This window comes from Coregonus clupeaformis, chromosome 12, assembly GCF_020615455.1.
Source record: "Coregonus clupeaformis isolate EN_2021a chromosome 12, ASM2061545v1, whole genome shotgun sequence".
Taxonomy (NCBI): Eukaryota; Metazoa; Chordata; class Actinopteri; order Salmoniformes; family Salmonidae; genus Coregonus; species Coregonus clupeaformis.
Genome location: NC_059203.1, coordinates 4,984,485 through 5,056,573, shown reverse-complemented (window position 1 = coordinate 5,056,573; position 72,089 = coordinate 4,984,485). Strand labels below are relative to the sequence as shown.

At 46.0% G+C, this 72,089-nt stretch overlaps 1 protein-coding gene across 1 annotated transcript; it reads right to left on the bottom strand.

The window, feature by feature from the left end:
- Nucleotides 1-31,154: 31,154 nt before the first annotated feature.
- LOC121578504 (protein Wnt-7a-like) lies at nt 31,155-69,210 on the bottom strand. Its single transcript, XM_041892868.1, has 4 exons — nt 69,140-69,210; nt 68,393-68,619; nt 51,785-52,056; nt 31,155-31,634 (listed from the first exon to the last, which is right to left on the bottom strand). Exons 1-4 carry the CDS (start codon nt 69,208-69,210, stop codon nt 31,155-31,157), a joined length of 1,050 nt encoding a protein of 349 aa, XP_041748802.1.
- Nucleotides 69,211-72,089: the final 2,879 nt, after the last annotated feature.

Here is a 72,089-nt window from a genome sequence, read left to right as displayed (position 1 = left end):
GTCACGGAGGCTCTCCGCACTGCTAAAGCTAACTGCTCTCGTCCTTCTAGACCTATCTGCTGCCTTTGATACTGTGAACCATCAGATCCTCCTCTCCACCCTCTCCGAGTTGGGCATCTCCGGCGCGGCTCACTCTTGGATTGCATCCTACCTGACAGGTCGCTCCTACCAGGTGGCGTGGCGAGAATCTGTCTCCGCACCACGTGCTCTCACCACTGGTGTCCCCCAGGGCTCAGTTCTAGGCCCTCTCCTATTCTCGCTATACACCAAGTCACTTGGCTCTGTCATATCCTCACATGGCCTCTCCTATCATTGCTACGCAGACGACTCACAATTAATCTTCTCCTTTCCCGCTTCTGATAACCAGGTGGCGAATCGCATCTCTGCATGTCTGGCAGACATATCAGTGTGGATGACGGATCACCACCTCAAGCTGAACCTCGGCAAGACGGAGCTGCTCTTCCTCCCGGGGAAGGACTGCCCGTTCCATGATCTCGCCATCACGGTTGACAACTCTGTTGTGTCCTCCTCCCAGAGTGCAAAGAGCCTTGGTGTGACCCTGGACAACTCCCTGTCGTTCTCCGCCAACATCAAGGCGGTGACCCGATCCTGTAGGTTCATGCTCTACAACATTCGGAGAGTACGACCCTGCCTTACACAGGAAGTGGCACAGGTCCTAATCCAGGCACTTGTCATCTCCCATCTGGATTACTGCAACTCGCTGTTGGCTGGGCTCCCTGCCTGTGCCATTAAACCCCTACAACTCATCCAGAACGCTGCAGCCCGTCTGGTGTTCAACCTTCCCAAGTTCTCTCACCTCACCCCGCTCCTCCGCACACTCCACTGGCTTCCAGTTGAAGCTTGCATCTGCTACAAGACCATGGTGCTTGCCTACGGAGCTGTGAGGGGAATGGCACCTCCGTACCTTCAGGCTCTGATCAGTCCCTACACCCAAATGAGGGCATTGCGTTCATCCACCTATGGCCTGCTGGCCCCCCTACCTCTGTGGAAGCACAGTTCCCGCTCAGCCCAGTCAAAACTGTTCGCTGCTGTGGCACCCCAATGGTGGAACAAGCTCCCTCACGACGCCAGGACAACGGAGTCACTCACCACCTTCCGGAGACACTTGAAACCCCACCTCTTTAAGGAATACCTGGGATAGGATAAAGTAATCATTCTACCCCCCCCCACTTACCCCACCCCAAAGAAAAAAAAAGAAAAAAAAAGAAGAAAAAAAACATATTGTAAAGTGGTTGTCCCACTGGCTATCTTAAGGTGAATGCACAAATTTGTAAGTCGCTCTGGATAAGAGCGTCTGCTAAATGACGTAAATGTAAATGTTAATGTTACCTATGATATCATTTACAAAGATTATACCTTGTTTAAACATTTTTTCAAAAAATAATGTTTTTTATCAATTAGTATATTTGAATTTAACCACAATATTTGTTGCAGTATTTGTTCTGCCCTTTCTGGTGGATTAAATTTAAATTGAAACCAACTTTCTATGGCTTGTTTTAAAAATAGCGATATCTGGGAGATTATTTCCTTTTCAAATAACTGAAAGTGAGAGGTTGTAATCTGAATAAAGGGAAAAAGGCCATTCTTGAACATAGGGTGAGACATTCTTACTAATTTGCTAGAGAACCAGTTTGGATTTAAGTATAACTTTTGTATGACTGAAGCCTTTAGTGAGAGGTATAATGCTTTAATATTTAATAATTTCTGTCCTCTGAATTCATATTCATCATATAAATAGGGCCGTTTAATTTTGGCTGGCTTGCCGTTTTTTCTCATATAATTTAAAAAACTGTTTGCTAGGTGTAGGCAAGACCATAAGCAAATAGGTAAACTGGGATATTACTAAAGAGTTAATCAGGTTGATTTTTCCACAAATACACAGGTATTTGCCTTTCCATGGTAGCAAGATCTTATTTATTTTTGCTAACTTTCTATAAAAATGTATTGGTGAGATCATTTATTTCATTTTGGATATGTATTCCGAGTATATCCACATCACCATCAGACCATTTTGTTGGTAAACTACATGGTAATGTAAAATTTTTATTTTTTTGTGATCCAATACATAATATAGTACACTTATCATAATTTGGTTGTAATCCAGAGAGGTTAGAAAATGTATCTAGATCCTCTATGAGGCTGTGGAGGGATTCAAGTTGTGGATTTAAAAGAAAACATGAATCATCAGCGTACAATGACACCTTTGTTTTTAAGCCCTGGATTTCTAATTTCTTGATATTATTGTTGGATCTGATTTTAATAGCTAACATTTCGATGGCCATTATAATTAGATATGCCGATAGTGGACAACCTTGTTTCACTCCTCTTGACAGTTTAAAACTTCCTGAGAAGTAGCCATTATTTACTATTTTACACCTAGGGTTACTATACATGATTTTAACCCAATTTATAAGAGATTCTCCAAAATTGAAATCTTCCAGGCATTTATATATAAACTCCAGTCGTACTTTATCCAAAGTATTTTCAAAGTCTGCTATGAATAGCAGGCCTGGTTTCCCAGATTTTTCATAGTGTTCTATTGTTTCCAGTACTTGCCTTATATTATCTCCAATGTATCTTCCATGTAAAAAACCTGTCTGATTAAAATGAATAATATCCGACAATACCTTTTTAATTCTATGTGCTATGCATTTTGCTATAATTTTTGCATCAAAGCACTGAAGTGTAAGGGGCCTCCAATTTTTTTTATGGACTGGATCTTTATGTTGCCCACTTCGATCCTATTTCAGTAATAATTAAAATCAGACCTCTTGTTGAGTGTCTGATAATCTACCATTTACATAGGAGTGGTTAAAACAAGCTTAAGGTGCTTTTTAGTCGTTCAGTTTTTATTGTTATTATTTGTTTTTATCCTCTTGTGTTTGTTGTCTAGTAAATATTTAAATGTTTCAGCTTTTATTTTCATTGTTTTTATTAGATTTTTCCTGTGAAGCACATTGTTTTGCATTCCATGTCTGAAATGTGCTGTTTAAATAAAGCTTGATTTGATTTGAATTGTCAGTCTGTACAGTACAATACAACTTTGTCCATAATCACAGCCAACAATGGAAATGTGTCTTCTGCTCTCTTAATTTCTAAACCCCCCCAATTGTATTATTGATCTGTCATCTTAGTGATCATTACTCTCACACTGTCACCGTTCCAAGCTCCAGTCCCAAATTGCTCTCTATTCCCTTGCAGTTGCGTCACAAAACACCTAGCAACCACACCAGACGCCATGTTGGAAGACCAGAGTAATTCCGGTGGAAGTCCTCCAATCATCCACATGGCTGGCTGCGTTTTGCTAACACCAAACATCGGGAATAGTGCCCATTATTTTGTTTTTCTAAGGACCCAGAAAACTGAGGCATTTGGAGAACCTATTCAAGTAAGTAAATATATTTAGAAAACGATAAAAAAACAATGTATTATTAGCTAGCTATCTTGCTACAGGAACTTAGTGTGCAGGCTAACGCAAATGAGCTGCTAACGTAATGCTAGCTAGTTAACTATACAAAGTGTATAATTCATTAAAAGCTAGCTAACTTCATATTAGCTAGTTAGCTATCTTGATGTACACTGAACAAAAATATAAACGCATAATGTAACGTGTTGGTCCCATGTTTCATGAGCTGAAATAAAAGATCCCAGAAATGTTCCATAAAAGCACAAAAAGCTTCTTTCTCTCAAATTTGTTCACAAATAATGAGCATTTATCCTTTTACTAGATCATCCATCCACCCTGATCATTACACAGGTGCACCTTGGGCTGGGAACAATACAAGGCCACTTTAAAATGTGCAGTTTTGAAACACAACACAACGCCACAGATGTCTCAAGTTTTGAGGGAGCGTGCAATTGGCATGCAGACTGCAGGAATGTCCACCAGAGCTGTTGCTAGATAAATGAATGTTAATTTCTCTACCATAAGCCGCTTTCAATGTCGTTTTAGAGAATTTGGCAGTACGTCCAACCGGCCTCACAACCACAGACCACATACAGTGAGGGAAATAAGTATTTGATCCCCTGCTGATTTTGTACGTTTGCCCACTGACAAAGAAATGATCAGTCTATAATTTTAATGGTAGGTTTATTTGAACAGTGAGAGACAGAATAACAACAAAAAAATCCAGAAAAACGCATGTCAAAAATGTTATAAATTGATTTGCATTTTAATGAAGGAAATAAGTATTTGACCCCTCTGCAAAACATGACTTAGTACTTGGTGGCAAAAGCCTTGTTGGCAATCACAGAGGTCAGACATTTCTTGTAGTTGGCCACCAGGTTTGCACACATCTCAGGAGGGATACTGTCCAACTCCTCTTTGCAGATCTTCTCCAAGTCAGGTTTCGAGGCTGACATTTGGCAACTCGAACCTTCAGCTCCCTCCACAGATTTTCTATGGGATTAAGGTCTGGAGACTGGCTAGGCCACTCCAGGACCTTAATGTGCTTCTTCTTGAGCCACTCCTTTGTTGCCTTGGCCATGTGTTTTGGGTCATTGTCATGCTGGAATACCCATCCACGACCCATTTTCAATGCCCTGGCTGAGGGAAGGAGGTTCTCACCCAAGATTTGACGGTACATGGCGCCGTCCATCGTCCCTTTGATGCGGTGAAGTTGTCCTGTCCCCTTAGCAGAAATAAACCCCCCAAAGCATAATGTTTCCACCTCCATGTTTGACGGTGGGGATGGTGTTCTTGGGGTCATAGGCAGCATTCCTCCTCCTCCAAACACGGCGAGTTGAGTTGATGCCAAAGAGCTTGATTTTGGTCTCATCTGACCACAACACTTTCCCCCAGTTCTCCTCTGAAACATTCAGATGTTCATTGGCAAACTTCAGACGGGCCTGTATATGTGCTTTCTTGAGCAGGGGGACCTTGCGGGTGCTGCAGGATTTCAGTCCTTTACGGCGTAGTGTGTTACCAATTGTTTTCTAGGTGACTATGGTCCCAGCTGCCTTGAGATAATTGACAAGATCCTCCCGTGTAGTTCTGGGCTGATTCCTCACCGTTCTCATGATCATTGCAACTCCACGAGGTGAGATCTTGCATGGAGCCCCAGGCCGAGGGAGATTGACAGTTATTTTGTGTTTCTTCCATTTGCGAATAATTGCACCAACTGTTGTCACCTTCTCACCAAGCTGCTTGGCGATGGTCTTGTAGCCCATTCCAGCCTTGTGTAGGTCTACAATCTTGTCCCTGACATCCTTGAAGAGCTCTTTGGTCTTGGCCATGGTGTAGAGTTTGGAATCTGATTGATTGATTGCTTCTGTGGACAGGTGTCTTTTATACAGGTAACGAGCTGAGATTAGGAGCGCTCCCTTTAAGAGTGTGCTCCTAATCTCAGCTCGTTACCAGTATAAAAGACACATGGGAGCCAGAAATCTTTCTTATTGAGAGGGGATCAAATACTTATTTCCCTCATTAAAATTAAAATCAATTTATAACATTTTTGACATGCGTTTTTCTGGATTTTGTTGTTGTTATTCTGTCTCTCACTGTTCAAATAAACCTACCATTAAAATGATAGACTGATCATTTCTTTGTCAGTGGGCAAACATACAAAATAAGCAGGGGATCAAATACTTTTTTCCCTCACTGTATGTATGGTGTTGTGTGGGTGAGCGGTTTGCTGATGTCAACTTTTTGAACAGAGTGCCCCATGGTGGCGGTGGGGTTATGGTATGGGCAGGCATAAGCTACGGACAACGAACACAACTGCATTTTATCGATGGCAATTTGAATGCATAAAAATACAGTGACCAGATTGTGAGGCCCATTTTTTAAAAGGTATCTGTTACCAATAGATGCATATCTGTATTGCCAGTCATGTAAAATCCATAGATTAGGGCCTAATTTATTCATTTCAATTGACTGATTTCCTTATATGAACTGTAACTCAGTAAAATCAATACCATTGTTGCATGTTGCATTTATATTTCGTTCAGTATAATTAAGTTGCATTTCCAAGAACATGCTACAACGTGCAACGCGGTCTGTTCCCAAAAGCTGGGGAGATGACTCACACCCCTAGCAACCCCAAAGCTGGGGAGATGACTCACACCCCTAGCAACCCCAAAGCTGGGGAGATGACTCACACCCCTAGCAACCCCAAAGCTGGGGAGATGACTCACACCCCTAGCAACCCCAGTATCTTATCTGGTTCCCCAAATGCCCCGTCTCTACCGGTCTTCATCGCTGGCTGCCCTACCCATCAGCGAACAACCTCCTCCATTAAGGTGAGTGCAACGCGGATACTTGCAAAGGCTACAAGCCCAATGTTCATCATAGCACAGCTCCCCCACCAAGACCTGCCAGCGCTCTCGACTCTGTCCTATATCGTTTCTCAGAGTCCAGGGCAGAGGCTCCAAGCAGGTGAGAGCAATTAGTTCATGATTTAGAGACGTCCTACACCTTCACCACAATATCATAAACAATAGTATTTTACATGTTGTTCGAAATTACATTTTATACATTCATATGTGTACATTAATAAATGACTGTGAACCTGTGTTTCTGTTTAATCAGCAGTTATTGCTACACCCTTCATTTGGTTAAAGGGGGCACTATTGTCGTGACGACAAGGTAAAGGTGCTCGCTCCTCAAACGGCAACCCAGAATCATTCAGATTGACCAACGCACAGCATATAACTACCATCTTGTCTCCTTTCATATCCACAGCATATAACAACCATCTTGTCTCCTTTCATATCCACAGCATATAACAACCATCTTGTCTCCTTTCATATCCACAGCATATAACAACCATCTTGTCTCCTTTCATATCCACAGCATATAACTACCATCTCGTCTCCTTTCATATCTGGAATAGAATGAAGTAGTAGAAACGGATGCTGCTTCAGCATTGCTCATCTTCACAGTGGGAATCCAGTCCACACGGGTGTCTTCATCAAATTAAATCACATTTTATTTGTCACATGCGGCGAATAAAACAGGTGTAGACGTTCTGGTGAAATGCTGACTCACAAGCCGTTTCCCAACAATGCAGAGTTCAACAGGAAGAAGAGAACAGTAAAATAATAATAACATGGCTATATACAGGAAGTACCAGGTAGTAATGAGGCTATATACAGGAAGTACCAGGTAGTAATGAGGCTATATACAGGAAGTACCAGGTAGTAATGAGGCTATATACAGGAAGTATCAGGTAGTAATGAGGCTATATACAGGAGGTACCAGGTAGTAATGAGGCTATATACAGGAAGTACCAGGTAGTAATGAGGCTATATACAGGAAGTACCAGGTAGTAATGAGGCTATATACAGGAGGTACCAGGTAGTAATGAGGCTAAATACAGGAAGTACAAGGTAGTAATGAGGCTATATACAGGAAGTACCAGGTAGTAATGAGGCTATATACAGGAGGTACCAGGTAGTAATGAGGCTAAATACAGGAAGTACAAGGTAGTAATGAGGCTATATACAGGAAGTACCAGGTAGTAATGAGGCTATATACAGGAAGTACCAGGTAGTAATGAGGCTAAATACAGGAAGTACAAGGTAGTAATGAGGCTATATACAGGAAGTACCAGGTAGTAATGAGGCTATATACAGGAAGTACCAGGTAGTAATGAGGATATATACAGGAAGTACCAGGTAGTAATGAGGATATATTTACAGGAAGTACCAGGTAGTAATGAGGCTATATACAGGGAGTACCAGGTAGTAATGAGGCTATATACAGGAAGTACCAGGTAGTAATTAGGCTATATACAGGAAGTACCAGGTAGTAATGAGGCTATCTACAGGAAGTACCAGGTAGTAATGAGGCTATATACAGGGAGTACCAGGTAGAAATGAGGCTATATACAGGGAGTACCAGGTAGTAATGAGGATATATACAGGAAGTACCGATGCCAAGTCAATGTGCAGGGGTACCAGGTTGTAATGAGTCTATATACAGGGAGTACCGATGCCAAGTCAATGTCTGTTAGTTGATTGTTTGGATACTTAGATTGACGCACCGGTGTTAAGTAAAAAAAAAAGTTTAATCCCCATCAAAACCCATCAGTATCTCAATCCACTGCCAAGGCAGCAGCTACTCTTCCTGGTGTCCAGAAACATTAAGGCAGTTATACCATTTAAAAAACATTACAATACATTCACAGACTTTACAACACACTGATGTATCACTCTCCTTCTTGGTCAAATAGCCCTTACTCAGCCTGGAGGTGTGTTGCGTCATTGTCCTGTTGAAAAACAAATGATAGTCCCACTAAGCCCAAACCAGATGGGATGGCGCATCGCTGCAGAATGCTGTGGTAGACATGCTGGTTAAGTGTGCCTTGAATTCTAAATAAATCACAGACTGTGTCACCAGCAAATCATCCCCACACCATAACACCTCCTCCGCCATGCTTTACGGTGGGAAATACAAATGCAGAGATCATCCATTCACCCACACCACGTCTCACAAAGACACAGCGGTTGGAACCAAAACTCTCCAATTTCGACTCCAGACCAAAGGACAAATTTCCAATGGTCTGATGTCCATTGCTCGTGTTTCTTGGCCCAAGCAAGTCTCTTCTTCTTATTGGTGTCCTTTAGTAGTGGTTTCTTTGCAGCAATTCGACCACGAAGGCCTGATTCATGCAGTTTCCTCTGAACAGTTGATGTTGAGATATGTCTGTTACTTGAACTCTGTGAATTATTTATTTGGGCTGCAATTTCTGAGGCTGGTAACTCTAATGAACATATACTCTGCAACAGAGGTAACTCTGGGTCTTCCATTCCTGTGGCAGTCCTCATATATAATTATATTTTGATTTGTTTAACACTTTTTTGGTTACTGCATGATTCCGTATGTGTTATTTCATAGTTTTGATGTCTTCACTATTATTCTACAATGTAGAAAATAGTAAAAATAAAGAAAAACCCTGGATTGAGTAGGTGTGTCCAAACCTTTGACTGGTAGTGTATGTAATGTAAATAATACAATTTTAAAGGCTAATAAGGCTGGTGGGTTCTACCCCTTCATAGACGGTTCTAGGAAGAACCCTACAAAGATAAAGGGTTCTCGGTAGAATCCTTCATAGACGGTACTAGGAAGAACCTTTAGATTATAAAATGGTTCTTGTTAGAACCCTTGATAGAGGGTTGTAGGTAGAACCATATACAGGGTGTTCTATGAAGAACCCTACATAGAGGGTTCTAGATCCCTCTGCACCAAAAAGGGTTTCCCTATGGGGACAAACCGAACAACCCTGTATGTTTCTACTGAACACCTTTATATCTAATACTGTAGGGATGCAACATCCTGGTACTCCTGTTTGGAGGCTTCCTGATTCCGGGTTTATTCTCTCCTGATTCCAGGAATATTCCCACCGTGTTTTCTGGTAATTTTGGGAACGTTATCAGCATTTTGCAACCCTACATACGGGGGGAAGCTGGTCCTATGTAGCACTCTGAGACACGTTATGAGGCCTGATCCTATTTAGCACTCTGAGACACGTTATGAGGCCTGATCCTATTTAGCACTCTGAGACACGTTATGAGGCCTGATCCTATTTAGCACTCTGAGACACGTTATGAGGCCTGATCCTATTTAGCACTCTGAGACACGTTATGAGGCCTGATCCTATTTAGCACTCTGAGACACGTTATGAGGCCTGATCCTATTTAGCACTCTGAGACACGTTATGAGGCCTGATCCTATTTAGCACTCTGAGACACGTTATGAGGCCTGATCCTATTTAGCACTCTGAGACACGTTATGAGGCCTGATCCTATTTAGCACTCTGAGACACGTTATGAGGCCTGATCCTATTTAGCACTCTGAGACACGTTATGAGGCCTGATCATATTTAGCACTCTGAGACACGTTATGAGGCCTGATCCTATTTAGCACTCTGAGACACGTTATGAGGCCTGATCCTATTTAGCACTCTGAGACACGTTATGAGCCCCAGATCTGTTCAATTACGTAGCCTAGTGGTAACATCTCATTCACAGCTCCTCTTGGAAATATAACGTCATTCATCTGAGAGACCAACAGAGACAGAGGCTGGGTGCCCCTGTGTTACTCTAACCAGCCCTTGTGTCTGTTAGTATGTCTGGCCAGCCCTTGTGTCTGTTAGTCTGTCTGGCCAGCCCTTGTGTCTGTTGGTCTGTCTGGCCAGCCCTTGTGTCTGTTGGTCTGTCTGGCCAGCCTTTGTGTCTGTTAGTCTGTCTGGCCAGCCCTTGTGTCTGTTGGTCTGTCTGGCCAGCCCTTGTGTCTGTTAGTCTGTCTGGCCAGCCCTTGTGTATGTTGGTCTGTCTGGCCAGCCCTTGTGTCTGTTAGTCTGTCTGGCCAGCCCTTGTGTCTGTTAGTCTGTCTGGCCAGCCCTTGTGTCTGTTAGTCTGTCTGGCCAGCCCTTGTGTCTGTTAGTCTGTCTGGCCAGCCTTTGTGTCTGTTAGTCTGTCTGGCCAGCCCTTGTGTCTGTTGGTCTGTCTGGCCTGCCTTTGTGTCTGTTAGTCTGTCTGGCCAGCCCTTGTGTCTGTTGGTCTGTCTGGCCAGCCCTTGTGTCTGTTAGTCTGTCTGGCCAGCCCTTGTGTCTGTTAGTCTGTCTGGCCAGCCCTTGTGTCTGTTGGTCTGTCTGGCCAGCCTTTGTGTCTGTTAGTCTGTCTGGCCAGCCCTTGTGTCTGTTGGTCTGTCTGGCCAGCCCTTGTGTCTGTTAGTCTGTCTGGCCAGCCCTTGTGTCTGTTGGTCTGTCTGGCCAGCCCTTGTGTCTGTTAGTCTGTCTGGCCAGCCCTTGTGTCTGTTAGTCTGTCTGGCCAGCCCTTGTGTCTGTTAGTCTGTCTGGCCAGCCCTTGTGTCTGTTAGTCTGTCTGGCCAGCCCTTGTGTCTGTTAGTCTGTCTGGCCAGCCCTTGTGTCTGTTAGTCTGTCTGGCCAGCCCTTGTGTCTGTTAGTCTGTCTGGCCAGCCTTTGTGTCTGTTGGTCTGTCTGGCCAGCCCTTGTGTCTGTTAGTCTGTCTGGCCAGCCCTTGTGTCTGTTAGTCTGTTTGGCCAGCAGTTTTCTCAAAGCGCCCGTACCATAACCCTACTGAAGCAGAGCTGAGCAGAGGAATGTTTGTTGGAGATTATTCAGGAAGTTAAGATCCTCTCTTCTTCTAGACAACATATTTCAGCATTGTAAAGCTTTCTTTCTCTCATCCTCCCCTCTTTCTCTCATCCTCCCCTCTTCCTCTCATCCTCCCCTCTTTCTCTCATCCTCCCCTCTTCCTCTCTATCTCCCCTCTTCCTCTCATCCTCCCCTCTTCCTCTCATCCTCCCCTCTTCCTCTCATCCTCCCCTCTTCCTCTCTATCTCCCCTCTTCCTCTCATCCTCCCCTCTTCCTCTCATCCTCCCCTCTTTCTCTCATCCTCCCCTCTTTCTCTCATCCTCCCCTCTTCCTCTCATCCTCCCCTCTTCCTCTCATCCTCCCCTCTTTCTCTCATCCTCCCCTCTTCCTCTCTATCTCCCCTCTTCCTCTCTATCTCCCCTCTTCCTCTCTATCTCCCCTCTTCCTCTCTTTCTCCCCTCTTCCTCTCTTTCTCCCCTCTCTCCCCTCTTTCTCTCATCCTCCACTCTTCCTCTATATCTCCCCTCTTCCTCTCTATCTCCCCTCTTTCTCTCATCTTCCTCTCTATCTCCCCTCTTCCTCTCTTTCTCCCCTCTTTCCCTCTTTCTCCCCTCTTCCTCTCTATCTCCCCTCTATCTCCCCTCTTCCTCTCTTTCTCCCCTCTTCCTCTCTATCTCCCCTCTTCCTCTCTATCTCCCCTCTTTCTCTCAGCGTGGAGGAGTGACATGGTTTAACATAGTTAACATTTAGCTAATGGGGAGTTTGGCTTCGCGGGGCAACGCCACTGCATTTTTGTGAGCGCAGAGCAGTTGTTTTGGCAACCAGGGTGAGCAGTGAAGAAAGCAGATGAGTAATTCATCACACCGCAGCATAGCAAAGCTCTGCTCCTCTCAGCTGTCCACCCTGCAGCTCAGTGCCACCAGGTTTACCCCCACCGCATCAAGCTGCTCCTCTCAGCTGTCCACCCTGCAGCTCATTGCCACCAGGTTTACCCCCACCGCATCAAGCTGCTCCTCTCAGCTGTCCACCCTGCAGCTCATTGCCACCAGGTTTACCCCCACCGTATCAAGCTGCTCCTCTCAGCTGTCCACCCTCCAGCTCAGTGCCACCAGGTTTACCCCCACCGCATCAAGCTGCTCCTCTCAGCTGTTAACCCTGCAGCTCAGTGCCAACAGGTTTACCCCCACCGCATCAAGCTGCTCCTCTCAGCAGGTTTACCCCCACCGCATCAAGCTGCTCCTCTCAGCTGGACACCCTGCAGCTCAGTGCCACCAGGTTTACCCCCACCGCATCAAGCTGCTCCTCTCAGCTGTCCACCCTGCAGCTCAGTGCCACCAGGTTTACCCCCACCGCATCAAGCTTCTACAGGAGTGACACCCCAAAGATCAGCTACTGCATCTACAGTCCTCCTGCCTCCAAGTCCTACAGCACCCAGCTCCATTAACCCAAAGAGCAGTTCCTTATAATTCACACCACTTACTGAAGTAGTAACAGCCCCCACAGCATCCTCTCCTAATGAGGGAATATCACCCCACAGCATCCTCTCCTAATGAGGGAATATCACCCCACAGCATCCTCTCCTAATGAGGGAATATCACCCCACAGCATCCTCTCCTAATGAGGGAATATCACCCCACAGCATCCTCTCCTAATGAGGGAATATCACCCCACAGCATCCTCTCCTAATGAGGGAATATCACCCCCACAGCATCCTCTCCTAATGAGGGAATATCACCCCACAGCATCCTCTCCTAATGAGGGAATATCACCCCACAGCATCCTCTCCTAATGAGGGAATATCACCCCACAGCATCCTCTCCTAATGAGGGAATATCACCTCATAGCATCCTCTCCTAATGAGGGAATATCACCCCACAGCATCCTCTCCTAATGAGGGAATATCACCCCACAGCATCCTCTCCTAATGAGGGAATATCACCCCACAGCATCCTCTCCTAATGAGGGAATATCACCCCACAGCATCCTCTCCTAATGAGGGAATATCACCCCACAGCATCCTCTCCTAATGAGGGAATATCACCCCACAGCATCCTCTCCTAATGAGGGAATATCACCCCACAGCATCCTCTCCTAATGAGGGAATATCACCTCATAGCATCCTCTCCTAATGAGGGAATATCACCTCACAGCATCCTCTCCTAATGAGGGAATATCACCCCACAGCATCCTCTCCTAATGAGGGAATATCACCCCACAGCATCCTCTCCTAATGAGGGAATATCACCCCACAGCATCCTCTCCTAATGAGGGAATATCACCTCATAGCATCCTCTCCTAATGAGGGAATATCACCCCACAGCATCCTCTCCTAATGAGGGAATATCACCCCACAGCATCCTCTCCTAATGAGGGAATATCACCCCACAGCATCCTCTCCTAATGAGGGAATATCACCCCACAGCATCCTCTCCTAATGAGGGAATATCACCCCACAGCATCCTCTCCTAATGAGGGAATATCACCCCACAGCATCCTCTCCTAATGCAGGAAAATCACCCCACAGCATCCTCTCCTAATGCAGGAAAATCACCCCACAACATCCTCTCCTAATGCAGGAAAATCACCCCACAGCATCCTCTCCTAATGCAGGAAAATCACCCCACAACACGATCTCCTAATGCGGGAAAATCACCCCACAGCATGATGTTCTAATGAAGAATATCACCCCACAGCAAGCTGTCCTAATGCGGGAATATCACTGCATAGCAAGCTGCCCTAATGAGAATTATCACACCTCAGCATGCTCTCCTATTGTGGGAATTTCACCCCACAACTCCACGACCTTCTCCTGCTCCTCTCCTCCTGCAGGCTCTGTGACACCTTCAGCTCCACACCTCAATTTGCCTATTTTACTCCTATACTTACAACTCACCCGCTCTCTCCTCCAGCCTGCAATTACAAATCTTTCCTCCAGCCCTCTCCTCTAGCCTACCATTACAAATATTTCCTCCAGCCCTCTCCTCCAGCCTACCATTACATCTCTCTCCTCCAGCCTACCATTACAACTCTCTCCTCCAGCCTACCATTACAACTCTCTCCTCCAGCCTACCATTACAACTCTCTCCTCCAGCCTGCCATTACAACTCTCTCCTCCAGCCTGCCATTACAACTCTTTCCTCCAGCCTGCCATTACAACTCTCTCCTCCAGCCTGCCATTACAACTCTCTCCTCCAGCCTGCCATTACAACTCTCTCCTCCAGCCTGCCATTACAACTCTCTCCTCCAGCCTGCCATCACAACTCTGTCCTCCAGCCTGCCATTACAACTCTCTCCTCCAGCCTGCCATTACAACTCTATCCTCCAGCCTGCCATTACAACTCTCTCCTCCAGCCTGCCATTACAACTCTCTCCTCCAGCCTGCCATTACAACTCTCTCCTCCAGCCTGCCATTACAACTCTCTCCTCCAGCCTGCCATTACAACTCTCTCCTCCAGCCTGCCATTACAACTCTCTCCTCCAGCCTGCCATTACAACTCTCTCCTCCAGCCTGCCATTACAACTCTACCACTTTCCTCATCAGCTTTCCTGCCCTCCAGTCATACACACAGTAAACTCTTGTTCTGAGATTATTCACATAGCTAGTAAAACCTGTCGAACCAAACAGACAACAGTAACAAGGTATTGACAACTGTTTTGTCACCAATTACACATTGCTAACTAACTTGAGGAATATTAAATAGAGACGTTTCCTAGATTTCTGTTTGTTATCTACAGCCTAGATTCAATCCGTAGTGCTGAAGATCCACCCTGTAGAGTGATTGAAATACAAAGGAAACGTTCCCGCGTTTGCGGAGACTGCATTGAAGTAAACGCTTCATTTGTCGGTTCAATCGGAAATGACCTTTACATTTAAATTGTGATATAATGCAGATCTTCGGCAATAAGGTTTGAGTCAAGCCCTAGGTATTCTCTAACAGACTGGCTGTGAGAATGACAAACATTTACATTTACGTCATTTAGCAGACGCTCTTATCCAGAGCGATTTACAGTTAGTGAGTGCATACATTTCTTTTTTTTCCCCATACTGCCCCCCCGTGGGAATCAAACCCACAACCCTGGCGTTGCAAGCGCCATGCTCTACCAACTGAGCTACACGGGACCACAAACACAGGAAATAACCTTGATCTGTTGGTTTATTAACACTGAAACAGAACATCATATCTCTGTTAGATCAGACATGACAATACAGATATCAACTATTATCAGTTTGGCCAAATAGCAGTTCAGTACGAAGCTTCCTGTAATCAGGATGATGTCATGTCCTATTTGCTTCCTGTAATCAGGATGATGTCATGTCCTATTTACAGGTTCAGTACGAAGCTTCCTGTAATCAGGATGATGTCATGTCCTATTTGCAGGTTCAGTACGAAGCTTCCTGTAATCAGGATGATGTCATGTCCTATTTGCAGGTTCTTTAGAGTCAGACATTTTGTGTTTCAATTTTGGTCTTTGGTCAAACTTTGTCACCATATGACATCATGACAAAACCTTACCCAACCAAACTCTACCTACCTCATTGTCCTGTCTTCACTGAACTACTACAGTTATAAAAAGGGGTGAAAGGAGGGTATATTACACAAAGAAATACAATAAATAAAATATTAATATAAAAATAATCTCTTACAAAATATATTATATTAAGCAATGCCAACAACGGGACAAATTTGTTTTGGAATAAGAATTGTTTAGTCTTTGTGGACAGGTAACAGTCAGTAAGGTAACAGTCAGTAAGGCTGACCCTCAGGTAACAGTCAGTAAGGTAACAGTCAGTAAGGTAACAGTCAGTAAGGCTGACCCTCAGGTAACAGTCAGTAAGGTAACAGTCAGTAAGGTAACAGTCAGTAAGGTAACAGTCAGTAAGGCTGACCCTCAGGTAACAGTCAGTAAGGCTGACCCTCAGGTAACAGTCAGGAAGGTAACAGTCAGTAAGGTAACAGTCAGTAAGGCTGACCCTCAGGTAACAGTCAGTAAGGTAACAGTCAGTAAGGTAACAGTCAGTAAGGCTGACCCTCAGGTAACAGTCAGTAAGGTAACAGTCAGTAAGGTAACAGTCAGTAAGGTAACAGTCAGTAAGGTAACAGTCAGTAAGGCTGACCCTCAGGTAACAGTCAGTAAGGTAACAGTCAGTAAGGCTGACCCTCAGGTAACAGTCAGTAAGGCTGACCCTCAGGTAACAGTCAGTAAGGCTGACCCTCAGGTAACAGTCAGTAAGGCTGACCCTCAGGTAACAGTCAGTAAGGCTGACCCTCAGGTAACAGTCAGTAAGGCTGACCCTCAGGTAACAGTCAGTAAGGTAACAGTCAGTAAGGTAACAGTCAGTAAGGCTGACCTTCAGATAACAGTCAGTAAGGCTGACCCTCAGGTAACAGTCAGTAAGGTAACAGTCAGTAAGGCTGACCCTCAGGTAACAGTCAGTAAGGTAACAGTCAGTAAGGCTGACCCTCAGGTAACAGTCAGTAAGGCTGACCCTCAGGGAACAGTCAGTAAGGCTGACCCTCAGGGAACAGTCAGTAAGGCTGACCCTCAGGTAACAGTCAGTAAGGCTGACCCTCAGGTAACAGTCAGTAAGGCTGACCCTCAGGTAACAGTCAGTAAGGCTGACCCTCAGGTAACAGTCAGTAAGGCTGACCCTCAGGTAACAGTCAGTAAGGCTGACCCTCAGGTAACAGTCAGTAAGGTAACAGTCAGTAAGGTAACAGTCAGTAAGGCTGACCCTCAGGTAACAGTCAGTAAGGTAACAGTCAGTAAGGCTGACCCTCAGGTAACAGTCAGTAAGGCTGACCCTCAGGTAACAGTCAGTAAGGTAACAGTCAGTAAGGCTGACCCTCAGGTAACAGTCAGTAAGGCTGACCCTCAGGGAACAGTCAGTAAGGTAACAGTCAGTAAGGTAACAGTCAGTAAGGCTGACCTTCAGATAACAGTCAGTAAGGCTGACCCTCAGGTAACAGTCAGTAAGGCTGACCCTCAGGTAACAGTCAGTAAGGCTGACCCTCAGGTAACAGTCAGTAAGGTAACAGTCAGTAAGGTAACAGTCAGGAAGGTAACAGTCAGTAAGGTCAGAGCCAGATACATAGCTCTGGTCAGTAAGGTTGGTCATCTCAACCTGCATGATTCTGCAGACTACTAGCAGCAAACAGGGGGTTAAAACATGGTAGTAACATCTCTGGTCTCCATCCTGACCCTACAGTTCAGTAGTTAATGATCTTGTTGCTCTTGGAATGGAAGCCATTTTGTCCCAAAACAATGTATTTTCTGTGAATCGATCAGATTCTCTGAACTACCTCCTTCTCCGAGAAGACGCTGCATCTGATTGGCTGTGGTGTATTCTGTTAAACTAATTTAAGAATGTTAGATTTTTCAAGTTTGAATGTGATGTAGCTAGTGGCACAAATGTCGACACAAATCATCTTCCACTCTTCCAGTAAGTACAGGTCCAGTGTATAACATGGTGTTCCCATAGCTAGCTCCAGTAAATCATAGCATTTTTAAAAACATTTTTAGTGATTTAGCAGACGCTCTTATCCAGAGCGACTGAGTGCAGACATTTTTCATACTGAACCCACAACCCTGGCGTTGCAAGCGCCATGCTCTACCAACTGAGCTACAGGAGGCCCTATATACACGTATGATTTGGTTTGCAGGTAGTGTATGAGAGAGTGGGTATTTAGTATTCTGTCCTAAAACAACACTGACAGACATCACAAGGACAAGATCTCACCAGATCTCACCAGATCTCACCAGATCTCACCAGATCTCACCAGAGAATTCTGACAAACATCAGTAGTTTACTCATTTAAATAAATTAATATTAGTCTAGTGGTTCCTAAAAAATAAAAGATAGATATCGCTATCCTGTTTCAGTTGATTGATGCCAGAAGACCACCGTGGCTGTGGCTGTGTCTGAATACCCGTACTTGCTCTTCCTAAATAGTAGGCGAAGAAATACAACATAATAGTATGTGAAACTTCAGAAATGAAGTATTGTTTAAATGCCTGGACGTCTTCCTCATTTAGGCTTTTCATCTAGTAGAATTCACTGCACTCTGTTGAGGAAGAAAATCGTTTTTCAAGACCGACTTGTGTCTGACAACAGCTGATAATCACATAAAGTGACACGCTTTGTACCAAAATGAACGAATGGCCGGAATCAACGGAATTGAGCATTAGATGATGCATTCTCAGTAGGAGGAGCTTAGTATGATTCATTCTCAGTAGGAGGAGCTTAGTATGATGCATTCTCAGTAGGAGGAGCTTAGTATGATGCATTCTCAGTAGGAGGAGCTTAGTATGATGCATTCTCAGTAGGAGGAGCTTAGTATGATGCATTCTCAGTAGGAGGAGCTTAGTATGATGCATTCTCAGTAGGAGGAGCTTAGTATGATGCATTCTCAGTAGGAGGAGCTTAGTATGATGCATTCTCAGTAGGAGGAGCTTAGTATGATGCATTCTCAGTAGGAGGAGCTTAGTATGATGCATTCTCAGTAGGAGGAGCTTAGTATGATGCATTCTCAGTAGGAGGAGCTTAGTATGATGCATTCTCAGTAGGAGGAGCTTAGTATGATGCATTCTCAGTAGGAGGAGCTTAGTATGATGCATTCTCAGTAGGAGGAGCTTAGTATGATGCATTCTCAGTAGGAGGAGCTTAGCATGCTGATATTTGTTGCTTACTGCATTTGTTTTGACTAAACGTTGTAAAATAGTATGTAGTATGATTAGCACACAGTATGTAGTTTAAGTAGGTAGTAGGTAAGACAGATTTCAGACACGGACAATGTGTCAATCCACCTGTCGAAGGTAGGGATCAATTACATGCTGCAACAGTTACAGCTCTGTCCAGCTCTGGGCCAGTTAATAGTGTCCAGCTCTGTCCAGCTCTGGGCCAGGGCACTGTAGATGTCCAGTTAGTAGTGTCCAGCTCTGTCCAGCTCTGGGCCATGCTAGATGTCCAGTTAGTAGTGTCCAGCTCTGGGCCAGGGCACTGTAGATGTCCAGTTAGTAGTGTCCAGCTCTGGGCCATGGCACTGTAGATGTCCAGTTAGTAGTGTCCAGCTCTGGGCCATGGCACTGTAGATGTCCAGTTAGTAGTGTCCAGCTCTGTCCAGCTCTGGGCCAGGGCACTGTAGATGTCCAGTTAGTAGTGTCCAGCTCTGTCCAGCTCTGGGCCATGCTAGATGTCCAGTTAGTAGTGTCCAGCTCTGTCCAGCTCTGGGCCATGGCACTGTAGATGTCCAGTTAGTAGTGTCCAGCTCTGTCCAGCTCTGGGCCATGGCACTGTAGATGTCCAGTTAGTAGTGTCCAGCTCTGTCCAGCTCTGGGCCATGGCACTGTAGATGTCCAGTTAGTAGTGTCCAGCTCTGTCCAGCTCTGGGCCATGGCACTGTAGATGTCCAGTTAATTGTGTCCAGCTCTGTCCAGCTCTGGGCCATGGCACTGTAGATATCCAGTTAGTAGTGTCCAGCTCTGTCCAGCTCTGGGCCAGGGCACTGTAGATGTCCAGTTAGTAGTGTCCAGCTCTGTCCAGCTCTGGGCCATGGCACTGTAGATGTCCAGTTAATAGTGTCCAGCTCTGTCCAGCTCTGGGCCAGGGCACTGTAGATGTCCAGTTAATAGTGTCCAGCTCTGTCCAGCTCTGGGCCAGGGCACTGTAGATGTCCAGTTAGTAGTGTCCAGCTCTGGGCCACGCTAGATGTCCAGTTCTATTGTAGTAAAGCAGGGTGGTACTGTCCAGTTCTGGGCCATGCTAGATGTCCAGTTCTATTGTAGTAAAGCAGGGTAGTACTGTCCAGTTCTGGGCCATCGTAGTAGTGATAAGTGAAGTCTATCATCCGGTTCGAAGGGACAGCTTGTGACTGAAGGAGCAGGGAGTACTGTAGCACAGTAGGACAGTCCAGTTCTGGGTCATCATAGTATACAGTATGTCCATGGACAGACCAGACCGTACCAGAAGATACCATGCACATCTCTTACTCTCCACTCTTATCATTGGAACATACATGTCAGCCACAGACAACCCTGTCACTGAAATAAGCCTCTCTCTCTCAGACCTAGGAGCACTTCATTGTGTCAGTTGCTGGATTAGGTTCTGGGGAGAGATGTATGAGATAAGATACTAAGGAGACTAGTGGTCTCCAAGCCCCTAAATGATAAGATACTAAGGAGACTAATGGTCTCCACGCCCCTAAATGATAAGATACTAAGGAGACTAGTGGTCTCCACCCTCCTAAATGATAAGATACTAAGGAGACTAGTGGTCTCCACGCCCCTAAATGATAAGATACTAAGGTGACTAGTGGTCTCCACCCCCCTAAATGATAAGATACTAAGGAGACTAATGGTCTCCACGCCCCTAAATGATAAGATACTAAGGAGACTAGTGAAGGCTCCACCCCCCTAAATGATAAGATACTAAGGAGACTAGTGGTCTCCACCCCCCTAAATGATAAGATACTAAGGAGACTAGTGTTCTCCACGCCCCTAAATGATAAGATACTAAGGAGGCTAGTGAAGGCTCCACCCCCCTAAATGATAAGATACTAAGGAGACTAGTGGTCTCCACGCCCCTAAATGATAAGATACTAAGGAGACTAGTGGTCTCCACCCCCCTAAATGATAAGATACTAAGGAGATTAGTGGTCTCCACCCCCCTAAATGATATGATACTAAGGAGACTAGTGGTCTCCACGCCCCTAAATGATAAGATACTAAGGAGACTAGTGGTCTCCACCACCCTAAATGATAAGATACTAAGGAGACTAGTGAAGGCTCCACCCCCCTAAATGATAAGATACTAAGGAGACTAGTGAAGTCTCCACGCCCCTAAATGATAAGATACTAAGGAGACTAGTGGTCTCCACCACCCTAAATGATAAGATACTAAGGAGACTAGTGAAGGCTCCACCCCCCTAAATGATAAGATACTAAGGAGACTAGTGAAGTCTCCACGCCCCTAAATGATAAGATACTAAGGAGACTAGTGAAGTCTCCACGCCCCTAAATGATAAGATACTAAGGAGACTAGTGAAGTCTCCAAGCCCCTAAATGATAAGATACTAAGGAGACTAGTGGTCTCCACGCCCCTAAATGATAAGATACTAAGGAGACTAGTGGTCTCCACGCCCCTAAATGATAAGATACTAAGGAGACTAGTGAAGTCTCCACGCCCCTAAATGATAAGATACTACGGAGACTAGTGGTCTCCACGCCCCTAAATGATAAGATACTAAGGAGACTAGTGGTCTCCACGCCCCTAAATGATAAGATACTAAGGAGACTAGTGAAGTCTCCACGCCCTAAATGATAAGATACTACGGAGACTAGTGGTCTCCACGCCCCTAAATGATAAGATACTAAGGAGACTAGTGGTCTCCACGCCCCTAAATGATAAGATACTAAGGAGACTAGTGAAGTCTCCACCCCCCTAAATGATAAGATACTAAGGAGACTAGTGAAGTCTTCACCCCCCTAAATGATAAGATACTAAGGAGATATTGTTATCCACGTCGGCACCAACGATGTTAGGATGAAACAGTCAGAGGTCACCAAGTGCAACATAGCTTCAGCGTGTAAATCAGCTAGAAAGATGTGTCGGCATCGAGTAATTGTCTCTGGCCCCCTCCCAGTTAGGGGGAGTGACGAGCTCTACAGCAGAGTCTCAGCACTCAATCGCTGGTTGAAAACTGTTTTCTGCCCCTCCCAAAAGATAGAATTTGTAGATAATTGGCCCTCTTTCTGGGACTCACCCACAAACAGGACCAAGCCTGACCTGCTGAGGAGTGACGGACTCCATCCTAGCTGGAGGGGTGCTCTCATCTTATCTACCAACATAGATAGGGCTCTAACTCCTCTAGCCCCACAGTGAAATAGGGTGCAGGCCAGGCAGCAGGCTGTTAGCCAACCTGCCAGCTTAGTGGAGTCTGCCAATAGCACAGTCAGTGTAGTCAGCTCAGCCATACCCATTGAGACTGTGTCTGTGCCTCGACCTAGGTTGGGCAAAACTAAACATGGCGGTGTTCGCCTTAGCAATCTTATTAGGATAAAGACCTCCTCCATTCCTGCCATTATTGAAAGAGATCGTGATACCTCACATCTCAAAATAGGGTTACTTAATGTTAGATCCCTCACTTCAAAGGCAGTCATAGTCAATGAACTAATCACTGATCATAATCTTGATGTGATTGGCCTGACTGAAACATGGCTTAAGCCTGATGAATTTACTGTGTTAAATGAGGCCTCACCTCCTGGTTACACTAGTGACCATATTCCCCGTGCATCCCCGAAAGGCGGAGGTGTTGCTAACATTTACGATAGCAAATTTCAATTTACAAAAAAAAAAATGGCGTTTTCGTCTTTTGAGCTTCTAGTCATGAAATCTATGCAGCCTACTCAATCACTTTTTATAGCTACTGTTTACAGGCCTCCTGGGCCATATACAGCGTTCCTCTCTGAGTTTCCTGAATTCCTATCAGACCTTGTAGTCATAGCAGATCATATTCTAATTTTTGGTGATTTTAATATTCACATGGAGAAGTCCACAGACCCACTCCAAAAGTCTTTCGGAGCCATCATCGACTCAGTGGGTTTTGTCCAACATGTCTCTGGACCTACTCACTGCCACAGTCATACTCTGGACCTAGTTTTGTCCCATGGAATAAATGTTGTAGATCTTAATGTTTTTCCACAAAATCCTGGACTATCGGACCACCATTTTATTACGTTTGCAATCGCAACAAATAATCTGCTCAGACCCCAACCAAGGAGCATCAAAAGTCGTGCTATAAATTCTCAGACAACACAAAAATTCCTTGATGCCCTTCCAGACTCCTTCTGCCTACCCAAGGACGTCAGAGGACAAAAATCAGTTAACCACTTAACTGAGGAACTCAATTTAACCTTGCGCAATACCCTAGATGCAGTTGCACCCCTAAAAACGAAAAACATTTGTCATAAGAAACTAGCTCCCTGGTATACAGAAAATACCCGAGCTTTGAAGCAAGCTTCCAGGAAATTGGAACGGAAATGGCGCCACACCAAACTGGAAGTCTTCCGACTAGCTTGGAAAGACAGTACCGTGCAGTACCGAAGAGCCCTCACTGCTGCTCGATCATCCTACTTTTCCAACTTAATCGAGGAAAATAAGAACAATCCAAAATTTCTTTTTGATACTGTTGCAAAGCTAACTAAAAAGCAGCATTCCCCAAGAGAGGATGGCTTTCACTTCAGCAGTAATAAATTCATGAACTTCTTTGAGGAAAAGATCATGACCATTAGAAAGCAAATTACGGACTCCTCTTTGAATCTGCGTATTCCTCCAGGGCTTAGCTGTCCTGGATCTGCACAGCTCTGCGAGGGCCTGGGATCGGGAGAGACACTTAAGTGTTTTAGTACTATATCTCTTGACACAATGATGAAAATAATCATGGCCTCTAAACCTTCAAGCTGCATACTGGATCCTATTCCTACTAAACTGCTGAAGGAGCTGCTTCCTGTGCTTGGCCCTCCTATGTTGAACATAATAAACAGCTCTCTATCCACCGGATGTGTACCAAACTCACTAAAAGTGGCAGTGATAAAGCCTCTCTTGAAAAAGCCAAACCTTGACCCGGAAAATATAAAAAACTATCGGCCTATATCGAATCTTCCATTCCTCTCAAAAATTTTAGAAAAAGCTGTTGCGCAGCAACTCACTGCCTTTCTGAAGACAAACAATGTATACGAAATGCTTCAGTCTGGTTTTAGACCCCATCATAGCACTGAGACTGCACTTGTGAAGGTGGTAAATGACCTTTTAATGGCGTCAGACCGAGGCTCTGCATCTGTCCTCGTGCTACTAGACCTTAGTGCTGCCTTTGACACCATCGATCACCACATTCTTTTGGAGAGACTGGAAACCCAAATTGGTCTACACGGACAAGTTCTGGCCTGGTTTAGATCTTACCTGTCGGAAAGATATCAGTTTGTCTCTGTGAATGGTCTGTCCTCCGACAAATCAACTGTACATTTCGGTGTTCCTCAAGGTTCCGTTTTAGGACCACTATTGTTTTCACTATATATTTTACCTCTTGGGGATGTTATTCGAAAACATAATGTTAACTTTCACTGCTATGCGGATGACACACAGCTGTACATTTCAATGAAACATGGTGAAGCCCCAAAATTGCCCTCGCTAGAAGCCTGTGTTTCAGACATAAGGAAGTGGATGGCTGAAAACTTTCTACTTTTAAACTCGGACAAAACAGAGATGCTTGTTCTAGGTCCCAAGAAACAAAGAGATCTTCTGTTAAATCTGACAATTCATCTTGATGGTTGTAAAGTCGTCTCAAATAAAACTGTGAAGGACCTCAGCGTTACTCTTGACCCTGATCTCTCTTTTGACGAACATATCAAGACTGTTTCAAGGACAGCTTTTTTCCATCTACGTAACATTGCAAAAATCAGAAATTTTCTGTCCAAAATGATGCAGAAAAATTAATCCATGCATTTGTTACTTCTAGGTTAGACTACTGCAATGCTCTACTTTCCGGCTACCCGGATAAAGCACTAAATAAACTTCAGTTAGTGCTAAATACGGCTGCTAGAATCCTGACTAGAACCAAGAAATTTGATCATATTACTCCAGTGCTAGCTTCCCTACACTGGCTTCCTGTTAAGGCAAGGGCTGATTTCAAGGTTTTACTGTTAACCTATAAAGCGTTACATGGGCTTGCTCCTACCTATCTTTCCGAGTTGGTCCTGCCGTACATACCAATACGTACGCTACGGTCACAAGACGCAGGCCTCCTAATTGTCCCTAGAATTTCTAAGCAAACAGCGGGAGGCAGGGCTTTCTCCTATAGATCTCCATTTTTATGGAACAGTCTGCCTACCCATGTGAGAGACGCAGACTCGGTCTCAACCTTTAAGTCTTTACTGAAGACTTATCTCTTCAGTAGGTCATATGATTGAGTGTAGTCTGGCCCAGGAGTGTGAAGGTGAACGGAAAGGCTCTGGAGCAACGAACAGCCCTTGCTGTCTCTGCCAGGCCGGTTCCCCTCTCTCCACTGGGGTTCTCTGCCTCTAACCCTGTTACAGGGGCTGAGTCACTGGCTTGCTGGTGCTCTTTCATGCCGTCCCTAGGAGGGGTGCGTCACTTGAGTGGGTTGAGTTACTGACGTGATCTTCCTGTCTGGGTTGGCGCCCCCCCTTGGTTTGTGCTGTGGTGGAGACCTCTGTGGGCTATACTCGGCCTTGTCTCAGGATTGTAAGTTGGTGGTTGAGGATATCCCTCTAGTGGTGCGGGGGCTGTGCTTTGGCAGAGTGGGTGGGGTTATATCCTTCCTGTTTGGCCCTGTCCGGGGTTTCTTCGGATGGGGCCACAGTGTCTCGGACCGCTCCTGTCTCAGCCTCCAGTATTTATGCTGCAGTAGTTTATGTGTCGGGGGGGCTGGGGTTAGTTGGTTATACCTGGAGTACTTCTCCTGTCTTATCCAGTGTCCTGTGTGAATTTAAGTATGCTCTCTCTAATTCTCTCGTTCTCTCTTTCTCTCTGAGAACCTGAGCCCTAGGACCATACGTCAGGACTACCGGGCATGCTGACACCTTGCTGTCCCCAGTCCGCCTGGCCTTGCTGCTATTCCAGTTTCAACTGTTCTACCTGCGGTTACGAAACCCCTACCTGTCCCAGACCTGCTGTTTTCAACTCTTAATGATCGGCTATGAAAAGCCAACTGAGAGACCTGAGCCCTAGGACCATACGTCGGGACTACCGGCCGTGGTGACTCCTTGCTGTCCCCAGTCCGCCTGGCCTTGCTGCTATTCCAGTTTCAACTGTTCTGCCTGCGGTTATGGAACCCCTACCTGTCCCAGACCTGCTGTTTTCAACTCTTAATGATCGGCTATGAAAAGCCAACTGAGATTTATTCCTGATTATTATTTGACCATGCTTGTCACTTATGAACATTTTTGAACATCTTGGCATGGTTCTGTTATAATCTCCACCCGGCACAGCCAGAAGAGGACTGGCCACCCCTCATAGCCTGGTTCCTCTCTAGGTTTCTTCCTAGGTTTTGGCCTTTCTAGGGAGTTTTTCCTAGCCACCGTGCTTCTACACCTGCATTACTAGCTGTTTGGGGTTTTAGGCTGGGTTTCTGTACAGCACTTCGAGATATTAGCTGATGTACGAAGGGCTATATAAAATAAAATTGATTGATTGATTGATTGAGACTAGTGAAGTCTCCACGCCCCTAAATGATAAGATACTAAGGAGACTAGTGGTCTCCACGCCCCTAAATGATAAGATACTAAGGAGACTAGTGGTCTCCACGCCCCTAAACGATAAGATACTAAGGAGACTAGTGAAGTCTCCACCCCCCTAAATGATAAGATACTAAGGAGACTAGTGAAGTCTCCACGCCCGTAAATGATAAGATACTAAGGAGACTAGTGAAGGCTCCACCCCCCTAAATGATAAGATACTAAGGAGACTAGTGGTCTCCACGCCCCTAAATGATAAGATACTAAGGAGACTAGTGAAGGCTCCACCCTCCTAAATGATAAGATACTAAGGAGGGTAGTGAAGGCTCCACCCCCCTAAATGATAAGATACTAAGGAGCCTAGTGAAGTCTCCACACCCCTAAATGATAAGATACTAAGGAGACTAGTGGTCTCCACCCCCCTAAATGATAAGATACTAAGGAGACTAGTGGTCTCCACGCCCTAAATGATAAGATACTAAGGAGACTAGTGAAGGCTCCACCCCCCTAAATGATAAGATACTAAGGAGACTAGTGAAGTCTCCACGCCCCTAAATGATAAGATACTAAGGAGACTAGTGGTCTCCACACCCCTAAATGATAAGATACTAAGGAGACTAGTGGTCTCCACCCCCCTAAATGATAAGATACTAAGGAGACTAGTGAAGTCTCCACGCCCCTAAATGATAAGATACTAAGGAGACTAGTGGTCTCCACGCCCCTAAATGATAAGATACTAAGGAGACTAGTGAAGTCTTCACCCCCCTAAATGATAAGATACTAAGGAGACTAGTGGTCTCCACGCCCCTAAATGATAAGATACTAAGGAGACTAGTGAAGTCTACACCCCCCTAAATGATAAGATACTAAGGAGACTAGTGAAGTCTCCACACCCCTAAATGATAAGATACTAAGGAGACTAGTGGTCTCCACCCCCCTAAATGATAAGATACTAAGGAGACTAGTGGTCTCCACGCCCCTAAATGATAAGATACTAAGGAGACTAGTGAAGGCTCCACCCCCCTAAATGATAAGATACTAAGGAGACTAGTGAAGTCTCCACGCCCCTAAATGATAAGATACTAAGGAGACTAGTGGTCTCCACACCCCTAAATGATAAGATACTAAGGAGACTAGTGGTCTCCACCCCCCTAAATGATAAGATACTAAGGAGACTAGTGAAGTCTCCACGCCCCTAAATAATAAGATACTAAGGAGACTAGTGAAGTCTCCACGCCCCTAAATGATAAGATACTAAGGAGACTAGTGGTCTCTACACCCCTAAATGATAAGATACTAAGGAGACTAGTGGTCTTCAACCCCCCTAAATGATAAGATACTAAGGAGACTAGTGGTCTCCACGCCCCTAAATGATAAGATACTAAGGAGACTAGTGAAGTCTCCACCCCCCTAAATGATAAGATACTAAGGAGACTAGTGGTCTCCACGCCCCTAAATGATAAGATACTAAGGAGACTAGTGAAGGCTCCACCCCCCTAAATGATAAGATACTAAGGAGACTAGTGGTCTCCACGCCCCTAAATGATAAGATACTAAGGAGACTAGTGAAGGCTCCACCCTCCTAAATGATAAGATACTAAGGAGACTAGTGAAGGCTCCACCCCCCTAAATGATAAGATACTAAGGAGCCTAGTGAAGTCTCCACACCCCTAAATGATAAGATACTAAGGAGACTAGTGGTCTCCACCCCCCTAAATGATAAGATACTAAGGAGACTAGTGGTCTCCACGCCCCTAAATGATAAGATACTAAGGAGACTAGTGAAGGCTCCACCCCCCTAAATGATAAGATACTAAGGAGACTAGTGAAGTCTCCACGCCCCTAAATGATAAGATACTAAGGAGACTAGTGGTCTCCACACCCCTAAATGATAAGATACTAAAGAGACTAGTGGTCTCCACCCCCCTAAATGATAAGATACTAAGGAGACTAGTGAAGTCTCCACGCCCCTAAATGATAAGATACTAAGGAGACTAGTGGTCTCCACGCCCCTAAATGATAAGATACTAAGGAGACTAGTGAAGTCTTCACCCCCCTAAATGATAAGATACTAAGGAGACTAGTGGTCTCCACGCCCCTAAATGATAAGATACTAAGGAGACTAGTGAAGTCTTCACCCCCCTAAATGATAAGATACTAAGGAGACTAGTGAAGTCTCCACACCCCTAAATGATAAGATACTAAGGAGACTAGTGGTCTCCACCCCCCTAAATGATAAGATACTAAGGGAGACTAGTGGTCTCCACGCCCCTAAATGATAAGATACTAAGGAGACTAGTGAAGGCTCCACCCCCTAAATGATAAGATACTAAGGAGACTAGTGAAGTCTCCACGCCCTAAATGATAAGATACTAAGGAGACTAGTGGTCTCCACACCCCTAAATGATAAGATACTAAGGAGACTAGTGGTCTCCACCCCCCTAAATGATAAGATACTAAGGAGACTAGTGAAGTCTCCACGCCCCTAAATAATAAGATACTAAGGAGACTAGTGAAGTCTCCACGCCCCTAAATGATAAGATACTAAGGAGACTAGTGGTCTCCACGCCCTAAATGATAAGATACTAAGGAGACTAGTGGTCTTCAACCCCCCTAAATGATAAGATACTAAGGAGACTAGTGGTCTCCACGCCCCTAAATGATAAGATACTAAGGAGACTAGTGAAGTCTCCACCCCCTAAATGATAAGATACTAAGGAGACTAGTGGTCTCCACGCCCCTAAATGATAAGATACTAAGGAGACTAGTGAAGGCTCCACCCCCTAAATGATAAGATACTAAGGGAGACTAGTGGTCTCCACTCCCATAAATGATAAGATACTAAGGAGACTAGTGAAGTCTTCACCCCCTAAATGATAAGATACTAAGGAGACTAGTGGTCTCCACCCCCTAAATGATAAGATACTAAGGAGACTAGTGAAGTCTTCACCCCCTAAATGATAAGATACTAAGGAGACTAGTGGTCTCCACGCCCCTAAATGATAAGATACTAAGGAGACTAGTGGTCTCCACCCCCCTAAATGATAAGATACTAAGGAGACTAGTGGTCTCCACGCCCCTAAATGATAAGATACTAAGGAGACTAGTGAAGGCTCCACCCTCCTAAATGATAAGATACTAAGGAGACTAGTGAAGGCTCCACCCCCCTAAATGATAAGATACTAAGGAGCCTAGTGAAGTCTCCACACCCCTAAATGATAAGATACTAAGGAGACTAGTGGTCTCCACCCCCCTAAATGATAAGATACTAAGGAGACTAGTGGTCTCCACGCCCCTAAATGATAAGATACTAAGGAGACTAGTGAAGGCTCCACCCCCTAAATGATAAGATACTAAGGAGACTAGTGAAGTCTCCACGCCCCTAAATGATAAGATACTAAGGAGACTAGTGGTCTCCACACCCCTAAATGATAAGATACTAAAGAGACTAGTGGTCTCCACCCCCCTAAATGATAAGATACTAAGGAGACTAGTGAAGTCTCCACGCCCCTAAATGATAAGATACTAAGGAGACTAGTGGTCTCCACGCCCCTAAATGATAAGATACTAAGGAGACTAGTGAAGTCTTCACCCCCCTAAATGATAAGATACTAAGGAGACTAGTGGTCTCCACGCCCCTAAATGATAAGATACTAAGGAGACTAGTGAAGTCTTCACCCCCCTAAATGATAAGATACTAAGGAGACTAGTGAAGTCTCCACACCCCTAAATGATAAGATACTAAGGAGACTAGTGGTCTCCACCCCCCTAAATGATAAGATACTAAGGAGACTAGTGGTCTCCACGCCCCTAAATGATAAGATACTAAGGAGACTAGTGAAGGCTCCACCCCCCTAAATGATAAGATACTAAGGAGACTAGTGAAGTCTCCACGCCCCTAAATGATAAGATACTAAGGAGACTAGTGGTCTCCACACCCCTAAATGATAAGATACTAAGGAGACTAGTGGTCTCCACCCCCCTAAATGATAAGATACTAAGGAGACTAGTGAAGTCTCCACGCCCCTAAATAATAAGATACTAAGGAGACTAGTGAAGTCTCCACGCCCCTAAATGATAAGATACTAAGGAGACTAGTGGTCTCCACGCCCCTAAATGATAAGATACTAAGGAGACTAGTGGTCTTCAACCCCCCTAAATGATAAGATACTAAGGAGACTAGTGGTCTCCACGCCCCTAAATGATAAGATACTAAGGAGACTAGTGAAGTCTCCACCCCCCTAAATGATAAGATACTAAGGAGACTAGTGGTCTCCACGCCCCTAAATGATAAGATACTAAGGAGACTAGTGAAGGCTCCACCCCCCTAAATGATAAGATACTAAGGAGACTAGTGGTCTCCACTCCCATAAATGATAAGATACTAAGGAGACTAGTGAAGTCTTCACCCCCCTAAATGATAAGATACTAAGGAGACTAGTGGTCTCCACCCCCCTAAATGATAAGATACTAAGGAGACTAGTGAAGTCTTCACCCCCCTAAATGATAAGATACTAAGGAGACTAGTGGTCTCCACGCCCCTAAATGATAAGATACTAAGGAGACTAGTGGTCTCCACCCCCCTAAATGATAAGATACTAAGGAGACTAGTGAAGTCTCCACACCCCTAAATGGAAACTCTCAGCTAAATCATGATCCAAATGTCCCCTCCCCTTCAGAAATTCAAAAGGTGAACACCTGCAAAATCGTGATTTGTCCAAACGATGCGAACCGGAACAAAGTTCCTCGTTGGTCGTCGCATCCCACAGTCTTTTGATGGATGCTTTGATAGTTCTATGTTACGTGCGTCTGTACATGAGAGATTACTTACAGGTGTATACCTCTGTTCTCTCTCTGCAGGTATTACAGTTCACATAGCAGCACCAGAGGAAGTTGCAGTTGCACTGCCAGACTCTAGAGTACTGGTGAGTGTCGTAACCTCGTCCACAACACATCAGGTCACAGCTATTAGTCTGTTGGGCTGTCTTGTTACATAACCTCCCGTGGGTACCCACGCTGCCGGTGACCAGGTCGGCCTCGCAGTAGTTAGGGCTCCTGTCTACAAACACCAAGTCTGTGTCCATGGGCTTCCTGTAGGAGTGGGCCTTCTTGACCTTCAGGAAGGTGGGTCGTTTGTGGCGCGTGGCGCGCACCGGTTCTACGTGCACGGCCTGGTTGTACTTGTCCTTCAGAATGTACCCCAGCTGGCGGAACATGGGCAGCGTGGTCCAACACGTCCTAGTGGTGCAGGATCCTGACACTCCGTGACAGTTACACTCCAAATGCATACTCTTCTCCAGGACCTGGGACACAGAGAGGAACACAGGGTCATATACACTGCATTCAACTGATTGCTGGAGCTACAAACACAAGCATTTCGCTGCACCTGCGATAACATCTGCAAATCTGTGTACGAGAACAATACGTTTCGATTTGAATTCAATTTAAACTATGCTTTAGTAAGAGGTATATACAGAGAGAGAGAGAGAGAGAGAGAGAGAGAGAGAGAGAGAGAGAGAGAGAGAGAGAGAGAGAGAGAGAGAGAGAGAGAGAGAGAGAGAGAGAGAGAGAGAGGGTCACTACTAAACCAGATGGTTCTGTTAAGACATCCTGATCTAGTGAGTCGACTTGCCAGGTTAGGAGGATCATATAGAGATATACAGTAAGTTATTGTATTATTACTGTATTATTGACATATAGGATACAGTATTGGTTGTAAGCTTAAAAATAACTTGAGGGCTAGAAACATTAAATTACATATTTCCTCAAAAGCAGAGGGTATGTTCCTGTGTCTTCGTGTCCCTGATAAGGTATTACAGCAGAATACCTTAAATAGTTAAACAGGTCGAGAAAAAGGCTTTAAAACATTCCAATTGATCATAAACATTCCAGATGTCTTTGGCACGCTATGTCAGTGGTAGTCAATCACAACATGGTTCATCCTACAGCATACAACATGCTTCATCCTACAGCATACAACATGCTTCATCCTACAGTATACAACATGGTTCATCGTACAGTATTCAATATGGTTCATCCTACAGCATACAACATGCTTCATCCTACAGTATACAACATGGTTCACCCTACAGTATTCAACATGGTTCATCCTACAGCATACAACATGGTTCATCCTACAGTATTCAACATGGTTAATCCTACAGTATTCAACATGGTTCATCCTACAGCATACAACATGCTTCATCCTACAGTATACAACATGGTTCACCCTACAGTATTCAACATGGTTCATCCTACAGCATACAACATGCTTCATCCTACAGTATTCAACATGGTTCACCCTACAGTATTCAACATGGTTCATCCTACAGCATACAACATGCTTCATCCTACAGTATTCAACATGGTTCACCCTACAGTATTCAACATGGTTAATCCTACAGCATACAACATGGTTCATCCTACAGTATTCAACATGGTTCATCCTACATTATTCAACATGGTTCATCCTACAGCATAAAACGTGGTTCATCCTACAGTATTCAACATGGTTCATCCTACAGTATTCAACATGGTTCATCCTACAGCATAAAACGTGGTTCATCATACAGTATTCAATATGGTTCATCCTACAGCATACAACATGTTTCATCCTACAGTATACAACATGGTTCATCCTACAGCATAAAACATGGTTCATCCTACAGCATAAAACGTGGTTCATACTACAGTATACAACATAGTTCATCCTACAGTATACAACGTGGTTCATCCTACAGTATTCAACATGGTTCATCCTACAGTATACAACATGGTTCATCCTACAGTATTCAACATGGTTCATACTACAGTATACAATATGGTTCATCCTACAGTATTCAACATGCTTCATCCTACAGTATACAACATGCTTTATCCTACAGTATACAAAGTGGTTCATTCTACAGTATACAACGTGGTTCATCCTACAGTATTCAACATGGTTCATCCTACAGTATTCAACATGGTTCATCCTACAGTATACAACATGGTTCATCCTACAGTATACAACGTGGTTCATCCTACAGTATTCAACATGGTTCATCCTACAGTATACAACATGGTTCATCCTACCAGTATACAACGTGGTTCATCCTACAGCATAAAACGTGGTTCATCCTACAGAATTCAATATGGTTCATCCTACAGCATACAACATGCTTCATCCTACAGTATACAACATGGTTCATCCTACAGCATACAACATGGTTCATCCTACAGCATAAAACGTGGTTCATCCTACAGTATTCAATATGGTTCATCCTACAGTATACAACATGGTTCATTCTACAGTTTACAACATGGTTCATCCTACAGTATACAACATGGTTCATCCTACATTATACAACATGGTTCATCCTACAGTATATAACATGGTTCATCCTACAATATACAACATAGTTCATCCTACAGTATAAAACATGGTTCATCCTACAGTATACAACATGGTTCATCCTACAGTATACAACGTGGTTCATCCTACAGTATTCAACATGGTTCATCCTACAGTATTCAACATGGTTCATCCTACAGTATACAACATGGTTCATCCTACCAGTATACAACGTGGTTCATCCTACAGTATACAACATGGTTCATCCTACAATATACAACACGGTTCATCCTACAGTATACAACATGGTTCATCCTACAGTATACAACATGGTTCATCCTACAGTATACAACGTGGTTCATCCTACCAGTATACACCATGGTTCATTCTACAGCATACAACATGGTTCATCCTACAGTATACAACATGGTTCATCCAACAGTATACAATGTGGTTCATCCTACAGTATACAACATGGTTCATCCTACAGTATACAACATGGTTCATCCTACAGTATACAACATGGTTCATCCTACCAGTATACAACGTGGTTCATCCTACAGCACACAACGTAGTTCATCCTACCAGTATACAACATGGTTCATCTTACAGTATACAACATGGTTCATCCTACAGTATACAACGTGGTTCATCCTACAGTATACAACGTGGTTCATCCTACAGTATTCAACATGGTTCATCCTACAGTATACAACATGGTTCATCCTATAGTATTCAACATGGTTCATCCTACAGCATAAAACGCTGTTCATCCTACAGTATTCAACGTGGTTCATCCTACAGTATACAACATGGTTCATCCTACAGTATACAACATGGTTCATTCTACAGTATACAACATGGTTCATCCTACAGTATACAAAATGGTTCATCCTACAGTATACAACATGGTTCATCCTACAGCATAAAACGTGGTTCATTCTACAGTATTCAATATGGTTCATCCTACAGCATACAACATGCTTCATCCTACAGTATACAACATGCTTCATCCTACAGTATACAACATGGTTCATCCTACAGCATACAACATGGTTCATCCTACAGCATAAAACGTGGTTCATCCTACATTATTCAATATGGTTCATCCTACAGTATACAACATGGTTCATCCTACAGTATACAACATGGTTCATCCTACAGTATACAACATGGTTCATCCTACAGTATACAACATGGTTCATCCTACAGTATACAACATAGTTCATCCTACAGTATACAACATGGTTCATCCTACAGTATATAACGTGGTTCATCCTACAGTATACAACGTGGTTCATCCTACAGTATTCAACATGGTTCATCCTACAGTATACAACATGGTTCATCCTTCAGTATACAACATGGTTCATCCTACCAGTATAGAACGTGGTTCATCCTACAGTATTCAACATGGTTCATCCTACATTATACAACATGGTTCATCCTACCAGTATAGAACGTGGTTCATCCTACAGCATAAAAAGTGGTTCATCCTACAGTATTCAATATGGTTCATCCTACAGCATACAACATGCTTCATCCTACAGTATACAACATGGTTCATCCTACAGCATAAAACGTGGTTCATCCTACAGTATTCAATATGGTTCATTCTACAGTATACAACATGGTTCATCCTACAGTATACAACATGGTTCATTCTACAGTATACAACATGGTTCATCCTACAGTATACAACATGGTTCATCCTACAGTATTCAACATGGTTCATCCTACAGTATACAACATGGTTAATCCTACAGTATTCAACATGGTTCATCCTACAGTATTCAACATGGTTCATCCTACAGTATACAACATGGTTCATCCTACAGTATTCAACATGGTTCATCCTACAGTATTCAACATGGTTCATCCTACAGTATACAACATGGTTCATCCTACAGTATACAACATGGTTCATCCTACAGTATACAACGTGGTTCATCCTACCAGTATACACCATGGTTCATTCTACAGCATACAAAATGGTTCATCCTACAGTATACAACATGGTTCATCCTACAGTATACAACATGGTTCATCCTACAGTATACAACATGGTTCATCCTACCAGTATACAATGTGGTTCATCCTACAGCACACAGCGTAGTTCATCCTACCAGTATACAACATGGTTCATCCTACAGTATACAACATGGTTCATCCTACAGTATACAACGTGGTTCATTCTACAGTATACAACGTGGTTCATCCTACAGTATTCAACATGGTTCATCCTACAGTATACAACATGGTTCATCCTATAGTATTCAACATGGTTCATCCTACAGCATAAAACGTTGTTCATCCTACAGTATTCAACGTGGTTAATCCTACATTATACAACATGGTTCATCCTACAGTATTCAGCATGGTTCATCCTACAGTATACAACATGGTTCATCCTACCAGTATAGAACGTGGTTCATACTGCAGCATAAAAAGTGGTTCATCCTACAGTATTCAATATGGTTCATCCTACAGCATACAACATGCTTCATCCTACAGTATACAACATGGTTCATCCTACAGCATAAAACGTGGTTCATCCTACAGTATTCAATATGGTTCATTCTACAGTATACAACATGGTTCATCCTACAGTATACAACATGGTTCATTCTACAGTATACAACATGGTTCATCCTACAGTATACAACATGGTTCATCCTACAGTAATCAACATGGTTCATCCTACAGTATACTACATGGTTAATCCTACAGTATACAACATGGTTCATCCTACAGTATTCAACATGGTTCATCCTACAGTATTCAACATGGTTCATCCTACAGTATACAACATGGTTCATTCTACAGCATAAAACATGGTTCATCCTACAGTATTCAACGTGGTTCATCCTACAGCATATAATGTGATTCATCCTTCAGCATAAAACGTGGTTCATCCTACAGTATTCAACGTGGTTCATCCTACAGTATTCAACATGGTTCAGCCTACATTATACAACATGGTTCATCCTACAGCATAAAATGTGGTTCATGCTACAGTATTTAACGTGGTTCATCCTACAGTATTCAACGTGGTTCATCCTACAGTATACAACACGGTTTATCCTACAGTATACAACACGGTTCATTCTACAGTATACAACAAGGTTCATACTACAGTATACAACATGGTTCATCCTACAGTATACAACATTATTCATCCTACAGTATTCAATAAGGTTCATCCTACAGTATACAACGTGGTTCATCCTACAGTATACAACATGGTTCAACCTACAGTATTCAAAGTGGTTCATCCTACAGTATACATCATGGTTCATCCTACAGTATACAGCGTGGTTCATCCTACAGTATACAACATGGTTCATCCTACAGTATACAACGTTGTTCATTCTACAGTATACAACATGGTTCATTCTACAGCATACAACATGCTTCATCCTACAGTATTCAACATGGTTCATCCTACAGCATAAAACGTGGTTCATCCTACAGTATACAACATGGTTCATCCTACAGTATTCAACATGGTTCATCCTACAGCATACAACATATGGTTCATCCTACAGTATTCAACATGGTTCATCCTACAGTATACAACATGGTTCATCCTACATTATTCAACATGGTTCATCCTACAGTATTCAACATGGTTCATCCTACAGTATACAACATGGTTCATCCTACAGCATACTATATGCTTCATCCTACAGTATTCAACATGGTTCATTCTACAGCAAAAAAAACGTGGTTCATCCTACAGCATACTACATGCTTCATCCTACAGTATACAACATGGTTCATCCTACAGTATTCAACATGGTTCATCCTACAGTATACAACATGGTTCATCCTACAGTATACAACATGGTTCATTCTACAGTATAGAACATTATTCATCCTACAGTATTCAATAAGGTTCATACTACAGTATACAACATGGTTCATCCTACAGTATACAACATTATTCATCCTACAGTATACAACATGGTTCATCCTACAGTATACAACATTATTCATCCTACAGTATTCAATAAGGTTCATCCTACAGTATACAACATGGTTCATCCTACAGTATACAACATGGTTCATCCTACAGTATACACTATGGTTCATTCTACAGTATACAACATGGTTAATCCTACAGTATACAACATTATTCATCCTACAGTATTCAATAAGGTTCATCCTACAGTATACAACATGGTTCATCCTACAGTATACAACGTGGTTCATCCTACAGTATACAACATGGTTCAACCTACAGTATTCAAAGTGGTTCATCCTACAGTATACATCATGGTTCATCCTACAGTATACAGCGTGGTTCATCCTACAGTATACAACATGGTTCATCCTACAGTATACAACGTGGTTCATCCTACAGTATACAACATGTTTCATCCTACAACATACAACATGCTTCATCCTACAGTATTCAACATGGTTCATCCTACAGCATAAAACGTGGTTCATCCTACAGTATACAACATGGTTCATCCTACAGTATTCAACATGGTTCATCCTACAGCATACAACATTTGGTTCATCCTACAGTATTCAACATGGTTCATCCTACAGTATACAAAATGTTTCATCCTACATTATTCAACATGGTTCATCCTACAGTATTCAACATGGTTCATCCTACAGTATACAACATGGTTCATCCTACAGCATACTACATGCTTCATCCTACAGTATTCAACATGGTTCATTCTACAGCATAAAACGTGGTTCATCCTACAGCATACTACATGCTTCATCCTACAGTATACAACATGGTTCATCCTACAGTATTCAACATGGTTCATCCTACAGTATACAACATGGTTCATACTACAGCATACTACATGGCTCATTCTACAGTATTCAACATGGTTCATCCTACAGTATACAACAACATGGTTGCTGGTGTGGTGAAGGACAGTACTGTGATGGGTCAACATCCCACAGCTGGTTGGACTGGAGGATGGTTCGGTGCTGGTGGAAAGCTATGGCTGGCAACAACACCTGACTCCATACTTCAGGCCGCTGCCACAGATCAAGCAGTACCAGCAATTCAGGTCAATATAATTTTCATTGTATGACCACTGGCGCTGTGCCACTAGAGATCCTGGTTCGAGTCCAGGCTCTGTCGCAGCCGGCCGCGACCGGGAGACCCATGGGCGGCGCACAATTGGTCCAGCGTCGTCCAAGGTAGGGGAAGGTTTGGCCGGCAGGGATGTGGGTTCGTTTCCCACGGGGGTGCCAGTGTGAAGAAAAAAACAAAACAAAAAAACAAGTATGCATTCACTAACTGTAAGTCGCTCTGGATAAGAGCGTCTGCTAAATGACTAAAATGTAAATGTAATGTTGTAGTTACATTGTATGAGGTTATTGGTATCATCTAAACTTGGGAGGTTGTATGTCTTCTGTATGTTCTACAGCTTCGATGCTCTGGAGCCTGGTGTTGTTGTGGCCAAGGAGCGTTAGGACTCAGTCGGGACCAGGTTTCAGCTGCTGCCCAAAGCTGACGTCCTTCCTCCCATAGATGGTCTGAGCGTTCGGACTCAGTCAGGACCAGGTTTCAGCTGCTGCCCAACGCTGACGTCCTTCCTCCCATAGATGGTCTGAGGGTTCGGACTCAGTCAGGACCAGGTTTCAGCTGCTGCCCAACGCTGACGTCCTTCCTCCCATAGATGGTCTGAGCGTTAGGACTCAGTCAGGACCAGGTTTCAGCTGCTGCCAACGCTGACGTCCTTCCTCCCATAGATGGTCTGCCCGTACAAGCATCACCTGGACTGGACACAACTAGACAAACTGATATTTTTGAGAAAATCAGGGAGTTTTGCGATGAAGAGGGCATGGACATCACATTACCTGCACCAAAGTCAAGGGCAGGACAGAAACAGGCTCTCTGAATATAGATTCCCTTGTTCATGTGTGGTGTGGACAGACCAGTTCATCACTGCGGGCGAGTTCCCAGTCATCCGGACTATCTGCAGTGCCTCTCTCTTAACACAGCCACACCATGCGTTGCTGCTACTCACGTTGCTGCTACTCTCCTAACACACCATGTGTTCTGTAGAGACCCATCCACTTAGCTAGACATGGCTGGGGTTTATAGCATTTATTTCACATGACCCATCTATTTAGATAAGTGTCTGCGTAACCGTCATATAATATTTTTTATCTGGACACCTGTTTTTTATATTACCACTGTCCCATTTACACCTTCTGTATCCTGTGTATGTGACAAATAAACATACATTTGATTTGATATAGTGTTTGTTTACCAGAGACGGTAATGTGAATAACAACATGACCTGCACTAAAGTCAGATTAGGATATAGACCAAGGACTAGATAAAGGGTATTTTTTACCTGGAGTTTTCCCTTATTGTAGGCTGCTACCTTCACCACTTTTAGTCTTGAAATCTTTGGTTGTTTACCACACTACCTTACTCACTCTGTTTAGCACATGGCCTCACATGGTCTACCCTGCTAGCCTACCCTGCCACTACCGTACTCACTCTGTTTAGCACATGGCCTCACATGGTCTACCCTGCTAGCCTACCCTGCTACTACCGTACTCACTCTGTTTAGCACATGGCCTCACATGGTCTACCCTGCTAGCCTACCCTGCCACTACCTTACTCACTCTGTTTAGCACATGGCCTCACATGGTCTACCCTGCTAGCCTACCCTGCCACTACCTTACTCACTCTGTTTAGCACATGGCCTCACATGGTCTACCCTGCTAGCCTACCCTGCCACTACCGTACTCACTCTGTTTAGCACATGGCCTCACATGGTCTACCCTGCTAGCCTACCCTGCCACTACCGTACTCACTCTGTTTAGCACATGGCCTCACATGGTCTACCCTGCTAGCCTACCCTGCCACTACCGTACTCACTCTGTTTAGCACATGGCCTCACATGGTCTACCCTGCTAGCCTACCCTGCCACTACCGTACTCACTCTGTTTAGCACATGGCCTCACATGGTCTACCCTGCTAGCCTACCCTGCCACTACCTTACTCACTCTGTTTAGCACATGGCCTCACATGGTCTACCCTGCTAGCCTACCCTGCCACTACCTTACTCACTCTGTTTAGCACATGGCCTCACATGGTCTACCCTGCTAGCCTACCCTGCCACTACCGTACTCACTCTGTTTAGCACATGGCCTCACATGGTCTACCCTGCTAGCCTACCCTGCCACTACCGTACTCACTCTGTTTAGCACATGGCCTCACATGGTCTACCCTGCTAGCCTACCCTGCCACTACCGTACTCACTCTGTTTAGCACATGGCCTCACATGGTCTACCCTGCTAGCCTACCCTGCCACTACCGTACTCACTCTGTTTAGCACATGGCCTCACATGGTCTACCCTGCTAGCCTACCCTGCCACTACCGTACTCACTCTGTTTAGCACATGGCCTCACATGGTCTACCCTGCTAGCCTACCCTGCCACTACCGTACTCACTCTGTTTAGCACATGGCCTCACATGGTCTACCCTGCTAGCCTACCCTGCCACTACCTTACTCACTCTGTTTAGCACATGGCCTCACATGGTCTACCCTGCTAGCCTACCCTGCCACTACCTTACTCACTCTGTTTAGCACATGGCCTCACATGGTCTACCCTGCTAGCCTACCCTGCCACTACCTTACTCACTCTGTTTAGCACATGGCCTCACATGGTCTACCCTGCTAGCCTACCCTGCCACTACCTTACTCACTCTGTTTAGCACATGGCCTCACATGGTCTACCCTGCTAGCCTACCCTGCCACTACCTCACTCTGTTTAGCACATGGCCTCACATGTCAATCCTTAAAGAGAAGGCTTAACTGCGTGTGGACGATGCTGAATGGTTGTAGACAGTAGCTACCAAAACATTCAAGGGCCATTTTCTCAAAAGTGAGGTTACGAGTTTATCAACTTTCATAGCAGAATGACTTTCCCATTGTTCCTCAACTGTCGTGTATGATATACCATTTTCTAGCTCTGAGTCGCTACTTTTATCCAATGTAAAAAACACAATTTCAATAATAATAAAAAGCTTTGGAGCACCTTCAATTAAATTTGGGGCAAAAAGGCAAACTCAGCTCCATCATTCATTGAATCAGATGGCTCATTCATCACAAAACCCACTGATATTGCCAACTACTTTAATGATTTTTTTTATCAGGAATATAAAAAAAATTTGGCATGACATGCCAGCAACAAATGTTGACACTACACATCCAAGTATATCTGACCAAATTATGAAAGACAAGCGTTGTCATTTTGAATTCCGAAAAGTAAGTGTGGAAGAGGTGAAAAAATTATTGTTGTCTATCAACAATGACAAGCCACCTTGGTCTGACAACTTGGATGGAAAATTACTGAGGATAATAGCGGACGATATTGCCACATCTTCAATCTAAGACTACAAGAAAGCGTGTGCCCTCAGGCCTGGATGGAGGCAAAAGTCATTCAGCTAACCAAGAATTGTAACGCCCCCTTTACTGGCTCAAAGAGCCAACCAATCATTATGTTACCAAGCCTTAGTAAACTTTCTGAAAAAACGGTGTTTGACCAGATACAATGCTATTTTACAGTAAACAAATTGACAACATACTTTCAGCATGCTTATAGGGAAGAACTCTCTCATGGCTCAAAGTAGAGGACAGTGACTTCATCACAACTTGTTTTTGTAAGAGGTGTTGACAAACTGAATACACGAGCTGTCTTTTTGGAATGCTGGCACACAGCTCGGACACCCATGCATACCCTACAAGACATGCCACCAGAGGTCTCTTCACAGTCCCCAAGTCCAGAACAGACTATGGGAGGTGCACAGCACTACATAGATCCATGACTACATGGAACTCTATTCCACATCAGGTGACTGATGCAAGCAGTAGAATCAGATTTACAAAACAGACAAAAAAATACACCTTATGGAACATCGGGGACTGTGAGAAGACCCACACTGGTACAGACACACGGGGACTGTGAAGAGACCCACACTGGTACAGACACACGGGGACTGTGAAGAGACCCACACTGGTACAGACACACGGGGACTGTGAGAAGACCCACACTGGTACAGACACACGGGGACTGTGAAGAGACCCACACTGGTACAGACACACGGGGACTGTGAAGAGACCCACACTGGTACAGACACACGGGGACTGTGAAGAGACCCACACTGGTACAGACACACGGGGACTGTGAAGAGACCCACACTGGTACAGACACACGGGGACTGTGAAGAGACCCACACTGGTACAGACACACGGGGACTGTGAGAAGACCCACACTGGTACAGACACACGGGGGACTGTGAAGAGACCCACACTGGTACAGACACACGGGGACTGTGAAGAGACCCACACTGGTACAGACACACGGGGACTGTGAGAAGACCCACACTGGTACAGACACACGGGGACTGTGAAGAGACCCACACTGGTACAGACACACGGGGACTGTGAAGAGACCCACACTGGTACAGACACACGGGGACTGTGAAGAGACCCACACTGGTACAGACACACGGGGACTGTGAAGAGACCCACACTGGTACAGACACACGGGGACTGTGAAGAGACCCACACTGGTACAGACACACGGGGACTGTGAGAAGACCCACACTGGTACAGACACACGGGGACTGTGAAGAGACCCACACTGGTACAGACACACGGGGACTGTGAAGAGACCCACACTGGTACAGACACACGGGGACTGTGAGAAGACCCACACTGGTACAGACACACGGGGACTGTGAGAAGACCCACACTGGTACAGACACACGGGGACTGTGAGAAGACCCACACTGTACACACAAGTACACATGGATTTTGTGTTGTAGATACAGCACCAGTCAAAGGTTTGGACACATTTACTCATTCAAGGGTTTTTCTTTTTTTTAAATATATATGTTTTTTTATAATCCGGACTCCGACATTGCTCGTCCTAATATTTATATATTTCTTAATTCCATTATTTTACTTTTAGATTTTTGTGTATTGATATGATGTGACCCTACAGGGCTGGTTGGGGATGTGATATGATATGACCCCACAGGGCTGGTTGGGGATGTGATATGATATGTTGTGACCCTACAGGGCTGGTTGGGGATGTGATATGATGTGAACCCACAGGGCTGGTTGGGGATGTGATATGATGTGACCCCACAGGGCTGGTTGGGGATGTGATATGATATGATGTGACCCTACAGGGCTGGTTGGGGATGTGATATGATGTGACCCTACAGGGCTGGTTGGGGATGTGATATGATGTGACCCTACAGGGCTGGTTGGGGATGTGATATGATATGATGTGACCCTACAGGGCTGGTTGGGGATGTGATATGATGTGACCCTACAGGGCTGGTTGGGGATGTGATATGATGTGACCCTACAGGGCTGGTTGGGGATGTGATATGATATGATGTGACCCTACAGGGCTGGTTGGGGATGTGATATGATGTGACCCTACAGGGCTGGTTGGGGATGTGATATGATGTGACCCTACAGGGCTGGTTGGGGATGTGATATGATGTGACCCCACAGGGCTGGTTGGGGATGTGATATGATGTGACCCTACAGGGCTGGTTGGGGATGTGATATGATGTGACCCTACAGGGCTGGTTGGGGATATGATATGATGTGACCCTACAGGGCTGGTTGGGGATGTGATATGATGTGACCCTACAGGGCTGGTTGGGGATGTGATATGATGTGACTCTACAGGGCTGGTTGGGGATGTGATATGATGTGACCCTACAGGGCTGGTTGGGGATGTGATATGATATGATGTGACCCTACAGGGCTGGTTGGGGATGTGATATGATATGATGTGACCCTACAGGGCTGGTTGGGGATGTGATATGATATGATGTGACCCTACAGGGCTGGTTGGGGATGTGATAAGATGTGACCCTACAGGGCTGGTTGGGGATGTGATATGATGTGACCATACAGGGCTGGTTGGGGATGTGATATGATGTGACCCTACAGGGCTGGTTGGGGATGTGATATGATGTGACCCTACAGGGCTGGTTGGGAATGTGATATGATGTGACCCTACAGGGCTGGTTGGGGATGTGATATGATATGATGTGACCCTACAGGGCTGGTTGGGGATATGATATGATGTGACCCTACAGGGCTGGTTGGGGATGTGATATGATATGATGTGACTCTACAGGGCTGGTTGGGGATGTGATATGATGTGACCCTACAGGGCTGGTTGGGGATGTGATATGATGTGACCCTACAGGGCTGGTTGGGGATGTGATATGATGTGACCCTACAGGGCTGGTTGGGGATGTGATATGATATGACTCTACAGGGCTGGTTGGGGATGTGATATGATATGACTCTACAGGGCTGGTTGGGGATGTGATATGATATGACCCTACAGGGCTGGTTGGGGATGTGATATGATATGATGTGACCCTACAGGGCTGGTTGGGGATGTGATATGATGTGACCCTACAGGGCTGGTTGGGGATGTGATATGATGTGACCCTACAGGGCATGTTGGGGATGTGATATGATATGATGTGACCCTACAGGGCTGGTTGGGGATGTGATATGATGTGACCCTACAGGGCTGGTTGGGGATGTGATATGATGTGATGTGACCCTACAGGGCTGGTTGGGGATGTGATATGATGTGACCCTACAGGGCTGGTTGGGGATGTGATATGATGTGACCCTACAGGGCTGGTTGGGGATGTGATATGATGTGACCCTACAGGGCTGGTTGGGGATGTGATATGATGTGACCCTACAGGGCTGGTTGGGGATGTGATATGATGTGACCCTACAGGGCTGGTTGGGGATATGATATGATATGATGTGACCCTACAGGGCTGGTTGGGGATGTGATATGATGTGACCCTACAGGGCTGGTTGGGGATGTGATATGATGTGACCCTACAGGGCTGGTTGGGGATGTGATATGATATGATGTGACCCTACAGGGCTGGTTGGGGATGTGATATGATGTGACCCTACAGGGCTGGTTGGGGATGTGATATGATGTGACCCTACAGGGCTGGTTGGGGATGTGATATGATGTGACCCTACAGGGCTGGTTGGGGATGTGATATGATGTGACTCTACAGGGCTGGTTGGGGATGTGATATGATGTGACCCTACAGGGCTGGTTGGGGATGTGATATGATATGATGTGACCCTACAGGGCTGGTTGGGGATGTGATATGATGTGACCCTACAGGGCTGGTTGGGGATGTGATATGATGTGACCATACAGGGCTGGTTGGGGTTGTGATATGATGTGACCCTACAGGGCTGGTTGGGGATGTGATATGATGTGACCCTACAGGGCTGGTTGGGGATGTGATATGATGTGACCCTACAGGGCTGGTTGGGGATATAGTTTTATTTTTATTTACCAGGGAAGAAATATTGAGACCTAGGTCTATTTTCCAAATATTCACATTATACACATAAAAATGCACCAGAACATTAAGATGAAATTTATTTTGAATTTTGTTCCAGCAATACGGAGCATTAACACTAAAAGCTCGGTGGAGTCTCTAGGAACCTCAGGAGTTAACAGGAACCTCAGGAGTTAATAGGAACCTCAGGAGTTAACAGGAACCTCATGAGTTAACAGGAACCTCAGGAGTTAACAGGAACCTCAGGAGTTAACAGGAACCCCAGGAGTTAACAGGAACCTCAGGAGTTAACAGGAACCTTGGAAGTTAACATGAACCTCAGGAGTTAACAGGAACCTCAGGAGTCTCTAGGAACCTCAGGAGTTAACAGGAACCTCATGAGTCTCTAGGAACCTCCGGAGTTAACAGGAACCTCAGGAGTTAACAGGAACCTCAGGAGTCTCTAGGAACCTCAGGAGTTAACAGGAACCTCAGGAGTTAACAGGAACCTCAGGAGTTAACAGGAACCTCAGGAGTTAACAGGAACCTCAGGAGTCTCTAGGAACCTCAGGAGTTAACAGGAACCTCAGGAGTCTCTAGGAACCTCAGGAGTCTCTAGGAACCTCAGGAGTTAACAGGAACCTCAGGAGTCTCTAGGAACCTCAGAAGTTAACAGGAACCTCAGGAGTCTCTAGGAACCTCAGGAGTTAACAGGAACCTCAGGAGTTAACAGGAACCTCAGGAGTTAACAGGAACCTCAGGAGTCTCTAGGAACCTCAGGAGTTAACAGGAACCTCAGGAGTCTCTAGGAACCTCAGAAGTTAACAGGAACCTCATGAGTCTCTAGGAACCTCAGGAGTTAACATGAACCTCAGGAGTTAACAGGAACCTCAGGAGTTAACAGGAACCTCAGGAGTTAACAGGAACCTCAGGAGTCTCTAGGAACCTCAGGAGTTAACAGGAACCTCAGGAGTTAACAGGAACCTCATGAGTTAACAGGAACCTCAGGAGTTAACAGGAACCTCAGGAGTTAACAGGAACCTCAGGAGTTAACAGGAACCTCAGGAGTTAACAGGAACCTCAGGAGTTAACAGGAACCTCAGGAGTCTCTAGGAACCTCAGGAGTTAACAGGAACCTCAGGAGTTAACAGGAACCCCAGGATTCTCTAGGAACCTCAGGAGTTAACAGGAACCTCAGGAGTCTCTAGGAACCTCAGGAGTTAACATGAACCTCAGGAGTTAACAGGAACCTCAGGAGTCTCTAGGAACCTCAGGAGTTAACAGGAACCTCAGGAGTTAACAGGAACCCCAGGAGTCTCTAGGAACCTCAGGAGTTAACAGGAACCTCAGGAGTCTCTAGGAACCTCAGGAGTTAACAGGAACCTCAGGAGTTAACAGGAACCTCAGGAGTTAACAGGAACCTCAGGAGTTAACAGGAACCTCAGGAGTCTCTAGGAACCTCAGGAGTTAACAGGAACCTCATGAGTCTCTAGGAACCTCAGGAGTTAACAGGAACCTCAGGAGTTAACAGGAACCTCAGGAGTCTCTAGGAACCTCAGGAGTTAACAGGAACCTCAGGAGTTAACAGGAACCTCAGGAGTTAACAGGAACCTCAGGAGTTAACAGGAACCTCAGGAGTTAACAGGAACCTCAGGAGTTAACAGGAACCTCAGGAGTTAACAGGAACCTCAGGAGTTAACAGGAACCTCAGGAGTTAACAGGAACCTCAGGAGTTAACCAATCCTGTGAACGGGTTAGACAACTCAGGAGTCTATACTTCAACAGCAAAGTTAGATAAGACAGAAGTTTATGAAGTAGGGCCTAGTAAACAGAAAGGGAGTAACGTAGAGATCTACGGGTCTTTAGTGAAGTCCAGCCAACCTTCTGATACAGGATGCAGTGATGAGTATCAAAACTGTCCCCTGTAACAAAACGAAGGGCACTATGGTAGACGGCATCCAAAGGGTTATGAGTAGTAGCAGCTGCACTTTGATAAATAATAATCCATAATCAGGAACAGATCAAAAGGTTGACTGAATATTCTGCTTCCTACTGCTTAGGCACAATCTGTTTCTGTAGAAAAAGCCAACTTTAAATCTTAGCTTCTTAACCCGCTAATATATATGTTTTTGAAAACGTAAAAATCATATCAACCCAAATGCCTAAGTATTTATATGCGGGATGTGACCCTATTGTGCTGGCACAAGGTACCCTCAAGACTGGCACCATGCTGGGTTAACGATCTGAGAATCCCTAACCTGTAGTCTGTCATCATTAGAAACATCCTCCGCTTGGCTAGCATAGTCTGTCATCATTAGAAACATCCTCCGCTTGGCTAGCATAGTCTGTCATCATTAGAAACATCCTCCGATTGGCTAGCATAGTCTGTCATCATTAGAAACATCATCCGCTTGGCTAGCATAGTCTGTCATCATTAGAAACATCCTCCGCTTGGCTAGCATAGTCTGTCATCATTAGAAACATCCTCCGCTTGGCTAGCATAGTCTGTCATCATTAGAAACATCCTCCGCTTGGCTAGCATAGTCTGTCATCATTAGAAACATCCTCCGCTTGGCTAGCATAGTCTGTCATCATTAGAAACATCCTCCGCTTGGCTAGCATAGTCTGTCATCTGGGCCCAGGCTGGCCAAGGCATTGCTCTGGGACTGAACATACCTTCGATGACATCAAAGGGTTTGAGCTTGTGTCTGTGACTGTCTACCTACTTGAGCAGAATAAACAGGGGTGTAGGGAATGCCATGGGAGGATCCATGGGGGTCTGAATGTTAAACTAACAACAACATCATCATGGGCATGTAACTTCAATCAGCTCCGTGAATCTAGCGTTTCTCAGGAGTCTAAGGAATTAACATACTAAGCTGCTATGCACCCAGGGCTTCTGATGATTACCCACCTGACTCCAGCCTGTCTGAGAGAGAGAGAGAGAGAGAGAGAGAGAGAGAGAGAGAGAGAGAGAGAGAGAGAGAGAGACACACAGAGAGAGAGAGAGAGAGAGAGAGAGAGAGAGAGGGAGAGAGAGAGAGAGAGAGAGAGAGAGAGAGAGAGAGAGAGAGAGAGAGAGAGAGAGAGAGAGGGGAGAGAGAGAGAGAGAGAGACACAGAGAGAGAGAGGGGGAGAGAGAGAGAGAGAGAGAGAGAGAGAGAGAGAGAGAGAGAGAGAGAGAGACGGAAGAGAGAGAGATAGAGAGAGAGAGAGAGAGAGAGAGAGAGAGAGAGATGGAGAAAGAAAGAGAGAGATGGAGACAGAGACAGAAAGAGAGAGATGGAGACAGAGACAGAAAGAGAGAGATGGAGACAGAAAGAGAGAGATGGAGACAGAGACAGAAAGAGAGAGATGGAGACAGAGACAGAAAGAGAGAGACAGAGACAGAAAGAGAGAGATGGAGACAGAGACAGAAAGAGAGAGATGGAGACAGAGAGAGCAGACTACCAACCTCTAACAGGTTGTTTACATTTACATTTTAGTCATGTAGCAGACGCTCTTATCCAGACTTACAGGAGCAATTAGGGTTAAGTGCCTTGTTCAAGGGCACGTCAACAGAATTTTCACCTAGTCAGCTCAGGGATTCGAACCAGCAACCTTTCGGTTACTGGCCCAACCTCTTAACTGCTAGGCTACCTGCCGCCAGTCAGCAAGGCCTTTATATATTTCTCTAGACAACCAGTATGTGTCCCAACTATCACCCTATTCACTATGCTTTATAGTGAACCACCACCCTACGGGCCCTGGTCAAAAAGAGTGCACTACACAGGGAATAAAGTGCGTGTAAAGTACTTAAGTAAAAATACTTTGAAGTACTACTTTTACTCCACTATATTCCTAAAGAAAATAATGTACTTTGTACTCCATACATTTTCCCTGACACGCAAAAGTACTCGTTACATTTCGAATGTTTAGCAGGACAGCAAAATTGTCAATTTTCACGCACTTATAAAGAGAAAATCCCTCGTCGTCCCTACTGCATCTGATCTGGTGGACTCACTAAACACAAATGCTTTGATAATGTTGAACCTTAATCAATGTAAAGGTCCTATCATCCAGTGGTGCTTCTCCAGACAGAGAGAGAAGCTCTGTGAAGTGAAAACATCATCAAAACATGTAGAGGTTGATTTCTTAAATTATCTCATCATGTCTTCAAAAGACCTAAACTTCAAAACAGTTACTACATTTCCATTCAGCCTGTTCTTAGAGGAAGTACTTAGTATAACTCACCAGATACTTGATGGAAAAATATCAAAAGATGCATTTGAACATCACAATGGAAGTTCCCCCCACAGTGCTCTGGGTGATTGTGTTACCACAGGGTGATGGAGCTGAGAGAGAGAACAGTGTCTCTGAACCAGGGTGATGGAGCTGAGAGAGAGAACAGTGTCTCTGAACCAGGGTGATGGAGCTGAGAGAGAGAACAGTGTCTCTGAACCAGGGTGATGGAGCTGAGAGAGAGAACAGTGTCTCTGAACCAGGGTGATGGAGCTGAGAGAGAGAACAGTGTCTCTGAACCAGGGTGATGGAGCTGAGAGAGAGAACAGTGTCTCTGAACCAGGATGATGGAGCTGAGAGAGAGAACAGTGTCTCTGAAACAGGGTGATGGAGTTGAGAGAGACAACAGTGAGAGAACAGTGTCTGAACCAGGGTGATGGAGCTGAGAGAGAACAGAGAGAGAACAGTGTCTCTGAACCAGGGTGATGGAGCTGAGAGTGACAACAGTGTCTCTGAACCAGGGTGATGGAGCTGAGAGACAACAGAGAGAGAACAGTGTCTCTGAACCAGGGTGATGGAGCTGAGAGAGAGAACAGTGTCTCTGAACCAGGGTGATGGAGCTGAGAGAGAGAACAGTGTCTCTGAACCAGGGTGATGGAGCTGAGAGAGAGAACAGTGTCTCTGAACCAGGGTGATGGAGCTGAGAGAGAGAACAGTGTCTCTGAACCAGGGTGATGGAGCTGAGAGAGAGAACAGTGTCTCTGAACCAGGGTGATGGAGCTGAGAGAGAGAACAGTGTCTCTGAACCAGGGTGATGGAGCTGAGAGAGAGAACAGTGTCTCTGAACCAGGATGATGGAGCTGAGAGAGAGAACAGTGTCTCTGAAACAGGGTGATGGAGTTGAGAGAGACAACAGTGAGAGAACAGTGTCTGAACCAGGGTGATGGAGCTGAGAGAGAACAGAGAGAGAACAGTGTCTCTGAACCAGGGTGATGGAGCTGAGAGTGACAACAGTGTCTCTGAACCAGGGTGATGGAGCTGAGAGACAACAGAGAGAGAACAGTGTCTCTGAACCAGGGTGTTCCAGTTTCCAGTTCCACACCACAGATTTAAGCTGTGATCACACAGTGTTTTCCCTAATGGCACCCTATCTACCTTTACAGGTTACCTCTCTGATGTGTCTGACTAGTTCCTGTGGTTTCTGCTCCAGAGTATACAGACATCACATCACCAAGGTTACAGCACCGTCCGCTGCATCCAGCTCTTCCTTGGGACCGGAGTCTTCCAGGTTATAATGATTACACGAGAGAAGGGTCTGTTTGCTGCTCTACCTCCTGCTATGTGTCAATCCATGCATAGTCAGAACCCTGTGGTATCAGACGACAAGAAAGCTGTTTTATACCATTTCTCAATATGATAAAATGATCTTCCTATTAGACATTGTTAGTGAGGGGAAACATTGACATGACTTCATGCAGGATGTCATTGAGGTGGAGTGTCCTCTTTCGTTACCCTATCTACGTACCTTGCGTCCCACCTCGTTGTTGTGGAGGTTCATTAAGGTCCTGGCGTTCTGTTTGATCTCTCTCGCGTCTACGAAGACCTTAGAGAACCCCAGGCCGTAGCTCACGTCAGCCGAGCAGCCTCCCCACTTCCAGCCCTCGTCCTGGCTGTAGGTCCCCTGCTTGTCCTTATCACAGCCGCAGTCAGACAGGCTCCCCTGGGTACACGCTGCTGTGAAGGAATGGGCCACACCTGCCGCGATGATGGCATAGGTGAAGGCAGCCTCCTTACTACCTGGGAGAGAAGAGAGAGGATTTGACTGAAGGGAATTTGTTTTTATATATAAATATATAAATATATAACAGCAATGAGATATATAAAGAAAGAACATTTGGAATCAGAATCGCTGACAACAAGACCCTCTGTCAAGCTTCCTCACATACCTGACATAGCTTGTTCAAACCAAATCAGAAAATGTGCGAGTCAAGCCAAGTTTAGTTCATTTATCACGGCTGCTTTAAACAGATTAACGACGGTAGGGGGGTGAGGGGCATGGGGGGAAGGAGAGGAGGGCAGGGAAAGGGGGAGAGGAGGAGAGGAGAGGAGGGCAGGGAAGGGGGGAGAGGAGAGAAGGGGAGGGAAAGGGGGAGGGGAGGAAAACAGGGAGACAAATGCACATGAAGGACTCTGAGTGTTGTGAGGTTACAGATCTCTGCAAGAGACAAAACCTAAACTTAGTTTACTATGCAGAAGAGATAATGACAACCTCAGAGGGCTTGCTAGATGTATTACAAACCTCAGAGGGCTTGCTAGATGTATTACAAACCTCAAAGGGCTTGCTAGATGGATTACAAACCTCACAGGGCTTGCTAGATGTATTACAACCCTCAGAGGGCTTGCTAGATGTATTACAAACCTCAGAGGGCTTGCTAGATGTATTACAAACCTCAGAGGGCTTGCTAGATGTATTACAAACCTCACAGGGCTTGCTAGATGTATTACAAACCTCAGAGGGCTTGCTAGATGTATTACAAACCTCAGAGGGCTTGCTAGATGTATTACAAACCTCACAGGGCTTGCTAGATGTATTACAAACCTCACAGGGCTTGCTCGATGCTAGATGACAGAGGAATCATTAGTCCAGCCAGGCAGCCACCACCAGTTTCAGGACAGACAGACGGAGTACCAGCCCTGTCTCTCACCAGGTCAGCCCTGTCTCTCACCAGGTCAACCCTGTCTCTCACCAGGTCAGCCCTGTCTCTCACCAGGTCAACACTGTCTCTCACCAGGTCAACCCTGTCTCTCACCAGGTCAACCCTGTCTCTCACCAGGTCAACCCTGTCTCTCACCAGGTCAACCCTGTCTCTCACCAGGTCAACCCTGTCTCTCACCAGGTCAGCCCTGTCTCTCACCAGGTCAACACTGTCTCTCACCAGGTCAACCCTGTCTCTCACCAGGTCAACCCTGTCTCTCACCAGGTCAACACTGTCTCTCACCAGGTCAACACTGTCTCTCACCAGGTCAACCCTGTCTCTCACCAGGTCAACCTCCAGGTCAACCCTGTCTCTCACCAGGTCAACCCTGTCTCTCACCAGGTCAACCCTGTCTCTCACCAGGTCAACCCTGTCTCTCACCAGGTCAACCTCCAGGTCAACCCTGTCTCTCACCAGGTCAACCCTGTCTCTCACCAGGTCAACCCTGTCTCTCACCAGGTCAACCCTGTCTCTCACCAGGTCAACCTCCAGGTCAACCCTGTCTCTCACCAGGTCAACCCTGTCTCTCACCAGGTCAACCCTGTCTCTCACCAGGTCAGCCCTGTCTCTCACCAGGTCAACCTCCAGGTCAACACCGTCTCTCACCAGGTCAACCTCCAGGTCAACACCGTCTCTCACCAGGTCAACCCTGTCTCTCACCAGGTCAACACTGTCTCCCACCAGGTCAACACTGTCTCTCACCAGGTCAGCCCTGTCTCTCACCAGGTCAACCCTGTCTCTCACCAGGTCAACCCTGTCTCTCACCAGGTCAACCCTGTCTCTCACCAGGTCAACCCTGTCTCTCACCAGGTCAACCCTGTCTCTCACCAGGTCAGCCCTGTCTCTCACCAGGTCAACACTGTCTCTCACCAGGTCAACCCTGTCTCTCACCAGGTCAACCCTGTCTCTCACCAGGTCAACACTGTCTCTCACCAGGTCAACACTGTCTCTCACCAGGTCAACCCTGTCTCTCACCAGGTCAACCTCCAGGTCAACCCTGTCTCTCACCAGGTCAACCCTGTCTCTCACCAGGTCAACCCTGTCTCTCACCAGGTCAACCTCCAGGTCAACCCTGTCTCTCACCAGGTCAACCCTGTCTCTCACCAGGTCAACCCTGTCTCTCACCAGGTCAACCCTGTCTCTCACCAGGTCAACCCTGTCTCTCACCAGGTCAACCTCCAGGTCAACCCTGTCTCTCACCAGGTCAGCCCTGTCTCTCACCAGGTCAACCCTGTCTCTCACCAGGTCAGCCCTGTCTCTCACCAGGTCAGCCCTGTCTCTCACCAGGTCAGCCCTGTCTCTCACCAGGTCAACCCTGTCTCTCACCAGGTCAACCCTGTCTCTCACCAGGTCAACCCTGTCTCTCACCAGGTCAGCCCTGTCTCTCACCAGGTCAACACTGTCTCTCACCAGGTCAACACTGTCTCTCACCAGGTCAACCCTGTCTCTCACCAGGTCAACACTGTCTCTCACCAGGTCAACCCTGTCTCTCACCAGGTCAGCCCTGTCTCTCACCAGGTCAACCCTGTCTCTCACCAGGTCAACACTGTCTCTCACCAGGTCAACCCTGTCTCTCACCAGGTCAACCCTGTCTCTCACCAGGTCAACCCTGTCTCTCACCAGGTCAACCCTGTCTCTTTTACCAGGTCAACACTGTCTCTCACCAGGTCAGCCCTGTCTCTCACCAGGTCAACCCTGTCTCTCACCAGGTCAACACTGTCTCTCACCAGGTCAACCCTGTCTCTCACCAGGTCAACCCTGTCTCTCACCAGGTCAACCCTGTCTCTCACCAGGTCAACCCTGTCTCTCACCAGGTCAACACTGTCTCTCACCAGGTCAACACCGTCTCTCACCAGGTCAACCCAAGAAGGTCTAGTCCATGTATTGCAGCACTACAATGGCCAGAGGTGTATGTAACGGTGCACCCAGAGGGAGAGATCGTGTTGTAATGTTTAGACATCTGGCCTGCAGCCCAGCTCCTGCCATTCAGCTAGCAGCTCCTTGAGGTGAGCCTGAGGGCTGAGAGGCATGCAGACCCTCCCTAGATGGACCGCCTGATACCACACCATTACACCCCACACTAATACAGTACCACAAGTTTCTGATCAGACCACGGTTCTGTTCTGATACCACAGAGTTCTGATACCATAGGGTTCTGATAACACATAGTTCTGATAACACATAGTTCTGATCTGATAACACATAGTTCTGATAACACATATTTCTGATACCATTTACATTACATTTTAGTCATTTAGCAGAAGCTCTTATCCAGAGCGACTTACAGTTATATATTTTTTCTTTTTTTTCATACCCCCCGTGGGAATCGAACCAACAACAACTGAGCTACATCTCTGCCGGTCATTCCCTCCCCTACCTTGGACGACGCTGGGCCAATTGTGCACCGCCCCATGGGTCTCCCGGTCGCGACCGGCTATGACAGAGCCTGGATTCGAACCAGGATCTCTAGTGGCACAGCTAGCACTGCTATGCAGTGCCTTAGACCACTGCGCCACTCGGGAGGATACCACAGAGTTCTGATACCAAAGGGTTCTGATACCACAGGGTTCTGATACCACAGGGTTCTGTTCTGATAACACATAGTTCTGATAACACATAGTTCTGATACCACAGGGTTCTGTTCTGATACCACAGGGTTCTGATACCACAGAGTTCTGATACCACAGGGTTCTGATACCACAGGGTTCTGTTCTGATACCACAGAGTTCTGATACCACAGGGTTCTGTTCTGATACCACAGAGTTCTGATACCACAGGGTTATGATACCACAGGGTTCTGTTCTGATACCACAGTGTTCTGATACCACAGGGTTCTGTTCTGATACCACAGGGTTCTGTTCTGATACCACAGGGTTCTGTTCTGATACCACAGGGTTCTGATACCACAGGGTTATGTTCTGATACCACAGAGTTCTGATACCACAGAGTTCTGATACCACAGAGTTCTGATATCACAGGGTTCTGTTCTGATACCACAGAGTTCTGATACCACAGGGTTATGTTCTGATACCACAGAGTTCTGATACCACAGAGTTCTGATATCACAGGGTTATGTTCTGATACCACAGAGTTCTGATACCACAGAGTTCTGATATCACAGGGTTCTGTTCTGATACCACAGAGTTCTGATATCACAGGGTTCTGATATCACAGGGTTCTGTTCTGATACCACAGAGTTCTGATATCACTGGGTTATGTTCTGATACCACAGAGTTCTGATACCACAGAGTTCTGATATCACAGAGTTCTGTTCTGATACCACAGAGTTCTGATACCACAGAGTTCTGATATCACAGGGTTCTGTTCTGATACCACAGAGTTCTGATATCACAGGGTTCTGTTCTGATACCACAGAGTTCTGATACCACAGAGTTCTGAAACCACAGAGTTCTGATACCACAGAGTTCTGATACCATAGGTTTTTGTTACAACAGGGTGTGGTCTATATACAATTGAAAATAAAATACACAGGAACTGAAAACACTGATGAGCTTGTCAGTGATAGTACGATACAGTAATCTAATCACATCCGATCAGGACAAATCTCAGTTGATTTGAAGACAGTCTGTGAATGCTATAGCCTCTGTAGTTTCAGAGTCCTGTCATCATCATCATCAGTATTGATCAGCAGTGTTACTGGCTTGCCTGGTCAACTCTCCACACGATCAATCATTTACACCTTAACCCTACAACACTGTGACCCTACAACCAAGGAAACAGACCCTGTATTCCAAATCAACCCCTAGCCCCCCTATACACTAAGAAAATAGGGTTATTTACATTTACATTACATTTTAGTCATTTAGCAGACGCTCTTATCCAGAGCGACTTACAGTTAGTGTATAAATATATATATATATATATTTTTATACTGGCCCCCCATGGGAATCGAACCCACAACCCTGGCGTTGCAAACACCTTGCTGTATCAACTGAGCTACATCCCTGCCAGCCATTCCCTCCCCTACCCTGGACGACGCTGGGCCAATTGTGCGCCGCCCATGAGTCTCCCGGTCGCGGCCGGCTGCGACAGAGCCTGGATTCGAACCAGGATCTCTAGTGACACAGTTAGCACTGCGATGCAGTGCCTTAGACCACTGCGCCACTCAGGAGTATTTGGGAAGGTTGATGGTTCTATGAGGAACCATAATGACTCAAAGAACCATTAAAGCCCTTCAATGGTTCTTTGCCGTTCACAAAATGGTTATTTGATATTTTAGTGATAATTAAAATGTAGGGGCGGCGGTGGATTTGAATATTTTGGGGCGTGGTTTGCTCACAGCTCTATTTGTGCAACCGTGAGTGAGAGAGTCATTCCAGTTTAATTAATGGTTGTGTTATGCTATTAAATATGACTATGGCCAATGACGGTGTCTTGTGAAAGACTCACATTTGGCCTTGAGTCAATTTGAGAACTGATCTCTAAATCAGTGATTTTTCCCAGGGACCTTCAGCCATTCCAGATCTAGAACACGTGATTTTTCCCAGGGACCTTCAGCCATTCCAGATCTAGAACTGTTATGTGGGCAGCTTGTCTCTCCCTTTTCTGTTTCCCTTCCTCCTTGTTTTGTCCCCTCTTTTTCTGTTGTATCTGTATGTGTGTTTGTCCCCTTTATGTGGGTGTGTCTGGAGTGGATCAGGGGGCGTGCTCAGGATCTGCCTCTCCTGTGCAGCTGCGGGTTGTTTCCAGTGATTCCTGCCTACGCAGCTGCATCCTATTCTCTCATCAACCTGCACTACTTATTCCTGGGCATGGCTCTCCACCGGCGCCAGATCGTTGTTCTTACCAGAGCGGTAACTTGGCTCACCAGTAAAGTTATTTTGTCTTTGTCTTCAGCCTGGCTCTCCACTCTCCTTAACCTGTCGTTTGTTTTGTCTTTAGTTTCGGACATATCTCCCAACCTGCCTGCCTTCCTGCCTGTCGTTCTGCCTGCCTGCCTGCCTGCCTGCCTCAGCCTCTCCTTCCTCCGGAGCCGACTAGCCCACTCTGTTCCTTTACTTCAGTTGTTTTTGGACTAAGACAATTTTAACTTTGATTAAATATTTTTGTTTCTTCCACTCCCTTTGTCGTGTTGTTTCTCTGAGTGCTGGGTTGAACCATAGCCTAACAGAACGATCTGGCCATGGACCCAACAGAGAAACAGCACGGGGCAAACAAAGACAGCTTCCAACAAGCTATCCAGGCTCAAGGAACGTTGCTAGGACAGCATGACCAGTTGATTCGGACTCTTGTGGAAGATAATCATCAACTGCTGAACCAGGTGACTCAGTTAACTACACACGTCTCTAAATTGTCTGTTATCAGTTCTCCATCTCTCTCTGACCCCCAGTTTGATGCACCCCAAGTTGTTTCCTCGGACACTAGGCAGGCTTCGTTCCGTCGGGAACCCCCTGTCACGTCGCCTGAACCGTTCAATGGAGAATTGGACAAGTGCCGGGGATTTTTGCTTCAGTGTGACTTAATTTTTCGGCAGAGACCACTGTCGTTTTCTACTGATTCATCTAAGGTACATTATGTTCTGGGGCTGTTAAGAGGGAAAGCTCTGGTTTGGGCTGAGGCTGTGTGCTCAGATCAAACTTTGACTGGATTGACTTTTGCTGATTTCTCTGCTAAATTGAAGACTGTTTTTGACCATCCTGACCATGTGGGTAATTCCTCCAAGATACTTTTTAATTTGAGGCAGGGTTCTAACAGTGTGGCAGAGTACTCTATTGAGTTCTGGACGTTGGCAGCGGACTCCAAGTGGAACAATGTGGCACTTCAAGGAGCATTTCTAAACGGTTTGAATGAAGCCATTAAGGATGAACTGGCTGCTCGTGATGAGCCACATGATTTACATTCTCTCGTTTCCCTGTCCATCAAGCTAGACAATCGGTTGCGGGAGAGGCGTCGGGAGAGAGGCGATCGGCCACATCTAGGAGGACGAGTTCCCCAGCCTTCAACCACTCGAGTCTCGCCTCTCGGGAGTCGGCAGCTTCTTGTTCCTGATTCCATCCCGAGCACAGAGGAGGAACCTATGCAAGTGGGTCGAGCTCGACTACCTCCAGCAGAGCGGCAACGGCGCCTCCAGGCGGGTGAGTGCCTGTACTGTGGAGACGCCACACACATTCTGGCTACATGCCCTAAGCGGCCAAAAGACAAGGCTCGCTCGTAACGGTGGGTCTACTTGCGAGCCCAGAGTTAGATCCTGAACCCATCATTCCCCGATTACAAGTACCTGTAACTTTACGTTTCCAGAGTCATTCCCTGCCACTCTCAGCTCTCATAGACTCAGGTGCAGAAGATAACTTTATTAGCCACCAGTTCGTTACACAAGCTCGTATCCCCATGGAGCCACTACCTACCCCCATTCGGGTCACAGCCCTTGATGGGCGCCTCCTCGCGGAGATAACTCATCAAACCACCCCCGTTTCCCTAGTGATTTCTGGCAATCATTGTGAAAGCATTCAGCTAAGAGTTATGTCTGGCTCAGCTACCTCCCTAATCCTTGGCTTCCCCTGGTTGGCTCTTCACAACCCACAAATTGATTGGACACGTCACACCATTCTCAGTTGGAGCACTAACTGCCATTCCGAGTGCCTGAGGTCAGCGGTTCCCCCCACTAAGTGTAACCCAACTCCTCCCTCAGCTCCTCTTGATCTGTCATCTGTCCCCAAAGAATACCATGACTTAGCGGAGGTTTTCAGTAAGGACAAGGCTCTGTCTCTACCACCACATAGGCCTTATGATTGCCCTATTGAACTGCTTCCTGGTGCTCCCTTGCCCTCTAGTCGGTTATACAATCTGTCCCGACCGGAAAGAGAGGCAATGGAGCAGTACATTGGTGATTCTCTGGTCTCGGGCATAATCCGTCCCTCGTCGTCTCCTTTGGGTGCAGGTTTCTTTTTCGTGGAAAAGAAGGACAAGTCGTTACGCCCCTGTATCGATTTCAGGGGTTTAAACAACATAACTGTTAAAAACAAGTATCCCCTTCCACTCATCAACTCAGCTTTTGAACCTCTGCATGGCGCCACAGTGTTTTCCAAGCTCGACCTCAGGAATGCTTATCACCTTGTCCGAATCCGAAAGGGAGATGAGTGGAAAACCGCTTTCAACACTCCACTGGGACATTTTGAGTATTTGGTCATGCCCTTTGGGCTTTCAAATGCCCCTGCGGTTTTCCAAGCCATGGTGAACGATGTTCTTAGGGATTTTTTGAACCGTTTTGTCTTTGTATACCTGGATGATATTCTTGTTTTTTCCAAGTCACCCGAGGAGCATGAGTCACACGTCCGTCAAGTCCTTCAACGGCTCTTGGAGAACAAGCTGTACGTCAAAGCAGAGAAGTGTGAGTTCCACAAACAGTCTACATCGTTCCTTGGATTCATAATTGAGAGCGGGCAGGTGAAGGCGGACCCCGAGAAGATCCGGGCAGTGACGGAATGGCCCACACCCACCACCCGTAAGCAACTTCAACGATTTTTGGGCTTTGCTAACTTCTACCGTAGATTCATTAAGGGTTTTAGTAGAGTGGTGGCACCCCTTACAAGACTCACATCTCCTAAAGTCCCTTTTCGGTGGTCCCCTGAGGCGGAGCAGGCGGTAGGGGTTTTGAAGGAACTGTTTTCCACCTCCCCCGTGTTGATACACCCCAATACCTCTCTGCAGTTTGTTGTGGAGGTGGACGCGTCGGACTCAGGTGTGGGAGCAGTCCTCTCCCAGCGCTCCCCCCACTGACCAAAAGCTTCACCCCTGTGCTTTTTTCTCCAAGAAATTGTCACCCACAGAACGGAATTACGACGTTGGAAACCGGGAACTGCTGGCGGTCAAGCTTGCACTGGAAGAATGGCGGCACTGGCTGGATGGAGCTGAACTGCCGTTTGTGGTCTGGACTGACCACAAAAACTTGGCTTACATCCAAGCCACTAAGAGACTCAACTCACGCCAAGCCAGATGGGCCCTGTTTTTTTGTAGGTTTAACTTTATTCTTACATACAGACCGGGGTCAAGAAATGTTAAACCAGATGCTTTGTCCCGCCAGTTTGCTGACCCTTCGGAGACCAGCGAGCCTGAGGCAGTCCTGCCTTCCTCATGCGTCGTGGCGGCTGTTCAGTGGGAGATCGAGTCTCTTGTGAAGACTGCACTTGCCACGGACCCGGGACCGGGTGATGGACCTCCCAACCTACTCTTTGTTCCCGAGACGGTCCGGTCTCAGGTGTTGCAGTGGATTCACACCTCCCGTTTTGCTGGTCACCCTGGGATGAGACGCACGTTGACGCTGCTTAGGAGACATTTTTGGTGGCCTTCAATGGAAACTGACGTTCGGGCTTTTGTGGCAGCCTGTTCAACCTGTGCTCGGGGCAAAGCCTCCCATCAGTCCCCGTCGGGGCTGCTGCTACCCCTCCCAGTTCCCAGCCGTCCCTGGTCCCACATTGCCATGGATTTTGTCACCGGCCTACCCAAGTCTGAAGGTAATGATACTATACTTACCATTGTGGACAGATTCTCTAAATCTGTCCACTATATAGCATTACCAAAATTACCGTCTGCCAGTGAGACAGCGGACCTCCTAGTCCAACATGTATTCCGTCCCCATGGAATACCTGTGGACATCGTATCTGATAGAGGCCCACAGTTTACTTCCCCGTGTTTGGAAGGTTTTCTGTTCTGCTTTGGGTGCTTCCGTTAGTCTGTCCTCAGGGTTTCATCCCCAGACCAACGGTCAAACAGAAAGAGCCAACCAAAACCTCGAAGCAACCCTTCGTTGTGTGGCTGCTCAACATCCATCATCCTGGGCCAAACATCTGCCCTGGATAGAGTACGCCCACAACTCCCTCACCGCCTCTGCCACCGGTCTTTCACCCTTCGAGGTTACCATGGGTTATCAACCCCCTCTGTTTCCTGCTCAGGAGAAGGAATTGGCTGTTCCTTCGGTTCAGGAGAACCTCCGCCGCTGCCAGAGAGTGTGGAGCGACGCTCGGGAAGCATTGCTTCGGACCACCGACAGGAACAAGACAACAGCGGATAGGAGCAGGACTCCCGCACCTGTGTTTCATCCTGGTCAAGAGGTTTGGCTGTCATCTAAGAACGTACCTCTTCGTACCAAATCACGCAAGCTGTCTCCTCGGTACCTGGGTCCGTTTGTGGTGGAGTCCATCATTAACCCCGCTGCGGTTCGTTTGAAGTTGCCTTCAGCCATGAAGATACACCCTACTTTCCACGTCTCCCAACTGAAACCTGTGTCCTCCAGCCTTTTGTGTCCGCCGGCTGATCCACCTCCACCTGTTCGCCTCATTGACGACCATCCGGCCTACACCGTCAGTAGGCTCCTGGACTCTCGGAGGCGGGGTAGGGGTCTCCAATACCTAGTCGATTGGGAAGGTTATGGACCAGAGGAGAGGTCTTGGGTCCCTAAGCGTTTTGTGTTGGATCCTCAGCTGATCACGGACTTCCATCACGACAACCCTGACAGGCCTGGTGGGTCGCCAGGTGGCGACCATTGAGGGGGGTACTGTTATGTGGGCAGCTTGTCTCTCCCTTTTCTGTTTCCCTTCCTCCTTGTTTTGTTCCCTCTTTTTCTGTTGTATCTGTATGTGTGTTTGTCCCCTTTATGTGGGTGTGTCTGGAGTGGATCAGGGGCGTGCTCAGGATCTGCCTCTCCTGTGCAGCTGCGGGTTGTTTCCAGTGATTCCTGCCTACGCAGCTGCATCCTATTCTCTCATCAACCTGCACTACTTATTCCTGGGCATGGCTCTCCACCGGCGCCAGATCGTTGTTCTTACCAGAGCGGTAACTTGGCTCACCAGTAAAGTTATTTTGTCTTTGTCTTCAGCCTGGCTCTCCACTCTCCTTAACCTGTCGTTTGTTTTGTCTTTAGTTTCGGACATATCTCCCAACCTGCCTGCCTTCCTGCCTGTCGTTCTGCCTGCCTGCCTGCCTGCCTGCCTCAGCCTCTCCTTCCTCCGGAGCCGACTAGCCCACTCTGTTCCTTTACTTCAGTTGTTTTTGGACTAAGACAATTTTAACTTTGATTAAATATTTTTGTTTCTTCCACTCCCTTTGTCGTGTTGTTTCTCTGAGTGCTGGGTTGAACCATAGCCTAACAAGAACACCTGATTCAACCGTGAAATTAACACAATAATGAAACCTGCGGAATTTTAACGATATAGAATGGCTAACCAGAAAATAGAACCCTGTTCGGTTCTTCAAAAGGTTCTTTCTAGAACCTTGAGATTGAGAAAGTTTCTTTATAGAACCATTAAAAAGGGTTCTATAAAGCCCCAAAAAGGGTTTTAATCATAGCAGAGCCCTTATTTGGTGCTATATAGAACATTTAATTAATGGTTCTTTATAGAACCGTAGGAAACGCTTATTTACAGCACAATAAAGGTTCCATTTAGAACATTATGAGCATGGTTCTTTATAGAACCTTCATTAAAAGGTTCTATATACAGCAGTACTAAAAAGGGTCCCGCTGTGCTTACAAGCCAAAGAACCCTTATTTGGAACTATATAGAACCATTTGTTTTTAGTGTGTGTATAACACCCTAACCCTTGTAACCCAGAGCAGAGGCAGTGAGAACGGTTAACTAGTTTACGCTGGTTAATCGTGACCAATCATGTCTGGTCACCTGCAGGTGAGAGGATGTACTTTTTGTCAGAAAACGTCATTGTAGGAAATGTACACCGTGTTTCTGTGTCTACATCAGTAGATTATATATGTTCTCTCTGCCAGCGTTATGAGTTTGACAGTTCTGGACCGATAGCTACAGGTATGCAGCACATTGCACACTGAAATACCGACAGGGCAATCAACTGAAACGTTTTTAAATATAATGTCGAGTGCAGTGAGGTCTTATCATGCAAAGCCTGCCTCTCATCAGGTAGATCTAGTAAACTTTAGATCTTAAACAGCTAGATATACACGGACTGTACAAAACATTAGGAACACCTGCTCTTTCCATGACATAGACTGACCAGGTGAATTCAGGTGAAAGATATGATCCCTTATTGATGTCACTTGTTAAATCCAATTCAATCGGTGTAGATGAAAGGAGAGGAGACAGGTTAAAGAAGGATTTTTAAGCCTTGAGACAATTGAGACATGGATTGTGTATGTGTGCCATTTAGAGGGTGAATGGGCAAGACAAAAGATTTAAGTGACTTTGAACGGGGTATGGTAGTAGGTGCCAGGCATACCGGTTTGAGTGTGTCAAGAACTGCAACGCTGCAATTTTTTTTCCACGCTCAACAGTTTCCCGTGTGTATCAACAATGGTCCACCATCCAAAGGACATCCAGCCAACGGCAGACCAGTGGTGGAAAACGGGTCATTGATGAAAGTGGACAAAGGAGGCAGACACTAATTATGCAGAGCAACAGACGGGCTACAGTTTGTCAACTGACAGTCCAGTACAACATTGGTTCCCAAAGACCCATAAAAGAATGCACAACTCGTCGTACGTTGACACGAACGGGCTATGGCAGCCGACGATCTTACAGAGTTCCACTTCTTTCAGCAAAAAAACAAGAAACTGCTGTTACAGTGGGCTAAGGAACGAAAACACTGGACACTGGAGAATTGGAAAAACATTTCCTGGTTTGATGAATCCTGGTCCCTGCTGTTACGTGCTGATGGGAAGACTAGAGCATGGAGAAACCACAAGAGAACATGCATCCATCATGCCGTATGCCAACATTACAGGCTGGTGGTGCCAATCAGATGTATCCCTTCATGGTAGCAGTGTATCCAGGATAATGCCCCGTGCCACAACGCTAGGATTGTCATGAAATCAGCTTACAGCAGGGGCCTGCCCAGTCACCAGATCTCAATCTAATTAAGCATCTGTGGGATGAGATGAAATTAGCTATTCGGAGTAGAGATCCACTACCAGCCAACTTGACAGAACTGTGGGAAGCATTGGAGTCAACATGGGCCAGCATCCCTGTGGGAAGCATTGGAGTCAACATGGGCCAGCATCCCTGTGGGAAGCATTGGAGTCAACATGGGCCAGCATCCCTGTGGGAAGCATTGGAGTCAACATGGGCCAGCATCCCTGTGGGAAGCGTTGGAGTCAACATGGGCCAGCATCCCTGTGGAATGCTTTCGACACCTTGTAGAGTCCATGCCCCGGAGAATTGAGGCAGTTCTGAGGGCAAACGGGAGTGCAACTCAACATTAGGAAGGTGTTCCTAATGTTTTGTACACTCAGTGTATCTAATTAACTTTAGATCTCAAACAGGTCTTAACCTCTAAGGATCGGACCCTTTTTTTCAATTTACACCTAAAATGACATCCCCAAATCTAACTGCCTGTAGCTCAGGACCTGAAGCAAGGATATGCATATTATTGATACCATTTGAAAGGAAACACTTTGAAGTTTGTGGAAATGTGAAATGAATGTAGGAGAATATAACACATTAGATCTGGCTGGAGATGCTTCCTTCTCACTCCACTGGCTCCCAGAGCGAGGCACAATGAAGGTTGTTCGGGTGGACGGCATTTAGCGTAGTGACGCACCTTTCCATTTCCATTTCCTTCATTTAGCCGTGCTCTACCAACTGAGCGACACGGGACCTTTCCCCCAGGACAGTAGATATGGCTAGGCAAAACCTTGTTTTCGTTCAAACTCTATATTTTTCCTCTCTCACAACACAAGCAGTGGGGTGCCATCTGTTGGGAAGAACAACTGCGGATCCAGACTTTAAAATCTGTAGTAGACAAACCGGTTTAAAATCTATAGGTCTACCTAACAGTCAAGTGAGTATTATTAACAGCAGTCAGACTAAGCAATTGTCAAATGTATTTTAACAAATGAGAAGACAATCAGTAATATGAACATTGTATTGTGAAAAGCATTTGCTCTTTATGAATATGTACTGCAATGTGTATTGCAAAACACTGTTTAAATTGGGTGAAACAGTGACTGTATGATTTTGTGTGTTGTACTAAGTCAATTGAAAATGTGCTTAGAGATTTGTAACTGCATTTTTGATGATCTGTTTTGAATTTTGTACTAAGAGTTATGAACATTTACCACATACTTGCACAAAAGCGATTGAAACAAAAAAGTAGTCTGAAAACAATTGAACTTGAACACATTATTTAAATATGAATCCAACCATTACTCCATATACCAACATCATACTATAGAAAGAATAGCCTACATTTGATTGTAAATGTAATCCATAAACATGCCAATCAAAGGGGAAATCTGCAGTTGCAACATCCATTTCTGGACTTATAAATAATTGATATGTACCCATTGGTTGTTGAAGAATATAACTGATAAATGCCCCATGAGCTGAGTCCAGCTGTCATACCTCATCAGAACCCAAATAGAAGCTTGTTTACTCCAATGTTTGGAAACAAAGTAAATGTAAAGCCTCAAAACACATTAAAACATTTAGATATAATCTAAGGCCCCGCCCACCCACCTACCAGCATCCTCCCCACCCACCTACCAGCATCCTCCCCACCCACCTACCAGCATCCTCCCCACCCACCTACCAGCATCCTCCCCACCCACCTACCAGCATCCTCCCCACCCACCTACCAGCATCCTCCCCACCCACCTACCAGCATCCTCCACACCCACCTACCAGCAAAAAAAACTATCAAAGAAATGCATACAAAGATAAACCCAACCCATTCCCCCTCAGTCCCCACCCACCCACCAGCATCCCCCTCAGTCCCCGCCCACCCACCAGCATCCCCCTCAGTCCCCACCCACCCACCAGCATCCTCCCTTCCCACCCGGAAAATATGCCTCCCACCCAGCCTGCCTGCCTGTCTGCCTGCCGGCCCGGGCTGGGTCCAGACAGAAGAGAGCACGGTCTGATTGGAGCGGTCATATCAAACCAATTGGCATCATGAGCAGGAAAACGCGCTGCTGGAGTTTCCACATGTTTCTCTGCTTGGGAATAGTGTATTTGAAAATAGGGTGAGTAGCTAGCATGCACATTGTGCCTGATGGTGCATGTTGAGACCTGATAGCGTGGAATTAGGGACGAGAGCATCCCTCCTAGCCCGCCCCTCCCCTCCTAGCCCACCCCTCCCCTCCTAGCCCACCCCTCCTAACCCGCCCCTCCCCTCCTAACCCGCCCCACCCCTCCTAGCCCGCCCCTCCCCTCCTAGCCCACCCCTCCTAACCCGCCCCTCCCCTCCTAACCCGCCTCCCCTCCTAGCCCGCCCCCTCCTCCCTAGCCCACCCCTCCTAGCCTGCCCCTCCCTTCCTAGCCCACCCCTCCCTAGCCCGCCCCTCCTCCCTAGCCCACCCCTCCCTAGCCCGCCCTCCCCCTCCTAGCCCGCCCCTCCCCTCCTAGCCCGCCCCTCCCCTCCCTAGCCCACCCCTCCCTAGCCCGCCCCTCCCCTCCTAGCCCACCCCTCCTAGCCCGCCCCTCCCCTCCTAGCCCACCCCTCCTAGCCCGCCCCTCCCCTCCTAGCCCACCGCTCCTAGCCCGCCCCTCCCCTCCTAGCCTGCCCCTCCCCTCCTAGCCCACCCCTCCTAGCCCGCCCCTCCCTCCCTAGCCCGCCCCTTCCCTCCTAGCCCACCCCTCCCTAGCCCGCCCCTCCCCTCATAGCCCACCCCTCCCACCCTGCCCCACCCCCTCCTAGCCCACCCCACCCCCTCCTAGCCCACCCCACCCCCTCCTAGCCCACCCCACCCCTCCTAGCCCACCCCTCCCTAGCCCGCCCCTCCTAGCCCGCCCCTCCCCTCCTAGCCCACCCCTCCCACCCTGCCCCACCCCTCCTAGCCCACCCCTCCTAGCCCACCCCTCCCTAGCCCGCCCCGCCCCTCCTAGCCCACCCCTAGCCCGCCCCGCCCCTCCTAGCCCACCCCTCCCACCCTGCCCCACCCCTCCCTAGCCCGCCCCGCCCCTCCTAGCCCACCCCCTAGCCCGCCCCGCCCCTCCTAGCCCACCCTCCCTAGCCCACCCCTCCCTAGCCCGCCCCGCCCCTCCTAGCCCACCCCACCCCTCCCTAGCCCGCCCCGCCCTCCCAGCCCACCCCTCCTAGCCCGCCCCGCCCCTCCTAGCCCACCCCTCCTAGCCCGCCCCGCCCCTCCTAGCCCGCCCCGCCCTCCTAGCCCACCCCTCCTAGCCCGCCCCGCCCCGCCCTCCTAGCCCACCCCTCCTAGCCCGCCCCACACCTCCTAGCCCGTTTTAATTTGACTAATGCCATATGATGGTCATGGTCAAACTTAACTAAAGTGAAAGGGGACATTTAGCTATAACACTTTAGTGCAATAGAAGGAAGAACATTTCTGAGCACTTGGCAAATAAATTGGGAGCAGAGTGCTGTCAATTTGGCAGGTGTATCCTAATAATATCGATTTAATCACTGTAAGTGGTGAAACTGAAATGATTGTAACATACCCACTTTCAGCTCTTTTCCAAATACAGTCCTCTCTCCCAGGGCAGAACAGTTCCACCGTCCGTTTTTAAACTGGAACTGACACTCATTGATGCCCATCTGAGCTCCTTCTCCGATCGCTATGATGGCGTCGGGGCGGCTCTGGCAGATCGTCCGCTGTCGGGGAGCTAGACCCGGGATCTTGTTACAGATTATCCTCGCGCCTAATGCCAGCACGGACGGAAAACCCCTGGGAATTGTATTAGTCCAAATAATTAGCAATGCGTTGGGATACTTGTCATCAATATGGTTTAAAAACATTTGGACATTGTGGAGAATGATAATCATGCGAGTACATTGACATTTTAGAGGGACTATGAATCATAAATACATTACAACACAAAACCATTCAACATATTTTAAATCAGAGTTATTCTTGGTCATGTTTCGTTCTCTGTTTCATGTCAACTCTATTTAAGGCTATAATATAAATCCCGCTGTGCAGTACAGGACAGTAGGTTAATACATGTCTATTAGGGCTAATAGCTCATTGACTCAGGTGTCACAATTAATGGCACAATGAAATAAGAAACGAGTCTAATACTATTTCGTTTACAATAAATTATGAAGGTATTATTTCCTGCCCACATGTCTCATATGATCTGTGTTCATAGCTATCCACTGACAACATGCCCAGCTCTCGTCCCTAATTCCACGCTATCAGGTCTCAACATGCATAATCAGGCACAATGTGCATGCTAGCTACTCACCCTATTTTCAAATACACTATTCCCAAGCAGAGAAACATGTGGAAACTCCAGCAGCGCGTTTTCCTGCTCATGATGCCAATTGGTTTGATATGACCGCTACAATTAGACCGTGCTCTCTTCTGTCTGGACCCAGCCCGGGCCGGCAGGCAGACAGGCAGGCAGGCGGGAACTCCAGGTAAACTTATTGGCGACAGAAAGAAAAAACTCCGGGGGACAAATGAAAGTTCCTCTGCAAACGAGTCGGAAATATCCTGGGGTATATCTGGAGTTGTGTGCGTCGCATTGATCGGCCTGTCTCCGGTACCTTCAGAGAAAGAGAGATCTAACAGATCTGAGTGCTCGCCTGCAGGGCAGATGGTATCTATCTCTGCTATCTATCTGGGCGTGTTCCTAACACATGCAGCAGAAGAAGCTCACTGACTCCAGCACTGAGACAGACACACGGCAGGCAGCAGTTACCTGTCCGAAACAATGCCACCGATACTCGGTAGGATCCTCTCGAACAGTGACTGACCGCATTAGTAGTCTACAGGCCTATCTGCGTTTATAAAAGCAGATTGATAGTCCTACCAAATTATTAAATTGTTGATACAAAATATCGATTTTAAGTCTTCATATAATAAACGGCATTTAAAGTTTATATTGATAATGTTCCTGTTGCAGAGTTTGCATGACAGAGTGAATGAATGTAGCGTGGGATATTCATTTAAAGCCATGTAGACATTAACATTTTACATTTTTAGTCATTTAGCAGACGCTCTTATCCAGAGCGACTTACATGAGCAATTAGGGTTAAGTGCCTTGCTTAAGGCAGTCCGCTATCTACACCACATGACCAAAGGTATGTGGACACCTTCTCGTTGAACATCTCATTATAAAATAATGGGCATTAATATGGAGTTGGTCCCCCCCTTTGCTGCTATAACAGCCTCCACTCTTCTGGGAAGGCTTTCCACTAGATGTTGGAACATTGCTGCGGGGACTTGCTTCCATTCAGCCACAAGAGCATTAGTGAGGTCGGGTAATGATGTTGGGCGATTAGGCCTGGCTTGCAGTCGGTGTTCCAATTAATCTCAAAGGTGTTTGATGGAGTTGAGGCCAGGGCTCTGTGCAGGCCAGTCAAGTTCTTCCACACCGATAATGACAAACCATTTCTGTATGGATCTCGCTTTATGCACGGGGTTATCGTTATGCTGAAACAGGAAAGGGCCTTCCCCTAACTGTTGCCACAAAGTTGGAAGCACAGAATCGTCTAGAATGTCATTGTCTGCTATAAGATTTCCCTTCACTGGAACTAAGGGGCCTAGCCCAAACCATGAAAAACAGCCACAGACCCATTATTCCTCCTCCACCAAACTTTACAGTTGTTACTATGCATTGGGGCAGGTAGCAGAAATTTGACAAACTGACTTGTTGGAAAGGTGTCACGTTGAAAGTCACTGAGCTCTTCAGTAAAGCCATTCTGCTGCCAGTGTTTGTCTATGGAGACTGCATGGCTGTGTGCTTGATTTTATACACCTGTCAGCAACGGGTGTGGCTGAAATAGAATCCACTCACAGGAAGGCTCCTCTAATTTCCAGACAGACTGTTTATTAGTGTTTTGCTACATTAACAGCCTTCATTGATGATGCAAGCATCATAGCATCACATAATTAGGTAGCCACGCGTTTGATGAATCCCATTAACACTGAGTAAATTAACTAATGGGCATATTTTATTAGCATACCTCTTATTCACTGCCATATGTTATGGATTTTACATTACAGTAGTTCTCCCTCTTTCAGAAAATATACCCTTGACTTTGATATTTATGAATTTTTTTATGATTTTGTCATTGAATTCATATTACTGTTCTCCTGGTCTTTAGTAACTAACGTGAATGATGCAGTCACCTGAATGACAGTGTGTTGTGTTGTGGTTAACGTCAGTATAGCCCCCCCTAGTGTTCAGCTTTTTGACCCTAGAATAGAACTACAGTAGTAATTATATTATATCAGCCAATCAATAGGAACATATTCTGAAGAGGATCCAGTCTGACAGATTAGTGGTTCTGTCATTATCTATAGAGGATCCAGTCTGACAGATTAGTGGTTCTGTCATTATCTATAGAGGATCCAGTCTGACAGATTAGTGGTTCTGTCATTATCTATAGAGGATCCAGTCTGACAGATTAGTGGTTCTGTCATTATCTACAGAGGATCCAGTCTGACAGATTAGTGGTTCTGTAATTATCTATAGAGGATCCAGTCTGACAGATTAGTGGTTCTGTCATTATCTATAGAGGACCCAGTCTGACAGATTAGTGGTTCTGTCATTATCTATAGAGGATCCAGTCTGACAGATTAGTGGTTCTGTCATTATCTATAGAGGATCCAGTCTGACAGATTAGTGGTTCTGTCATTATCTACAGAGGACCCAGTCTGACAGATTAGTGGTTCTGTCATTATCTACAGAGGACCCAGTCTGACAGATTAGTGGTTCTGTCATTATCTATAGAGGATCCAGTCTGACAGATTAGTGGTTCTGTCATTATCTACAGAGGATCCAGTCTGACAGATTAGTGGTTCTGTCATTATCTACAGAGGATCCAGTCTGACAGATTAGTGGTTCTGTCATTATCTATAGAGGATCCAGTCTGACAGATTAGTGGTTCTGTCATTATCTATAGAGGACCCAGTCTGACAGATTAGTGGTTCTGTCATTATCTACAGAGGACCCAGTCTGACAGATTAGTGGTTCTGTCATTATCTATAGAGGACCCAGTCTGACAGATTAGTGGTTCTGTCATTATCTACAGAGGACCCAGTCTGACAGATTAGTGGTTCTGTCATTATCTACAGAGGACCCAGTCTGACAGATTAGTGGTTCTGTCATTATCTATAGAGGACCCAGTCTGACAGATTAGTGGTTCTGTCATTATCTACAGAGGATCCAGTCTGACAGATTAGTG

Excerpts from the sequence above, each read along its gene's own strand:
- LOC121578504 (XM_041892868.1), bottom strand. The coding sequence starts at position 69,210 with ATGAGCAGGAAAACGCGCTGCTGGAGTTTCCACATGTTTCTCTGCTTG. Across the intron at positions 52,057-68,392 it reads TGGAAAAGAGCTGAAAGTGG|GTAGTAAGGAGGCTGCCTTC; the intron begins GTATGTTACAAT and ends CTTCTCTCCCAG. Across the intron at positions 31,635-51,784 it reads ACAACGAGGTGGGACGCAAG|GTCCTGGAGAAGAGTATGCA; the intron begins GTACGTAGATAG and ends TCTGTGTCCCAG.